The sequence below is a fragment of the Rattus rattus genome, chromosome 2 (genome assembly GCF_011064425.1).
Source record: "Rattus rattus isolate New Zealand chromosome 2, Rrattus_CSIRO_v1, whole genome shotgun sequence".
NCBI lineage: Eukaryota > Metazoa > Chordata > Mammalia > Rodentia > Muridae > Rattus > Rattus rattus.
In genome coordinates, this window is record NC_046155.1 from 229,460,983 (window position 1) to 229,515,046 (window position 54,064).

The 54,064-nt window shown below is 44.0% G+C and overlaps 1 protein-coding gene and 1 pseudogene across 1 annotated transcript; both read left to right on the plus strand.

The window, feature by feature from the left end:
* Positions 1 to 4,735: 4,735 nt before the first annotated feature.
* Positions 4,736 to 5,294, plus strand: LOC116893586 (annotated as a pseudogene).
* Positions 5,295 to 11,926: 6,632 nt separating this feature from the next.
* On the plus strand, positions 11,927 to 23,031 carry LOC116893587 (retinoic acid early-inducible protein 1-beta-like). The gene is made up of 4 exons (XM_032895285.1): positions 11,927 to 12,020; positions 21,830 to 22,072; positions 22,522 to 22,764; positions 22,970 to 23,031. The coding sequence occupies exons 1-4, from the start codon at positions 11,927 to 11,929 to the stop codon at positions 23,029 to 23,031; spliced, it is 642 nt and encodes a 213-aa protein (XP_032751176.1).
* Positions 23,032 to 54,064: the final 31,033 nt, after the last annotated feature.

The window sequence follows — 54,064 nt, forward strand, 5'->3', positions numbered from 1 at the left end:
GTGTGAAACAAGTAACAACAAGAGTGGTAAGAAAGGTGTTCGCTTTACTCACTTAAAGATGGGCAATGTTGACCTGAGAGGCTGAGTTCATGGTCAGCCTGGTCTACAGAGTGAGTTCCAGGACATCCAGGGCTACACAGAGAGACCTTATCTCAAAAAGACAAAGCAAACAAACACAAACAAACAAACCAACAAGGTGATTTACTGGTGTGGTGGTTCATGCCTTTGATCTCAACACTCAGGAGGCAGAAGCAGGCAGATCCCTAATTCTGGGGACAGCCTGATCTACAGAGTAAGTTTTAGGACAGCCAGGGCTACACAGAGAAATCCCTGTGTAGAAAAACAAACCAAACTAGGCAACCGGCCAAATAAACAAAGGGCAATTTAATTTTTGTTTAAGAATGGTATTAATTATTTATTCACTTTGTGTTTATGTATATGTTTGTGGGTGCATTAGTGCCACTGTGTGTGCGCGTGTGTGTTTGTGTGTGAGTGCATGTGTGTTTGTGTATATTTGTATGTGTATGTGTTGTTTGCGTGTGTGTGTGTGTGTTGTTTGTGTGTGTGTCTGTGTTGTTTGTGTGTGTGTGTGTGTGTGTGTGTGTGTGTGTGTTTAGGTATCATCTAGATACCAGGAACTGAACTCTGCTTATTAGTTTTGGTGGCAGGTGCCTTTACCCCCTGAAAATTCTCACCTTCTCAAGTAATTTCACTTTCACATGAAAAATGTGTTTGGATCTATATTCACAGAAGTATAGTCAAGTATAGTCACCAAAGCAACTTAGTGGAGGGTTTTTGTTTGTTTAATAGACTTTTCTGTCTATCTGTAGTTCAGGTTGGTCTTGAACTTGGTGTTCCTTCTGCCTCAGCCTGTTGAGGGCTGGCATTGCAAGTGTGCATGCAGCACTGACACTGGCCACTCTCTTTTTGTCCTAAGGGCTGTCCTAAATCATAGCTACCAATGTACAGTTTTCCACAGGTATTGAATTTAGTAGCATTGTTCATTAACTTTCTATTCGTGCACATACCCTTGCAAAACCTTTTTTTTTAATTATTTATTTTATGCATATGAGTACACTGTAGCTGTCTTCACACACCAGAAGAGGGCATCAGATCCCATTACAGATGGTTGTGAGCCACCATGTGGTTGCTGGGAATTGAACTCAGGACCTCTGGAAGGGCAGTCAATGTTCTTAACTGCTGAGCCATCTCTCCAGCCCCCGTAAAACCTTGTTCTTTAGACAGGCTCTCACCTATAAACTGGCCTCAGATTTGTTATATAGCCAAAGATGACCTTGCCTTAAACTCCCTATTGTTGATATTATAGTCATGCATCATCATGTCTGTGTATATAATACCATGTGAAAAAATATTATTAGAAAAAAAAAGCCACCCTTTGCCAGGAGGAAATAGCCTTCACTTTGATGCACTATCATAGGTAACTTGAACAATACCTTGTTAACTCCACCTCCCTCCCCTTTAATTTGCTTTGTTTTAATTATCTAATAAGTGTTTGCGTATTCGAGTGTGAGCCCAGGCATGTGGGTGGGTAATCACGTGCGTCTGTATGTGCAGGGGTGTGGGGTCAGAAGTGTTAGGTGTGTTACTCAATTGCTCTCTATTTGTGAAAGTGCCTCACTGAACATTGGACCCATTGATTTGCCTAGATTTGGCTGCCCAGTGAGCACCCAGGACTCTCCTGCCTCCAGGTTCCCAGTGCTGGGCCTACAGACCCCTGCAGCAGTACAGGATTCTTTACATAGATCCTGAGTCTTCATGCTAGTACTTTGTACTTGGTAAAGCATGCACCTTAGCAGCTAAGCTGTCTCCACAGGCCAACTTTCTTCTATTTTTGTCAACTTTATTAAAACCTATTCCTTTGTCTTAGAACTGTAATTCTAGGGAGAGGCGCCTGGGATAGGCCCTTCTTCCTATATCTGTCAACTCTACTCTTTCTGGGAAAGCTAGGGACTGGAGTCTGGCACATCCTAGAGCTCATCTCCTGCCACTGTTTCTGATTTGCATAATTAGCGTGGCTTGCACAATTAGGGATGCTGGAGCTGGGGCCTAAAGCTGATTTTAGAGTCTCTCCGCACAGATCCTTCAAAGAAATTCAAGTCTAAGGCCAAGTGTACAAGAGGCCTTCCATAATCATTCCATATCCTCCCTCTCCAATACCCCTGAGGCTTTTCTCCACTCAAAGAGGGGGGAGTTATTTTTCCTTGATTTAGGAAGTCTCTATTCTGTTTTCTCAATCCTGGATTTGAAGAAAACCACCTCCTCTAGCACTGCCTATCTCTGTACTTCTTTTGGTAGTTAGTGGATCTCCCGGGTCTAGAAATAACAGGAGGTATAACAAATTCACGGAAGGCTCCCTGGAGCGGAAGGTGGAGCGCGGCAATCCACCGGGGGAGCTGCTGCTTGGAAGCATGATGTCTAGTCTAGGGTCTTATTCTGATGTTCCCCACGAACTAAACATTGGATCGCCGGGAACATCTCAAATTAAATGACAGCCTCACTCTAGCCTTAAGTAGAGAAAGAAAAGCATCTGTAACTCCTGTGAAATCAAACTCCCCACACCCCACCCCTTTGCTCTGCCAAAGTTCAGTCCAATCTTTTGATTTCAGGATACCTGCCAAGCAGAGTCTTCCAGCAGCAAAAGAGGCTAGGCAGAACAAGATGCCAAGGACATACTATTGCCCTGACTAAAAACAAGCACAGCATTGTGGGTATAGCCAAGAAACATAGAGAGGCAAACAAGAGGTACTCAAGGGCCCAGCTCCCAGTGCTAACAGGTGAGGTTCCCTAGCTACTGACCATTGGACGGGGCCAAACATCTGCCTTCCACCCAGGTTCCAGTGCTGACAATATATAGCTAAATAGACCTGGGCTTTAAAGAGGAAATTAATAAATTCCTTAAAGAAATACAGGAAAATACATTCAAACAGGAGAAGGATATAAATAAAACTGTCTAAGACCTGAAGATGGAAATAGAAGCAACGTAGAAAACACAAACTGAAGTGATCCTGGAGATGAAAAACCGAGGAAAGAGAACAGGAACTACAAATGTAAGCATCCCCAACAGAATACAGGAGATGGAACAGAAAATCTCAGGCGTAGAAGATACAATAGAAGAAATCAGTATATCAAAGAAAATGCAGAACCTAAAAAAGTTACTATCGCAAAATATCCAGAACATTTGGGATACTACGAAAAGACCAAACCGAAGCATAATAAGAATAGAAAATGGAGAAGATTCCAAGATCAAAGGCCCAGAAAACATTTTCAACAAAGTCATAGAAGAAAATTTCCTTAATATAAAAAAGTGATGCCTTTAAACATACAAGAAGCTTACAGAACACCAATGAGATTGGACCAGTCAAGAGAATCCTCCTGCCACATAATAATCAAAACTCTACATGTACAGAACAAAGAATAGTAAAAGCTGCAGGGCGGGGGGGGGGAGGCCAACTAACATATAAAGGCAGACCTATCAGAATTACTTCTCAACAGAGACTAAAAGCTCGAAGGGCCTGGACAGAAGTCTTGCAGACCCCAAAAGACCATAGATGTCAACCCAGACTACTATAGATAGCAAATTTTTTAATCATCATAGATGGAGAAATCAAGATATTCCATGACAAAACCAAATTTAAACAATACCAGTCCTACAGAGGGTACTAGAAGGAAAATTCTAACCCAATGAGACTGACTGCACCCTAGAAAACAGAGGAAATAAATAAACTTACACTAGTCATATTGTCCTGGCTTTTGTTGCTTCTAGTGCTGGCCTTTAGCTGTCTGGTTCTCTGGTGTTGGCCTGGTAGTCCCTAGTGGCAGCAGGCCTCTGGTTGTCTTGGGTTGCAGCAGTCCTCCAGGTAAGCAGGCAGCACTGGTTGTCCTGGTTGTCCTGGTTGTCCTGGATAGCAGCAGATCTCCAGGGAGGCAGACTGTGGCCCACACAGTGGAGTTCAGACCTGGGATTGCAGGTAGAGGTGTGGCTTGGAAACCACTGACTTTTTGTTTTAAATGCCAGTCATATTTGTTTCGATCCTGGGTCTCTGGGCTGCCCAGTCTCTCATTTCTGGCCGACCAAACAGTGTCAGTCATGAGTTCCTTCTTATGATGTGGGCCTCAGCTAAGCTTTCGTTGAAGCCTACATTTTCACAGCATATAGAAACTGGACAACAAGTGTTACAACTATCTTTCTGAAGACTAACCATTTTCCAAGTTTTCTTGCCCCTCTCCCAAAAGGACGACACCCCAAATCAGCACAAAGCAATTTTAAGAGAATGATACCCCATTCCCAAGAGGTAGGGTGGATGATTTTTGGTTATTCAAAGGGTGATCAATGTTTATTTTTATTTTATGGGGATTGGTTACAAATTGCTCCTGGTCTTGGTCAGGGAGGCATCAAAGAAGAGAGGTTAGATTCAGGGATTCCTTTTCCTCTCTTCTATCCTTTCTGTCCTACTAGTATTGGGGGAAGTGGGGGGGAGAAGGGATAAAAAGAAAAAGGGGGCAGGGGTAGCTGGAGAGATGGCTCAGCGGATAAGAGCACTGACTGCTCCTCCAGAGGTCCTGAGTTCAATTCCCAGCAACCACATGGTGGCTCACAACCATCTGTAATGGGATCTGATGCCCTTTTCTGGTGTGTCTGAAGACAGCTACAGTGTACTTACACACATGAAATAAATAAATAAATCTTATAAAAAAGAAAAAGATAAAGGGAGGATATAGAAATACTAAGAATAATAGGAATGGCCTTTTAGCCAAGATGGTGACGAAATCGAAGAAGGAAGATCCTGCCCCTCCCAAAGCCTAAGCCAAAGCGAAGGCCTTGTAAGCTAAGAAGGCACAAAAAGAAGATCCGAAAGTCACCCACTTTCTGGCAGCCCAAGACCCTGCGTCTCCGGAGGCAGCCAAAATATCCGTGGAAGAGTGCACCCAGGACAAACAAGCTTGACCAGTATGCTATCATCAAATTCCCACTGACCACCGAGTTGGCCATGAAGAAAATAGAGGTCAACAATACGCTTGTGTTCATTGTGGATGTCATGGACAACAAGCACCAGATCAATCAGGCCGTGAAGAAACTCTATGACATTAATGTGGCCAAAGTCAAGACCCTGATAAGGCCTGACGTGGAGAAGGCGGCATATGATTGCTTGACTCCTGATTGTGATTCTCTAGATGTTGCCGACAAGATTGGGATCATCTACAGTGAGTACAAATGGCTAATTCTAAATATACACCTTTTTTTCACCATTAAAAAAATTAGGAATAATGGGTAGATTATTGAAATCTACTTTTAGAGCAAAGAATATTCATAAGCCAAAAATCTTACATTGGTATTATCTTTGTGGTTGATACAAAATTGAGGTGGTATTTTGCTACATTGGTATTGATCTTTTTATATTGATACAGAATTGAGGTTGTATTTTGTTACACCGGTACAGACAGATCTTTGTATATTGGCACAGATTTAGGATTGCATTTTACTGCGACATGGGAAGGTATTATGCCTACCTGTATTAAGTTCCACTCCTTTGAAAAGGTGCTACTACAAACTGTTTAGTATAATTAAGCAGTGCAAGCTGATAATCAATCAAATGTAAAGGTCTTGTAGGTACTAGTTTAGTTATTTACAAAAATAAGATTTCGTTAGTCAAATAGTAAGAAAGTTTAGTTTCTCAAAAAGTAAAGAGCTAGAAACAAAACATTTAGATATACTAAATAGAGATAGATGATCTTCAAAAACCTGAGAGACCTATAGAATGTGGCAATTAAAGATATTTTATTAATTTAAGCCTTTTTTTTCTTTTTTTTTTTTTTTTTTTGACAATGAGACAGGTCTGCTCCTGGCAGCACCCTCATTTTACTTCAAAGAAGAATGTCCATCTGGAGTTTGCTTCAAATGTGGCAATCTGCCCCTGGGCAAGAAAATGCCCTTGCTTAGAATACAGTAAAAAAAAAAAAAAAAAAAAAAAAAAAAACGTCGAAAATGGATACGTGGAATACAGGGAAGTCGATTGTTGGGCTTTGCCAAGACTAGGTAAGCAGTCCTTCATGATTTCTGCTTTACAAAAAAATGTCTGTCAGTTATACTGGGCCAAAAGCTGAAGATAGATGCTCCCATCATAGAGATAATTTCAGGAGACTGTCCAGGCAGCCAGCTCCTGTCATTTCTATAGATTTGGAAGCGGCTTGCCTGTACTTACTGCCAACACAGATAATATTTATTCTTTCTCAGGTCTCTGATGGGGTTGAAGACTAGATAGTTATAGTCTCACAGTTAGACTTAAGTTGTTTAGGATTTAAGAAGATGTCTTTAAGTCTAAGAAGTTTTAGGTTGTTAATGCAAATTATGATGGAGATTGATTTAGACACAGAACTCTGGAGTCACCAAGACAGAATAGATAATGGAAATACTTTCTCCGAAGTTGCCAAATAAAAATGGACCGGATATTTTGAATGTCGTTCTTACCTGATAGTTTTCATAATTGTTATTATTGTATATAGCTTGTTATTAAAAGAGAAAGAACCTTTTAGACAAAAGGGGGAAATGTAGGCATGATGTTTTTGTGCACTGTGTAAAATTTAACCTTGTATTATTCAAACGCTGATTTCTCCGCTCCTGTATCCAGCTGCAATCCAGACATGGCATTGTAATGTTTATTTTAAGTGATTCCTCTTTCAAGTTTGAGTAAACATTGCTCCCCATTTATTCTCTTATTTATTAATAAAGCCGACCAGCCAATAACTGAGTAGAGGAAGCAGTGCCCCTGTCAAAGGGATCAGAAAATGGACCTGCTTCCTTCACTTTGACCATAGTTTAAATGGTCAGTAAAGCCTTATATGTAAGCTCCTTTGCACCCACAGGACTGACCCCAGCACTCAGGACACTTCTAATGCACAAACGGGACTATTAAGTCAGCATTCTCTAAATTAATTTTGGAAACCAGTGAAGATTGGCCCAGCTCCTTGCCCTTTGTAGGGTAAGATATACTACTGATAAGGCAGCGTTCATGCTCTATGAGATTGTGTTTCAAAGGCAACCTGTGAGGATCTCTGCAAACACCACAGCCAGCAGAGCCGTGTGGATGCTATGCTTTTGGCCAACAAGTTACATGGATATAATTAGGGGACGGGAGGGGCATGTGGAACGTCACAGTACTCCTCACAGGGAGCCACTGAGCTCCTGCTTCTCTTCAAGGACTTAAGTCTGGGTACCCTGGCCCTTACTACACTCCTCCCCCATCTTCTTCAGTGGCTTGACAAAATTAGGAGAAAAGTTACTCTCTCTCTCTCTCCCTCCCTCCCTCCCTCCCCCCCCTCTCTCTCTCTCTCTCTCTGTGTCTACATTAATGAGGAGGGCAAGGTAGCAGAGAGGAGTAAATAATGATGCCCTCAGCCCCACAGGGATCTACTGATGTGATAGGTACAGTTCAGAACCCTGCCGCAGGGGCAGTATTAGCTCCCTTGGACTGCTATGCTCAGAAGAATGCATATCCTAGAGATTCCCCACAAGCCCTCCACCATTCAGGGACTTTTTTTGGCCTTTCCCAACTTCCTGAGGTATTTCTCCAGCAGATCACAGAAGATGCTTCCAGGGACAAGTCAGCCACGCTGCCTGCATTTTTTTCCTTCCTTCTTTCTGTTGTCATTGCTTTAAGGCGAGGCTTCACCCTATTGCCCACACTATAGAATTTGAGACAATCCCTTCTCTCCCTCAGTCTACCGCGCTCTGGGGTTATAGGTTTGTGACATCGGTCTCAGCTTTCAATGCCCAAGTGATACTTAAACCACCAGCGTGCTCAGCTCTCTTCCCTGCCCATCTGGCCTTCCCTACTTTCTCATCCACAGAATGCCTTTTACCACATCAGGGGGCAATCTGTGCGCATGCCTGAAGACACCTCAGTTAATCGGGGCCTGGAAAGCCTTGTCTGCTGTGGAGAACCATGGCAATGGTACTGGGTGGGGCCTTTGGAAGCTTCTGCCTTTGTTCCCAGGCCCATGTAGTCTACCTCCTGTGGAGAGGGCATCAGATAATGGTGGTCATTTAGAAAGGACTAGGTTTGGAAATTTCAGGCTCCAAATATTTTCAACCTGGCAAGTCTTACTTTACCTGCCCCTGTATCGACTACTCAGATCTGCATTTGGAGGACAGCGGCAGAAGACGATCTGCTGAATGAGTAGCAGATTTGTCCTGTAACCCAGATTAGGGAATTTCCCACGGACAAGTACTGGTGCTGATGCCCCAGGGTGTCTTCAAGAGAGCTGTGAAAGCTGCATCTTCTCCAGCAGCAGTAGGCTGTGGGCTGCCTGTGACTTCTGGGTCAGCTAGAAATGGCAGGCAGAGGTCCTGCGTTTGAGGCCTCTTATTTCTCCATGAGATGCCCAAGGACCCCTTAGATCCCACAGAACACACAGGGCACACCTTGAAGCCTGAAATGCTCCCTGAGGGAGAGGTGGCAACTTGCTTGGGAACTGACCTCGGTCACTCCCTCAACATGAGATAAGATTTACAACCGTCTGTGTAACAGGAGATGCTCTGTCAGACAAGAGGCCTTGTTTCTCCCTGCTAGGCTCTTAACACTCAGTGACTTGTAAGTCCCTCCAGCAATGTCTCACTTCTGGATATCTTATCTGACGGTGACCTGTTAACCTGAGGGAAAGAGTTCACTTTTTGATGTCTCCCTGAGGCCTGATGAGCCTTCTCAGAGGCTGCTCTTTCCCAGGGCCCAGTACCATGCTGTACATAACAAATGCAACTCCAAGTATAACTATATATGGTGGCAGTGAGGGCACACATGCTTTGGTAGTAGACAGTAGCTCTCTCATTGAACTTAAGACAAACTCAGCAAGAGGGATTCCATGCCTGGTACTGGAAACCTAGCTATCTGATCAGTGCTGGGGTCATGGTTATTCTACAAGAATCTACAACCACTGCCTTACGAAGCCAGCATAATCCCTAACAACTATCAATACACATTTGTCCTGAAACCCACAGATAAGTGTGTCCTTCACCCCCCCCATCAAGAAAACGTCTCTTTGAAACTGATGGAGATCACTACAGACTACAGAACACCACAACCAATCAATATGCAGAGCTGTGAAGCCCAGTCCCACAGGATACATCTTCAAAACTCTGCCATACCTAAGCCTCAGGGAACACTGCAGAAGAGGGGATGGGATTCCAATGTTGTCCCTCTAGTAGAGTAGACAGTGCTCTTAACCTCTGAGCCAGATCCAGGCCCCAAAACCTGCTTTTGATTGGGATATTTTTATGGTTGTAGAACTTTCCTGAAGGTCTTAGATTCCAGTGTCACAGCACTAAGGAGAAAAGTACAGCCCTGCTGAAAAGATTGCAATTGTCTTCAACTGAGAGGTGGGGGTAAAGGAAGGAGGTGGAGGTGGGGCAAGGGGAGAATGACTAGGGAGGGATGTGGAGGGGGCTGGGCGAAGGGGCAAGAATTGGGACAACAAGAAACGGGACAGGGAAGGGCAGAGTGATGGGGAAGGGACCTGGAAGAGCAAATGAGTTTGGGATTAGGCTGCAGAAAGAGGGAAGCCGATGGGAAGTGCAGCATGGCTGAGGAGATCCGAGGGTGTCTTAGTTAGGGCTTCCATTGCTGTGAAGAGACAACAAGAGCAAGAAAACTCTTATAAAGGCAAACATTTAATTGGAGCTGGCTTGCAGTCTCAGAGGTTCAGTCCATTATCATCCTGGCAGGAAGCATGGCAGCATCCAGGCAGATGTGGGGGTCAGAAGTTCTACATTGTGTAGAAGAATGCAGATCGATCCATGCTTATCACCCTGTACAAAGCTTAAGTTCAAGCGGATCAAGGACCTCCACATCAAACCAGACACACTCAAACTAATAGAAGAAAAAGTGGGGAAGCATCTCGAACACATGGGCACTGGAGAAAATTTCCTGAACAAAACACCAATGGCTTATGCTCTAAGAGCAAGAATCGACAAATAGGATCTCATAAAACTGCAAAGCTTCTGTAAGGCAAAGGCCACTATTGTTAGGACAAAACGGCAACCAACAGATCGGGAAAAGATCTTTACCAATCCTACAACAGATAGAGGGCTTATATCCAAAATATACAAAGAACTCAAGAAGTTAGACCGCAGGGAGACAAATAACCCTATTAAAAAATGGGGTTCATGGATGTAGATCTCTCCTGAGAGACATACCCAGAATACAGCAAATACATAGGCGAATGCCAGCAGCAATCCACTGAACTGTGAACGGGACCCCCGTTGAAGGAATCAGAGAAAGGACTGGAAGAGCTTGAAGGGGCTCGAGACCCCATATGAACAACAATGCCAACCAACCAGAGCCTCCAGGGACTAAGCCACTACCCAAAGACTATACATGGACTGACCCTGGGCTCCAACCTCATAGGTAGCAATGAATAGACTAGCAAGAGCACCAGTGGAAGGGGAAGCCCTTGGTCCTGCAAGACTGAACCCCAGTGAACGTGATTGTTGGGGGGGAGGTGGTAATGGGGGAAGGATGGGGAGGGGAAGCCCATATAGAAGGGGGGGGGGAGGGGTTAGGGGGATGTTGGACCGGACCGGAAACCGGGAAGGGGAATAACAATCGAAATGTAAATAAGAAATACTCAAGTTAAAAGATAAAAAAAAAAAAAAAAAAAAAAGAAAAGAAAAAGAAAAACCCACCCCCTGGCAATTGACAAAGACACCCTGTTGGGGCTTTTCTTATATTGGTCAGGGGCAAAGCAGATAACCCGTCTTTGCTCATCCTAGGTTGATGCCTCGCTTGGTGGACAAAGCTGTTTTATGCCTAGGACTGATTACAAAAAAACCCAAATGAAATGAAATTAAATCCAGGCACTACAGTAAAGGAGGGGGAAGACAGAAAAAAAAAAAAGTTCTACGTTGTGGTCAGGAGGCAGTCCGGAGAAAACTCCTTTCTGCAGGGAACTAGGAAGAGGGTCTCATTCCACACTGGGTGGAGCCTGAGCCAAGGAGACCTCCAAAGCCCACCCCCACAGGACAAACTTTCCCCAACAGGGCCACACGTTCTCCATTAAGGCCAGAGCTCCTAATAATAGCAAGTCCCATCGGCCAAGCATATCCGGCCATTGAGAGAGAGACTGGTGGTGTGGCTGATGACGCAGGACAGAAACTTTTTTAAGAGTAACCCAAATGCCACGGGCCTGAACACTGCTTAGGGCTGGGACTGACCTTAGGTTCCACGAGTCTCACGGAGGGAATGATTTTTCATTTGTGGGCACAGGCAACTGCCGAGGGACCCACAACAGCAGAGCAGCTACGAGTCACCTCCTGGGGAGGGGCTGATTGCTTTAGAAGCCTTTGAACTTTCGGGACAGTGACGTTCGCGTAGCCTCACTCGGTTCTTAGTGTCCACTTTCCAGTTTGGTGATAGGCTGGCCCACTGGTCCAAGGAGGAGCAGCTGCCTGTCACCTCCGGGGAGGGGCTGATTGCTTTAGAAGCCTTGGAACTTTTGGGACAGTGACGTTCGCGCAGCCTCACTGGTGATAGGCTGGCCCACTGGTCCAAGGAGGAGCAGCTGCATGTCACCTCAGGGGAGGGGCTGATTAATTTAGAAGCTTTGGGTTGTCTGGACAACAACGCGGCCTCACTCCTTGGCTTCCGCCTCCGTGCGGAACGCCCTGAAGCGGGCGGGGCAGTGAAGTGGGAGCACCTCACTCATTCCAAGTTTTCCACTCGGGGTTCGACAGAGCAGCGGACCGGTCCTGGCCGCGAACCTCAGGGAGGAATAAGCAAGCTGCAAAGTTCCCGACCATTGCTGGAGTTCATAGCCGTGGCGACTGGCATTTTTGTGAATCTCTGAGCCGGATTCGGGGCGGCACAGAATCCTCACCGCTTTCCTCGCGGAGGTTACATTTCTTGCTCAGGCGGGTATGGCAAAGAATGAAGCCGCCAAACACCATCCTTTCAAGGGAACTCTGCACCTTCTGTTTTTTCTGGGCTGTCTGGGGTCCACGCTGTGCGCCGGTGAGTTTCAGGGTTCCAACAGAAGGTGGTGGTGTCGGTGGGGCGGGAGGGAGACAAGTTTGTTGAACCACCGTGTAGCGTTATCCCGTCCGATCTCTCAAATGCTCTACCACTGCCCTGTACATGGTTACTCCCTGGTCCTGCCCAACAGAGAGGTCTAGGAAAACCTGGCTGGTAGAACAAATAAGGAGAGCAAGATCGCAAAGGGAACCCCTGGTGAGCTCAGCTCCCGGGTCTCAGCCACACGTGATCCACAGGAATCCTGCCAAGCCCCTAGGCAGAGCTGTAAGCTGTTCAGACAGTTCTCCCAGACTTTTCTTTGACGACAGCCAATTCTATGCTCTGAATCCTGCCTTCCCCTGGTATTCTCTGCAAGCCATTCTGGGACGTCTTGTTCTCAAACTTCCTTTCCTACATTTCGTGGTGTTTTTCCAGTAGATCACAATAGGAGCTTCCAGGGACAAGGCAGTCACAACCACTTGTGTTGTCCCGCGTTTTACCCCCTTTTCTTGTTTTGTTTTAAGGCAGGATTTCACACCATTTCCTAAACTATAGAATTTGCCACAAACCTTCTCTCCCAGGTCTACCTGCTGGGAGAGAGAAAATAGGTTTTCTTCAGGGAATGACACTGGGAAGATCAAGCCATCCTGGGAGGATCTTGTACTGGAGTAGTTGACCAACAAATAAGTCATGAAATAGCGCGCGCGCGCGCGCGCGTGTGTGTGTGTGTGTGTGTGTTTCTTCTTTTTGGATGATGCTGAATTTTGTTTTTTAGGTATCTTGTAGCTATTGGGTGTGTTTTTGGAAAGAACCAAAAGTTTTATGTGGAGGGAGGAGAGAATCAGGAAGAACTGGAGGGGGGGAAGATATGATTAAAATATATTTCCATTTTAAAATGGTTTTAAATAATAAAAAATAAAATGGCAAAATCTACTTATAAATGCTAGGTATAAACTCAAAAAAATGTCATGTATTACATCTAATGCTTGAGAAAAAGGGTCTTTCCTTTCTTTCCAGATCCCCGTGCGCACTAACCAAAGGCTCTACCCCTTAGCTAGGGTCTCCTCACCAGGGCCAGCAAGTCCCAATAGCTGTGGGTTCTTAGACGGGCTTGTGATATAGAGACAAACTGACCCGATTTCAATAAAGCTGCTCAGTGACAGAAATGACAAGTTTTTTAAATGTATGGTTTAATGTTGATATTCTTGTGGATTCCTCTATGTTGTTCTGCCCCAAGAAGGCAGCTTACAGACTCCTCTTCATCTCTTTTGTCTTTAATTAGTAAAGTCCAGCCACATCTGGATTGGCTAACCATCTATGTGCCTTTAAGATCTCTGTGTTCTGTTAGCCATGTACCCCTTAAGCAGTCAGGCCCCAGGCTGTTCCTTCCTTTCTTACTCCTCAGTGGATCACTGTCCTTGATGTTACTGCTCCTGACAGAAAATCCTAATGGGATTTTTCTGTACCTTATTTGCTGGGATTCAGGACTACAGTTTCCTAACAACACCCCAAGCCTTGAGCCATCAGCATCAAATCAGAGCTTCCATCAATGCTGGTGTCCTTCTGCCTGGTCATTCTCAACATGGCAGCTCCAGCATCCCACAGAGCAGCATGGACAGTGCACATTTCTCAGAATGCTTTGCTGTTCCGATCACTCTGACAGGTGAATGTCTCTGAGGTTTTCAACACTACTTGTCTACTACCAGACTCAACCATCCTAGGTTTTATCTGGTACTGGTACTGAACAGTTCTAGGAAACCATTCCAAGATGTTGTTGTAAAAATATAAAAAATAAAAAAGGGCTGTCTTTTATCCCCACTCGGTCCGGCATTGCAGTGCCCCAAGATATCTGCTGATATCTTGCCAGAAGCACACATTTCAATTCTGTGTCAGCCCAGACCAGCCTCCCCACACTCCCTTACGCTTAAATCTACACATGGAAGAACACACAGCACAATAACCTTTGACCCAATTGATAATATATAATTGCTCACCTAAACATACAAAGCCCAATACACATCCATCCCTTAAGAACATTCGTAACAACCTGTAAAGGTACAGCCTGCAATCTTAACGTCACCCGCCATATTCTCCTGCCACGGCTTCTCTCCCTCTCCCTCCTGTTTTTTCCATTCCAGTCTACTCCTCTTCCTTCAAACTTCTCTCCCACCCATCCTTCCTTCTCCTCCAATGACAGGCCTCCTTCTATCCTGTACCTTCCCCTCACCTGCATTTTACAAATTCAAAGGGAAGAAGGTTCTGGTAAAGTCACCTGAGTTCTGAGTATGTGACTTGGCAGCCATCCTTGGGGCAGTGGAGTTAGCATCAAAATACAGATAACTCCAGGGCAAACCACAACATTTCCCCCTTTTTGTCCAGTTAAAAGGCCTTTTCACTTATTTGTAAATTGAGTACAATTATTACCATTCTATAAGTTAAAAAGCATACAAAACACTCAACACCCAGTCTATCCCCACTTAAAATGTTCAGTTGCTTTAGTTTCCTAAGTCTCAAAGTCATAGTCTGCCCACAGTCATCATGTCCAGGCCTGTGACAGCAATGCCTTGTTCCCAGGTACCAACTTCCATCATGGCCAGTGTCCTATTCCTTCTAAGAAATGCTGTGACCATTGTAACTTGTATGAAAGGAAACATTTAATGGGTCTTGCTTACCATTTCAGAGGCTTAGTCCATTTGTTCTCAGGGTGGGGAACATGGCAGAGCATAGCTCAGAGTTCTACATCCCTACCTAAAAGCAGCAAGAAGAGAGACTCTGGATCGAAAACTAGTTTTCCAAACTTCAAAGGCTAGCTCCAGTGACACTTGCACCGATAAGTCTACAATTAATCTGACAAGGCCACACTCCTAATTTCATTACACATTTCTGTTGAATCCCTTTTGACATGTGGATTTCTCTGGGCCGTTTTACACATGCCCTTCACTACACGGTTTAAACGTTCTGGATTTTGAATTTCGTGTAACATGATCCAGTCACTGATCAGGTTCTTTCCAGCCATTCCTGGAGCACGTGGGCATTACCTCCAGAAGGTTCTGCTTGCTGACCACTCAAAGGCCGGCGTATCTAAAGCCTGAGGAAAAAGATGAGGTGAAAGTCCCTGCATCGCAACCATGAGAACCAGAGTTGGTGCCTAGAACCCATGTCTGAGATCCGAGTGTGGTGCTCTCTGCTTTCACTGTCGGGTCTAACAAGGCCGAGGTAGAAGCCAAGGTCACTGGCAAGCCTGTGTAGTCTGCTTGGGGAGTCCCCAGCATCTTAGAGAGAGCTTGTCTGATCAATACTACTGTGGCACACTTGTAAGAGGTTAGATATATATTTTCTTACTAAAATCGTAGTCCCTGTGTAAATACTAATAAGACATTTGTCATCATCATCATCTTATTAGCATTATAATTATAATTATTATTTTTTTTATTACTTATTGGCACACATATAGGGAAGTCAGAAATGCTTTCTTAAAATCACCTTCACTGTTCCTCATTTAACAAAATCATTTCCTTTAATGAAATATCTAAGTGGGTTTTCTACAAACAACTGGGTACTTCATTCTGGTCCATCTTAGTGCCAAGTTTGTGACCTTCAGTTCACAACACAGAGCTATTCTCATCTCTAGAGGGCTCATGTTCATGTCCCCCTGAACACTTCTGAAACAGTGGACTCAGTGAGAAGGAATCCCAGCCTTTTAAGGACAAATACCAACCTTAGGAGTGGTAGGCTAGGGAATGGAGAGTGGGGGAAATAATGGAGATAGGGAGAAAACAGATAAGAGGCAGAGAGGGGAAGGGAAGACCGAGCTGGAAGGGAACAGGAAAGGAGTCCCCAAACCTGCACCAGTCTACCTCATAGCAGAAGGTTCGGGGAGGGAGAAGGAAAAGAGGATTTTATATTTCTTTGTTCGTTTTTTTAACATCCCTTTTGCATTTTTTATGTTCATAGGAGCTTTATTTTTAATAGCCAGAAATTGAAAACAACCTAATAATAATAAAAATAATTCAAATAATGAATTAATAAAGAAATGTAGTACATTTATACGGTGGTGTGCTACTCAGCCATTGAAAACAATGACACAATGCAATTTTCAGGCACATGGATGAAACTAGAAAATATCCTGAGGGAGGCAACCCAGACCCAGAAAGACACACATGGCATGGACTCACTTATAAGTGGCTGGTATCCACAAAGTACAGGATAATCACGCTGCAATCCACAGACCTAGAGAAGCTAAGCAACAGGGTGGGCCCAAGGGAGGATGCTTGAATCTCACTCAGAAGCAGACTTAAAGTAGACACCAGACGTAGATGGAGGGAAGGGACTGGGTGGAAGACAGGATGGGAAGGAGAATGAGGAAGGGGATCAGGTGTGGGAAAAGGGGGGGTGGGAGAAGGCTTAGACAGAGAACAGAAATCAGTGGGGGGCATCTCTGGGAAGAGCCAGAGACCTGAGATGGGGGAGGCCCCTGGGAGTCTACTGGGGTGACCCTAGCTGCAACTCCAGCAGCTGATGGAAACAGATGTAGAGACCCACAGCTAAACATTAGGCAGAGCTTGGAGAGTCTTGTGGAAGAGTAGGGGCAAGGGGCAGGGAAGGACTGGTCAAGGACACCTATAGAACCAACTAACTTGAGCTCCTGGGGTTTCACAGAGACTAAACTACCAAGCAAAGAGCATGCACTGGCTGGACCTAGGCCCTTACCTGTTTGTAGCAGATATGCAGCTTTGTCCTCATGTGGGCTCCCTAACAATTGGAGAGGGGGCTCTCTGACTCTGTTACCCACCTTGGATCTCCTTCCCTTAGCTGGGCTACATTGTCTGGCGTCAGTGGGAGAGAATGAGGTTAGTCTGAGACTTGATTTCCCATTGAGGGGGTTTTCCCCTTCTCTGTGGAGAAGGGAAGGGAGTTGGGGGGGAGGGACATGTGAGGGTGGGATTGAAAGGAGAGGAGGGAGGTGGGGCTGTCAGTGGGATGTAAAGTGAACATATAAATAAAAAAATAAATTAACATATGAATTAATGTTTCTAATTTATTGGTTAATACCTACTCATATGGAACCCTAATCTGTTTGTTAATCTCTTGTGGGAGAAAAAGACTGTGATTCTAGTACTTCAGGGGCTTAGCAGGTGGCTCTCAGGGTTAAGGGCATCCTAGGCTATAGGATGAGCTCTGTCTCAAAAAAACAGATGAACAAAATGAAACAAATGATGTAATGTACTCAATGACAAAGCAGAAAGTAGTGATTATGTGGTTAAATTGTTTCTCAAAAGTTACTGGAGATGGAGGCATGGTAACCTAGTGGTAGAACTCTTGCCTGGCCTATGTGAAGCCTTGGGTTCAATCCACAGAACCAAACAAAAAAAAAAAAAAAAAAAAAAAAAAAAAAAAAAAAAAGAACTGTATTTTTGGCTTTGAAATGTGGAATGTTGGGTGACTTGATTTTACTCTGGCTGTCACTAACTAGTCTACAGAGATAGGCCCCTTAGTATTTCCCTCATACAATCTATAGTGTATATTACTTTGTTTTTGTTGAATATTTTTATTTACATTTCAAATGTTATTCCCTTTCCCAGTGTCCTGTCCTTAAGCCCCCTATCCCGTCTCCCCTCCCCGTTCTTCTATGAGAAAATTTCCTCTCCCCAACCATCCTCCCTTCCCTCCCTGATATTCCTCTACCCTGGATGGTCCAGCCTTGGCAGGACCAAGGGCTTCTCTTCTCATTGGTGCCCAACAACGCCATCCTCTGCTACATATGCAGCTGGAGCCATGAGTTGGTCCATGTGTACTCTTTGGATAGTGGTTTAGTCCCTGGGAGCTTTGGTTGATTGGTATTGATGTTCTTATGGGGTTGCAGGCCCCTTCAGTTCCTTCAAACCTCTTCTAACTCCTCCAATGGGGACCCTGTTCTTAATTAAATGGTTTGCTGCTAGCATTCACCTCTGTATTTGTCATGCTCTGGCTGAGCCTCTCAGGAGACAGCTATATCAGACTCCTGTCAGCATGCACTTCTTGGCTTCATCAATGTTTTCTAGGTTTGGTGGCTGTATGTATATGTGCTGGATGCCCAGGTGGGGCAGGCTCTGAATGGCCATTCCTTCAGTCTCTGCTCCAAACTTTGTCTCTATATCTCCTCCTATGAATATTTTTATTCCCCCTTTTAAGAAGGACTGAAGCATCTGTACTTTGGTAGTCCTCCTTCTTGAGATTCTTGTGGTCTGTGGATTGTATCTTGGGTAATTTGAGCTTTTGGGCTAATATCTACTTATTAGTGAGTGCATACCATGTGTGTTCTTTGTGATTGGGTTACCGCAGGATGATATTTTCTAGTTCCATCAATTTGCCTATGAATTTCATGAAGTCATTGTTTTTGATAGCTAAGCAGTACTCCATTGTGTAGCTGCACCACATTTTTTTTTAATCCATTCCTCTGTTGAAGGGCATCTGAGTTCTTTACAGCTTCTAGTTATTAACAATAAGGCTGCTATGAACATAGTGGAGCATGTGTCTTTGTTATATGTTAGAGCATCATTTGGGTATATGCCCAGGAGTGGTCTAGCTGGGTTCTCAGGTAGTACTATATCCAATTTTATGAGGAATCTCCACATTGATTTCCAGAGTGGTTATACCAGCTTGCAATCCCACCAACAATGGAGGAGTGTTCCTCTTTCTCCACATCCTTGCTAGCATCTGTTGTCACCTGAGTTCTTGATCTTAGTCATTATGACTGGTGTGACGTGGAATCTCAGGGTTGTTTTGATTTGCATTTCTCTGATGACTAAGGATGTTGAACATTTCTTTAGGTACTCCTCAGCCATTCGATATTCCTCAGTGAGAATCCTTTGTTTAGCTCTGTACCCCATTTTTAATAGGGTTATTTGACTCTCTGGAATCTAACTTCTTGAGTTCTTTGTATATATTGGATATTAGCCTACTCTGGGATGTAGGATTGTAAAAGATATTTTCCCAATCTGTTGGTTGCTGTTTTGTCCTAATGACAGTGTCCTTTGCCTTACAGAAACTTTGCAGTTTATGAGATCCCATTTGTCAATTCTTGATCTTAGAGCATAAGCCATTGGTGTTCTGTTCAGGACTCTTTGATAGTGCCTGTCTTTGTCACTGAGGTGTATTTCCTGAATGCAGCAAAATGCTGGATCCTCTTTATGTATTCAGTTTGTTAGTCTATGTCTTTTTATTGGGGAATTGAGTTCATTGATGTTAAGAGATATTAAGGAATAGTGATTTGTTCCTGATATTTTTGTTGTTAGAGGTGGAATTATGTTTGTGTGTCTCTCTTCTTTTGGATTTATTGCAAGAAGATTACTTTTTTGCCTTTTCTAGAGCATAGTTTTCCTCCTTTTGTTGGAGTTTTCCATCTATTATCCTTTGTAGGACTGGATTTGTGGAGAGATATTGTGTATATTTGGTTTTGTCATGGAATATATTGGTTTCTCCACCTATGTTAATTGGGAATTTTGCTGGATATACTAGCCTGGGTTGACATTTGTGTTCTCTTAGGGTCTGCATCTGCCCAGGATCTTCTGGCTTTCATAGTTTCTGGTGAGAAGTCTGGTGTAATTCTGATAGGTCTGTCTTTATATGTTACTTGACCTTTTTCCCTTACTGCTTTTAATATTCTTTCTTTATTTTGTGCATTTGGTATTTTGACTATTATGTGAGAGGAGGATGTTTCTTTTCTGGTCCAATCTATTTGGACTTCTGTAGGCTTCTTCTATGCTTAAGGGTATCTCTTTCTTTACGTTAGGGAAGTTTCCTTCTATGATTTTGTTGAAGATATTTACTGGTCCTTTGAGCTGGGAGTCTTCACTCTCTTCTATACCTATTATCCTTAGGTTTGACCTTCTCATTGTGTCCTGGATTTCCTGGGTGTTTTGGGTTAGGAACGTTTTGTGTTTTACATTTTCTTTGATGGTTGTGTCAATGTTCTCTATCTTCTGCCCCTGAGATTCTCTCTTCTATCTCTTGTATTCTGTTAGTGATGCTTGCGTCTATGTCTCCTGATCTCTTTCCTAGGTTTTCTATCAACAGGGTTGTCTCCCTTTCTCATTTCTTTACTGTTTCTATTTCCACTTTTAAATCCTGGGTGGTTTTGTTCAATTCCTTCACCTGTTTTGTTTTCCTGTAATTCTTCAAGGGATTTTTGTGTTTCCTCTTTAAGGGCTTCTACTTGTTTACCTGTGTTGTCCTGTATTTATTTAAGGGAGTTATTTATGTCCTTATTAAAGTACTCTATCATCATCATGAGATGTGATTTTAAATCCAAATCTTGGTTTTCTTCAGTGTGTTTGGATATCCAGTATTTGCTTTCATGGGAGAACTGGGCTCTCATGATGCCAAGAAGTCTTGGTTTCTGTTGCTTAGGTTCCTATGCTTGCCTCTTGCCATCAGGTTGTCTCTGGTGTTAGCTTGTCTTGCTGTCTCTGACTGTGGCTTGACCCTCCTGTAAGTCTGTGTGTCAGCACTCCTGTACACCAATCTGGGTACAGAGAGCTGTGGGACCAGTTCAGCTCCATGCGCAGGCAGAGACCTTTCTCAGACTGCTCCTGGCTTTGTGTCCTGAGGCCTGCAGGCGGGTTGATCGGAGGAGAAGAGTTGGTCTTACCTCTGCTCTCAGGTTTGTCAGTACTCCTGGCAACTGGCTTTCAGCTCTGGGCGTAGGCAGAAACCAGAAGGGTCCTGCCCCTGATTTCTCCTAGCTTCCTGTGCCCAGAGCTCTCAGGAATGTCCTCACTTCTGAGAGTCCAGCGCTCTTCCCCACAGGATGTGGGTACAGAGAACTGTGGGACCAGTTCAGCTCCATGCACAGGCAGAAACCCAAAGGGTCCTGTCCTAGACTACGCCTGGGTTTGTGTGTCCTGAGGCCTGCAGGTGGTTGATCGGAGCAGAAGAATTGGTCTTACCTCTGCTTTCAGGTGTATTAGTGATTCTTGGTGGCTGACTTTCAGCCCCCTTTTGCATTTTTTAGTGTAATTATATTGCAAACTTGTTAAAAGTTACTTAAATAAAATATTATTTAATTTTAAATTCTAGTGCTCACACAAGCACGTGACAGTAAGTATAGCAAGCCTTACTAGGTCTGGCCTGCTTCCTTGTGCAGTCTGCTGAACCGGATAGCTCTAGGGTATTGAATTGTCTTTAGCTGTTAGTGAAAGTCTGGGACATCAGGAGCCATAAGCATGCTGGGAAATAAAGACTTAAGGAGAGAGATTGGGGCTTCAAGCAGGTCACCGACAGACAGGGATCTCTTCCTGAGAATGGATTAGGTGTGTGGTTTAATGTGGGGGAAGCTGAGGTCTGATGGCCAACAGTGCTGTGTGACAGAGCCCAGAGGGAGCAGGGATGAGCACTGAGCTCACAGCTGGCAGCTCCCCTCTCCAGGTCAAGCTGGGACATTGCTTCAGGAGCTTCCCTCAACGCCAGGATCCATGTTGAATTTCCATGTGTTCTGTGATGCCTCCCTTTTCCATGAGTGTTCAGATAGATTTTCATCCCCAGGAACATGGATGTTGTCTGACATATTTTATTCTTTACTACTTGATAATAGTCACTAAAAATACTTGCAAGGTAAATCTCCCTGGTGACACATGCATATGGGGAGTCCCTCTCACTTAAAACAGTCAAGGATGGCACCGAATTAAGGCTCCAGAAACTGCAGGACCTCTTGCTTAGATGTTTCTCTTCCTGACCTTTTGTCCTTCAGAGAGATTCCGAGTATTAGATCACCGTGACTCCTTTGGCTCTCTGCTCCCACTTTGAACCTCACCCGCATGTTTCTCTCACAGATATAGGCTCTCTACGGTGCATCTTGACTGTCAAATCTGCTATCAAACCTGGACAGCCTTGGTATGAAGGACCATGCTCAGTGGACGGAAAGACTCTCTTTCAGGCCACATCTTTGGGTAAACTGACAAAGGAGGAAAATGGCACTCGGGCATGCCTAAATTTGCCTCCAAGCCTGAAAAATACTTTAGAACTGATGAGGAACCAGCTGCGTAACATGGAGTCAGAGCAAATCAAGACCATGGGTAAGTATGGGACAGAAGAGAAAGGTAGAAGTTGTCAATTACAACCAGGAAGAACATGTAGGAATGGAGCTGTGGAAGTGTTTGCATTAAAGAACTGAATATTGACCCAACCTGGAAGGACGTGGTACCTACTGTACAAGAAACAGCAGGATATTCTTTTGGCTTCTCGTGGTCAGCTGCTCTCCGCGCCCCCCCCCCGCCCTCCCTGCTTTCCCTACTCGCCTCTCCTCATGGTCTGGTTTAGTCTGCTGGCTGTGCACTCTTCCTTCTGTCTGCTTGCTTTCTGACATCTACAATAAACAGTGTTGCATACTTAAAAAAAAAAAAAGAAACAGCAGGATAAAAAGGAAAGAATGCAGATCCCTAAGCTAGCAGAGGAAGGCTGGACCGTTGAGGGGGTGATGGCTATATAAAGGCTGGAAGATGATTGTGTTTTGTGTCTTTTGCAGGTAATAACAGCCTCCAGGTCACCATGCAATCTCAGTATAATCAAGGACAACTCACTGATGCCTTCTGCAACATCAACATTAATGGACGGTTTTCCTTCTGGTTTAATCCAACTAAAGATACCTGTAGATGGAATGGTCAATGGGAGAGAAACGAGGAACTAAACAGGAGTCTACGGATGCTGCTTGTGGGAGATTTCGGCCACTGCTACGAGGAATTGTTGACACTCTCTGGAGAAACACCAAGTAAGTCATTAGGTAGACTATCACAAGGAAACGTCCACAGGGTGGGAAAGGCATGGCTGTTCCCTTGAGAAGCCTGATGACTTCCCATATGGATGTGAGCATGTGTGCATAATGGAAAATTTGATAGACTGAGTGAGTGATTCATTGGTGGTCTTTCTCTCTGTGGAACCAGTGACGACCACAAGAATTTCTCTTTCCCATACAGTTTCCCTGTGCTTCTCATTCCCTATTAACCAGTGGTCCAGGCCCTACATGGCCTGCCAGTGAGCCCCAAGTCTGTGTGCATCACTGTAACTTCCAGCCTTTTCTCGCCCTATTATAGCTGCCTTCCCACCAGCTCCAGCATCACTTTTGAAGTCTTCATTATCTTGTCACCATTACACACTTCTTATTATGCCAACATACAGAATGTTCTAACCACAGGAAATATGTCCGATTGTTTGATGGTTCAGTAGACATACTCTTTCTTTGATAGTGAAACAAACTCTGTAAGAACATCTTACACATGCATCCTATTCCTCTTTCTATCCAGGACCTGGAAAAATAGTTATCACATATGAGTTGTTTGGGCTTCCCAGAGAGAGAAGTTGCTGATGGAGGTGTGTTTTTAGTTTTAACTATATATTTTTGTGATTTTTTAAAAGGATCAACAACAGTAAAGACCCAGGCTATCGTACAGCATACACCTGCCACCCAGATTCCATTGAACAGTGCCCAATCTACATTTACGATCCAGAGTCAAAATATATTTCTACATGTAGGAAAATATATTTCTATATGTGTTTTCATCACATTGATCACTTCGGAGTCTTTGCAGTTGCTATGATGGTGAAGAAAAAAGGTAAGGATCAGGCTGGGTTCTCACTCTTGGTCTTGGTAGTATGAGTCTATAAGGACAGGAGACGGGTTCTAAAGGTCTGACTGAAGCACTGTCCATCACAGTGGCCCTTTGTCTACTAGAACGATGCCTTGGCTTAGTCTTCAGCCCCCTCTCCAAAGTAGTGTTGGAGATGACTGTTGTTGGGCACCGGAGGAAGGCAGAGTCAGCATGATTGTGCAGTTAGAGGAGGATGAACCAGGAATGTCCTCCTGAGGGAACAGAGAATCCAAAGACCGAGGATCCACATAAGATACAAGGGAGGCAGAAGTGACGTGTTCCCTTCTCATAATCAAAAAAAAGTTACCCCAAGACTGTGATTAAAGTCTGTTTTCTTTCTGGGGATGACATGATCTAAAATAATAATTCTTACAGCTAGGGCCAAGTCTGTACATTAGTAGCTTAGGGCAGTCCTTAAGATGGGAAGATCAGAATGATCAGACTACTCAAGGAGTTGGCATTGAGGGATCTCCCTATAATCCCAGCACTAGGAGGCCGATGCAGAAGGATCACCAAGTTCAAGGTCAGCCTGGGCTGCGTAGTCACATCTTGTCAAAAGAACAAAGAAAAGAAAATCCATTCCTTTAACTTGGTCACTCCACTTAGCCACAATTCAGTGCATGTGGAACTATGATTCCAATGTCTCTGTCCTCTGAAGTTGAAGTCACCTGTGTTTAGGCAGGTAACGTGAACCCAGTGCTCACTGCTGTCTTTCTTAGATTTGCCAAAAACAGTCTAGAGTTGAAAAACAGAATTGTGATAAAGATTGCCAGTGTTCTATTTTAATATGATCAAAAAGGTTCCTCTGTAGGCATAGGCTGGTAAAAGGTTTCATATAATATCAGACGAAATATAGGATATTTACGTAAATACAATTATTTTTGAATAACTTTAGTTGTGTACGACATTTTAACTCTACCTGTATACTTAGTCAAACCTACAATTTGAGTATGGGGAAAAGTGATGCAGGAGGACTGCCATAATAGTTTAAGCCTGTGGTAGATTTTATACTAAACTCAAGGACAGCTTGTGGGGTAAAGTGAAGCCTTGTCCCCAGCAGAGACAGAAACTCAGGTGTATTTTTCTAGTCTTTCATATTTGCTGATTTTTCAAGTTTCCTGATTTTTAAAAGTTTTTATTCACAATTATTGTTTCAGCACACTTACAACTCCAGCAGCATCTGAGGTCTTAGCGTATCGGAGGTTAGAATGGCAGAAAGGTCTAGAAGGAAAAATGAAAGAGAAAAGGATTGGTGCACTGACTCTGTGGTCTGTGATGAGGGCGAGTGTCTGAGGAGGGAAGGAGAGTGGGTGCTGCAGCTGATGCCCAGGAGCTCACTGTAATCCACACCTGCTTTTCTCCTAGGTGCTCCCTGCTGCTCCTCTTCCTCTGCAGTCTGATCTTCATCACCAGCTGTCGGGTGACGCTTGAACATTGACTGTGACTTCTTCAGCAAAGTCACAAACATACGCATTTCTGATGTCATCTCTAAAATCCATGCTGTTGACTTTGAACCAAACTGGTGGGAATCCAGGAGGCTGATGGCTGTCAGAGCCTCGCTCACCAGGGCCTCAGGGTGCACTAGGCTGTTGCCATCAGGGGCTTCCTCTTGCTCTGATCTTTTTCCTTTCTCAGTCTTGCCTGCTGGCATTGTGGAAATCAAGCAGGGCCTAGCTCTAATTTACTACTCACTCTGCAAAACAGAGCTTGCCCTGGGTGCCTCCATTTTACTACCAGCAGCTGGCTGCCTTCTGAGTGCAATGCAGACATCGGAGGACACAATACCTCACTTTACACAGAGGCACATGTCCACTCAAGGCCATCCAAGATACGGAGGCTGATAATCCCCAAAGTAAAAATATGTCGCCTCCACAGTTATCAAAATAGGTGGGAAGCACTGAGCACAAGTGCATCTCAAACCACATCAGAGACCAGCTCTGAGGATTTATCCCACCCTCGCCTGGAGCCCTGAGGAGGCCACCTGACCCTGCAATAGTTATGTCACCACAAACTTGTCCCCTGGCTGTATTTGTCAGGGAACCTGCAGGCAGGGAACTCCTGGCCATCTTAAGCCCTCAGCTCCGTCCACACTGCTAATGTCTCCTCCTTGAATCACTGTCTGACAGTTCATCTGCTGCTCATGCTAATGTGGGTCTGCATCTCACCTGCTGGATCCTCAGTCCTGCACCTCACCTGTGCAGTTCACTCAGCGCTGAGGCCTGGTGCAGCCCTGCAGCTCTCCATGAGCTCCCTTGACAGCTCCTTTAACCACCTGCATTGAGTCTGTCTGTGTGTCTGTTATCCCTCTGTCTCTGGCTCCAGTCTGGTCTCTTTAAACTCTAATGGCAACTCTTTCACTCTTCTACAGCCATTCTGTGATCTAAGGCCATAGGATAACTGTGTGGTGCTCAATGTGTGATGTGAGCGTCTACCTCATAATTAAGACTGGAGTAAGAGAGGTAGGGGCTGGCCAGTTGTCAGTGGTGATTAGGACTACCTGGCAATTACAGCCAGTGAATTGGATGGAGCTGGTAAATTAAGACACAGATGTGAGCACCTATTTTTCCTGGCATAGCTCACTCTGGATTTCATTCACAATATTATAACCACCCAGTGAGTAGACAGCCCATTGTTAACAATATTGGCAATACACAATATCTTTTTTCAACAAATGAAAGGTCTGGTGCTAGAAATAAAACTCCGCATCCCTACCAAACCCTGGTAAACACTGAGTGCGCTTTCCCCACTGACCCAGTGCCTGCCTCACACTGCAGTGTGATTAAACCTCACGCTGTTCAGGGTGCGATCTGAGGAAGGCGTTAGGAACGGGGGAGACTTCCGTCCAGCCATGGTCATCTTCTGGACGAAGGTATTTTTCTGTGAGATGACTGAAAACTTGAACTCTGGGGTCTTCACATCCTCTCTGAAGCTGTCATATCCTTTTAGGGCTATCCCACTGTCCTCTATGCTTGGACATGGCCAACCTGGAGGTGAAGGTGAAAATCCTGGCTGTCAGCCCAGCCCTTGATCCTCATTGCTTTAGGCCTCTAGTGGTGGCCATTGCAAACTCAGAAAGTCAGTTACACCAGACTTGAAGAACAGACAGTGGTTTAGTCTGTTGCATAGCTTCATGAGTGACCAACTCACACCCCAAGACACCAATGAATGTGACTATATTAAATGCAGAGACTTTTAAAAATATTATGAGCCAGCTTTGCAAATATATTTTGGGAACTGGATCGAATGGTCTTCAAACTTGAATTATGAAGATCACTTTGTGTCTTAACGTTAAAAGATCACACACTTCTGATGAACAAATATTTAAAAAAGCATTTTAAATCAATCTTAGCGCTGATAAGACTCCATAGTTATGAAGTTAAAGTCTAGACAAATTCAGATGAAATTACTAGCAATTATTTTATCAAATCATACATGTAATTAAAAATCTTAAAAGAAAACCCCTACCACTTTACACTGAATGTTGTAAACCCTGTAACATACAGAACCTTCTGTGTTTTCATAATCTCTTAGTAACCATGTTATTTGAAATTAAGTTTTTGTACAAAGCCTTCTTCCCATAAACCTCTTCCCATCAGAGAAGCGACTTTTTGTCTCCATACACTCACTATCATCTCTTTATTATTCCTTCCTTGTTAAATTCCTGATGTAATTTAGACTTCTTGTTTTCCTGGACGTTATAAAACCCGGAACACAGCATGCATTTGGATGTACAACAATATTTTCACGCATTACTATGTTATTGGTTAATATGCTCTTTCCTACCTAGCTTCAATAACCAGGTTACATTGCTTGTATAATGCTGAAATTCCTTTTTTTTTTTCACAAATTTTAAGTAATCCAGTGTGTGAGATTTGATTGTATTTCATGAATTAAAAAAACTGAACTAGGTTTGCGTATTCTCTTGTTTACTTATTAGCCAACTTATGCTAACCATTTAAGGGAGGGATGCTGTCATGTAAAGACACCACATAGCATATATCTGAAGCTGTAGAACAGATACATCAAATCATAGGCAGGCAGCACCTGGGTCAGGCCACAAAACAAAACTAGAACGATTGCATCTGTTTAACGGGCGTTCCCAGAAAGATGTGCATCTACAAAGGGTAACTGACTGAGTAGATGCTCAGAGATGTGAGATGCTGGGACACCACACGTCTTGAGACGTACTTTCTTGGACCTTCTTTAGTCCCCTTAGGAACTGTTTACTGCCTACCTCAGAATGTGTGACCTGACATTCCTGTGGCTATTAGACATGTGCTTAGAATTTATGAACAAACCCTGTAGGTCGCCTTATCCCAAAAGCTAAGGATTTTATCAGTTATCTGAAGCCTAGCGTTGAGATTTCCCAGCCTTTCTATAACTCATTTGCCTAGCATACTCACCAATGTATTTGAGAAATTACTGATTAATGACTTTCCCTGATCCACAGTTAGAACGTCAGCTGAAGCTCAGCGAGTCTCATGAAACAATGGGGGGAGGGGGTAGAATTGAGCAAGGTGGAGGGGTCAAGGGCACCACAAGGAGACCTGTAGCGTCAGCTAACCATGGGGCCTCACAGAGACTAACACCTAGTAAAGAGCATGCAGGGACTGGACCTCGCCCCCCTACACAAATGAAGCAGCTTGGTCTTTGTGTGTGTCCCCTGATAATTGGAGCAGAAGCTGTCTCTGGCCCTGTTGCCTGCCATTGGATCCCCTTCCCGCAACTGTCTACTTAGTTAGGCCTCAGTGTGAGATGATGTGCTTAGGCCTACTGCAACTGCATGTTCCTGTGGGGTAGTATGTGGGGGTGGGGGTGGGGGAGGCGTTCCAGGGCAGGGTTAATGCACGATAGGGATGTAAGGTAGTAAATTACACACACACACACACACACAGACACACACACACACACACACACACACACACACACACACACAGCTAAACGTGTGGTCACTCTGGTGGCCTGGCCATGGTCCTTCATCTATTTGCCTCAAGAATAAAGTGTCTCTTACCGTTTGAGGGAAGGTTGGTCCTGTAAAAGGAGAGAGAGGTGAAGTAGATTAGATGTGACGAATCTACTAAGATAGGCTTTTTTTTATCAGATCATGTCCCTTAGTAGGGACAAAGTGGAAGATGGGCCCAGTGAAGTCAAGAAGTGGAAAGTGAAGCCTCTGACAGTGACTTGGGTTAAAGAAGAAATCTCCTTTAGGACTGGCAGGAAGTGTTTGCTTTGGGGGAGGTGGAATGGGAAGGACAACTTCTACACGTTGCCTAAATTATTGTACAACCCTCTGCAGCCAGAGGGAGGGAAAGCCCACATCGAGGCAAGGGAAGGAGTGCATGAGAGGGCCCAGTAGTCTGAGGCTCAGAGGGAGGGAAGGGGAGAGAGGAAAAACAAAGGGAACTCAGAGGGTGGAGACTGGGCTGGTGACAAGCCACAGTTTGAGCAAGGTTTAGTGAGGGGGTCTGCTGGGGTGCACAGGGAAGGTCTCTCACACCTGAGGATCCTGTCACACAGTCATGAAGGCTTAGCTATAAGGATTACAGAATGCTGGTCTGAATCATCACCAGATTGCAGATACAGCTGATGTGCCATCAGCAAGCCAGTGCTCTCAGGTTGAGAACGGGTCCTAAAGAAAAACCGTGTTACAAAGGACATACGTGTTTTCTGTAGGATAGTCTCAACATCAAATGTAGCCAGTTTTGAGGGTACATCCTGTGCTGAGTTAGAAGGAACTATGGCCAACAGATGGAGTTCTCAGGTTGCCACAATGCACCTATCTTGATGTTCCTCCGGGAGACCCTAGCAAGCTAGTCTGGGTTCAGAAGTTATGCCTTCCCATTCGATGGTTTTAAGGAGGTTTTTGGGAATATTTCTTTCTAGGCTCATTTTAGTTTTGAGAATAAAAATCAGATAGGGGTTCTCTGGGCTTTTGATGGAGAGACAGCCCTGAGGGTGGGGTGAGCCTGTCCCAAGCTTGAGTTGCTCAGAGGCTGTCCTGGTCATAATGCCCTGCAGGCTGAATTGCCTGCTGTGCTCTGGTTGAAAAGTCTTCCTGGCCAAAGAGCTCATTAAAACCCCCAAAGGGTGTCGCCTCATCCTGATTTTGCCTGACTTGTTGAAGGCATTCCTCAGGCTTCCCACTCCTAAAACATCGGGCCAGGCAGGGAAGAACGGCAGATATCTCTCCAATCTTGGGAGGTGTTTAGGTTGGCAATATGGCTCTGTAGGAGAGATTTGGTCCAGGGTACACGGCTGCCACCTTCCTTCACTGCCTGCCCGAGTTCTTTGAAGTTTGAGGCCGGCAACGGGTACCAGTTGAGTGGTTTAGTTCGACTGGGGTTGATATTAACTGGGAATGCTCAAGCACTTGGGGGTTCTAGTTCCGTGTCAGACTCCTGAGTAACCTGGGAGGCGGGGGTTTGTTTTTGCAAGGGAATCCTGAAAGTTACCAAGTTGTTGGTTGGTAGATGGTCGGGGTAAGGGACTAAGGAGCTTGGTGGGGTTTTATCTACCAGTTTGGTAGGTCTTTCACTTTTGTGGCTTGGAGAAGGGGCGGGGAAAGAGATACCTCTCTCTCTGGTTGGATGGGGGAGGTGGAGTAAGGGAAGAGGCAAGTGGAAGCTCCTTTGTTTCTTTACTGGAGCCCTGCCCTTGGGTGGGAGAGGGAGGGGCACGAGGGGCAGATGTCTCCTCGGAAGCATAAGGAGGCAGGGGTGGGTAGATGGATTTTATTTCCATTATTAGTTGGGTAAGGGCTGTGAGATCTGAAATAGGGTGGTTTTTAATACCTTGATCTTCGGGCTCATCTGACTGAGGGGGCTCAGGAGCTGCGTTGCTGTCAGTCTGTCTGTTTTAGATGGCCCTATGCATTGTCGAATTGCAGCTAAGATGGGCAAAGAATCATGGGAGGGTGTTTTTCCTTCTTGGTCTCCGTTTTTGATGAGAGAAGCTAAACTAGTCCTTGAGTCCAGGCTGTAAATATTGTCATGAGCCGTTTGTGACACGCCGCAATCTGAAGGACGTCCTCCCAAAACAAGGAGTCTTGTGGCTATTTTTATTCCATGGGATTTTCGTAGGGCACATATCTTCCTGGCCTGGAGAATCTTTTTATGTAATGATGAGTTGTCCATGACAGAAAAGAGGAGAAACACTTTGTCCAGTGGGAAGGTTCCCTTGGTCTGTTGGCTTTGGGGGATTCCACAGAGGTGCAAACCGCTAAGCCTTCCTGCAGATTTAAGATCTGGCAGCCGCCCTGTGGCTTTTAAGTGGCTGCTGCATTACCAGTTTTCTTTTTGTTTTAAGGAGAAGTTAGGGGGCTGGAGAGATGGCTCAGCGGTTAAGAGCACTGTCTGCTCTTCCAGAGGTCCTGAGTTCAATTCCCAGCAACCACATGGTGGCTCACAACCATCTGCAACACAATCTGATTCCCTCTTCTGGTGTGTCTGAAGAGAGTGACGGGGTACTTATTTATATAAAATAAATGAAATCTTTTTTTTTAAAAAAAGAGAGAAGTTATATACAGAGTCTTTGCCAATGCCTATTGTGGGCTGTGGGGGCTAGCGGGACCTTCAGCCAAGGCCAGATCTGGCCAGGAGGCTTCAGTTGCCCCTTCAGCTTGTCCAAATCCATGCCATGGTGCTGACCAAAAGCACAGCAGGAAAGGACAGGTTTCTTGTCTCCAGAGTTGGGGGGGGGCGGTGGGGGACTCACCTTCCTGCATATCTGTTTATGCAGTTGTGCCTGTTCGAGCCCCACGTGGTTGCCAGATGTGGGCTTGTGTATTGGAGGCTTTCCACAGAGATTTCTGGCCTGGCCAGGTGCAAGGGTTCAGGCGAAGGGAAGAGAACTTGAGCCAGGAGGGGGCATTGCCTCTGCTGCCTCTGTCCATTAGGGTCACTAGGGTTTCAAACCTCAGCTCAACCAGAAACCAAGATACCTTTCACAGTCCCACAGCCTGTAAGTCATTTTAATAAACCATATATATCTATGTACATATATGCATATATGTGCATTCATTGTGTATATGTACATATATGTATATGTGCATGTATATAGGTATATATGTAGTGTATACATATGCGTGTATGTGTATATGTAATGTGTGTGTGTGTGTGTGTGTGTGTGTGTGTGTGTATTGGTTATTCTTGGTTGTCAACTTGATTACACTTGGAATTAACTAAGACTCAAAAAATGGGACCTCTGAAAGGGATTTTGGATTAATTAGAAGTACAAAAACCTAATTTTAAATAAGATATTTAATGTTGGAAGTCGCACCTTTACTCCCAATCGTTTGATCTGGGAAACCTACCTGTAATATAGGCCACACCATCTTCTAGAAGCTTATACAAGCACATGGAGGAAGTATACTCTTGCTATTTCCCTGATTACTCTGGCCTTGTTAGCAAGCCCATTCCTTCACTGTCATTAGCGCCTACCACTTCAGGATTCTGATACTGAAGACCACCTGAGACATCCAGCCTTGTGGACTGAGCAACATCTGGATTCTTGGTCCTTCCATTCATAGGCAGCCATTGTTGGATTAGCTGGACCCCAGCCTGCATGTCTTCCTTGTAAATCACCTTTCTATATAAAGAGATTCATTCTATATGTTCTGTTACACTAGAGAACCCTGACTAACACATTTGTCATGTGTTCAAGACCATGTAGGTTTCAGAAGTTAACCTCTTTTTTTTATGTGACCAGTAGAGGCTCATTAGTGGTAATATTCTGGGCTTCAAAGGTCAAAGGGTAAGTCTGTGTGGTTTCCATTGCAAGCACTATGACTCATCCTGCTCCTTACAAAATGCCTGTTGTCTGTGTCTGTGTGGATGTCTGACAGATGAGTTTGGGTCATCTAACAGAGGAAGCCTGGACACAGGGATCAGTAGGGTGGAGTCCAAGTCCTGGTTGTCCACCCTGTCTCAACTTAGTGTTCCCATGGTTGGCTCTCTACAGCATACTGCTGTTCAACTGCATTTTGGAGATGGTACCTCACCCTTCTAGCTCACAGATAGAAAAAGTGACAGGAAAGTCACTGTTGTAGAAAGAACTGAGTCTAGAGGGGGCAGGGCAGGAGAGCAGGCTTGCTTCCTGGTCTACTCTGCCGTGAAGTTGAAACAAGTGAGTGAGGACCCTGGTTCTTTTTGTCTCTGGTGCACCCTGCTTTCATTTTCAATCAATGGGCAAGGATGATGGTTCAACGGTACCAGAGTCAGTAAATGTGATTCACCACAGGAAGAGAAGGAAGGGCAAAGTTTCATGACCCCTCAACAAATGTAGAAACTGAGAAGGGGTCCAAACAACACACTTTCTGATGTCAATAAACCAGGAATGGAAAGAATATCTATACACGCATTCATGTGTGTGTATACACACAATGAGAGAGAGGAGAGAGAGAGAGAGAGAGAGAGAGAGAGAGAGAGAGAGAGAGAGAGAGAGAGCGCTACAATTCCAACATAGTTAAGAGTGAAAAGTTGAAACCAGGCAGGTACCCACTGTCACAACTTGTAATCAACATGACACTTGGAGTCCTAGCTCATTGGGGGAAAAAAAACAGAGAAGGGAAGAAAGATAGAAAGAATGAAAGAAGGAAATAAAGAAAAAAAAGAAAGGAAACAAAGAAAGTAAGCAAGAAAGAAGAGAACTAATGAGAACTAAAGAAGTGAAGAGGGTAAGAGTCTCCTTGCTTATGACCATGGTGAATCTAGCAAATGAGGTTAAGGGTAATAAACTGAGTATAATGTTGTGGGATAGAGAAATCGGCAAATAAAAACATCAGTTTCCTGTGCATACACTCACACCTAGGGTGTGAATATCCAAGTCAGAGAACTGCTTCACTGTCAGCGACAGCAAACATCTCAGCCAAGGGGTGAAAGATCTGAGATGGAGAACTGCAGAGGGATGAAAGAAACTGGAGAGGACACAAATAATCGGGGACACATCCTGCGGCCACTGTTTGTAAGAATTATAGATAGTGTTCAAAATGATAAACAGACTCTATGTGATCTCTCTTAAGGTCTACATTGAAAAAGGATAAAAAAAAAATCTACCTTCACACAGAGATATGGACGTCCCTGTATAGCAAAAACACTTCTTAATTTCTATATTTATTTTATTATATGTGTATGAATGTTTTGCTCCGACGTGTGTCTATGCACTACAGCGTTGTGGATAATTCTGAGCTGCCACGTGGTTGCCGACCACGTGAATGACACGTGAATCCAGTGTTCACCACAATGTTCTTAATGGCTGAGCCATCTCTCCAGCTGCGTTCAAACTATTTTGAGAATGAACAGAGCAGAATTTATCACATTCTTTGATTTCAAAGAATACCCAAAGCTGTAGTAATCCAGACATCATGACATAAAACATGGACTAATAATGGACCAGAACATGGAGCCCAGAAGTAGGCCTGCATAGTGACCTCTAATAGAGATGCCAAGGTTAAGCAGTGGGGAGGGGGGGAGAAATATTTCTTCCACAAGGGCTGCTGGGAAAACTGGCCAAAAGCCTGTGAAAGGCTAAACCTCAACCTTACAGTACACGTCATAAAGCATCCTCAGATGGCCTGAGGACTTAAGTGTAAAATCAGAAACTGAAAAACTACTATAAAAAGTATAAAGGAAACAATTTAGTATTTATCTTCATAATTATATTTGACACCACAAAATGCACAGACAATAGCAGCAAAGACAAAAACAAAAACATCAAATTATAAAGGCAGAGGCAGAGGCAGAGGGAGAAAACTATTAATAGAGGGCAGAGCACAGTGCTTCACGACTGTGATCTCACCACTCCAGGGGCCGAGGCAGGCAGGTCTCTGTGAGTTTGAGCCCAGCCTGGTCTATATAGTGAGTTCAGAGAAGCCAGGGCTACATAGTGGAACCGTGTCTCAATAAACAAACAGAAAACAAACCAATGGTGAAGGAGCAACCCTTCATGCCCACCTACCTTCCTTAGACAGCCCAGGCCCATGTGCATGAACGAGATAATGTCCACAGTGGGCTGGACCCTCCCACATCAATTATTAATCAAGAAAATGTCCACAATCAATTAGACCAATCTAATAGAGGCAATTCCTTAATCAAGGTTCCCTCTTCAATAGTGACCCCAATTTGAATCAAATTGGCTAAACATAACCGGGACAGACACTCTTAACTGAAGCACAGGAAGCAAATTCTTGGAGAGACTCACAGCTCTGAAATTGAATGGGATCCTTTTATACCAGTAAAATATTATCTGGCCTTGCTCCTTAGCACAACTTAGTTCTAGCACCAGAGACCACATGGTGGAAGGAGAGAATGGACTTTAACAGGTTGTTGTCTGACTTCCCACACACCAAAGTAGGCACACATACATGCACATGTGTGGGCATGACCACACACACACACACACACACACACACACACACACACACACTGACTTACAAATAAATAAATGTTGTTTTTAAAGGAAAGGAAATAAGAGAGAATGCAACCCTATCTTGAAAAGCAGCCTAGAGCTGGAGAGATGACTTAGTGGTTAAGAGCACTGACTGCTCTTCCAGAGGTCCTGAGTTCAAATCCCAACAAACACATGGTGGCTCACAACCATCTGTAAGGAGATCTGATGCCCTTTTCTGGTGTGTCTGAAGACAGCTACAGTGTACTCATATACAATAAATAAATAAATCTTAAGAAAAAGAAAAGCAGCCTAGAAGCTGCTGCAATATGGAGGTATGCAATAGGGAGAGCTGTAAATCACCTTGAAGAACATCTTAATCAGTATTCTATGCTGGGAACGGACACCACAACCATGCCAACACTCGTATTGTCCAAACAAGTTGTTTGAAACTTGAACTGTAACAAGCCCCCATCATTTGTTTCTCATACAACCCGAATGATCATGGCAACCCTTGAATGGTATAAAACACTTGTGTGGTTCAAAGAACGGTTCCATTCTCTGATGGCTAAGCATTCAAATATATGAGGCCATGAGAGCCATTCATATCCAAACTACCACAAAGGGAGACTGTGAATGTCTGAGAACCAGCATGAGACGAGGATTTGCTTTGTGGAGAGGACCAATTCCTGGACACACAGAGAGATAAATAAGGAGACATTAAGTGAGCCCTCAAATACTGTTTGACTACCGTATGTTTGTCTTTATATAGAAGGGTAAACAGGGATTTGAGTTTAAGCCAAGAATAGTCTACAAAATCTTCCAAAGAGGGGAAAAATGGTCTCTAAAAAATCCTCAAAGCCAAGTTGTTCTTTAGGAGATCAAGAGATTGAAGGAGCAGACTTGTATCATTGAAATAGGAAAGGCAAGAGTCTTGGCTACTAAGGAGTGACTCTGAGTAAGAAAGAAGAAGCCAAAGACAGCAAATTCAACCAAGATCTACTGAAAAAGATGGCCCAGTTGATAAGAGTACGTGCTCCTGGGCATGATTTTATGGCTTGTGTCATGACAACTTGTCCCTAAATTCATCTGACAGGAGGGAGCCTCAACTGAGAAGTTGTTTGCATATGATCACAATCTGGGCTGCGGACAAGCTTGGGTGGCACTTCCTTAACTAGTGGTTGATGTGAAAAGGTACAGCCATTGTGGTTGGTGTCACCCATGGGCTTCTGGTCTTGGGTCCTGTAAGGAGCAAACCAGTACAGTAGCACTTCTCCATGGCCGCTGCATAAGCTGGTGCCTCCATGTTCCTGGCCTGCTTGAGAGTCTGCCTGGCTTTCCATGGTAGCACGTGCCTGGGGATGCATAAGTCACATAACCCTGCTCCTCCCCAGTGGAGCGTCTGTGGGTGCAGCATCTTAACATGGACAGAGGACTCCACAGTGGCAGGCCTTGCAGCTTGGCTGCAAATGGACTTAGGAGAACTGGATAGGGTCCAATTCAGACAGTTTCTAGTGATCTGGTCCTGTGGGTTGAGAAGGTAGACCCAATCTAGCGCATTAGTATGAGGAGGTGACTGAAAAAGATTGTGTACCTCGGAGCTCCACATGCCCTTGATTATCACTGTGATGAAACACTGAGACAGATAATGAGACTCATGGATCCAGTAAGGTCCATGACACAGGAGGAATGCAAACACTGAGCATAGGGGGAGACCTCCAAAGGCCACCCAGATAGTGACATACTTTCTCCAAGAAGGCCACACCTCTTCCAATAAGGCCATGCCTCCTAACAGTGCCACTCCCGATGGGCCCTGCATATTCCAACCACTACAAGTTCCAATGGATCCATCTACAGAACTCTCCCACACCCAAGGCTCAGAGAACATTGCAGACCAACAAAGGGAAAGATTATAGGAGCCCGAGGAGGATCACGGACTTTGCTGTGAATCACACCAGAAGCTACACTAGTGAAGTCTCAAGAACTAGACTGCCAAATGTGAGCTGAACCAGGAGGAAACCAATGACCACACCAAACCTCTGAGGTGGAGGGAGCACCTACACAAAGAACTACAGGCCCAAGAGTAAAGCTGGGGGCAGGAGATGTGGCTTTCCCAAGGAAAGAGCATACACATTGGTTGTCCAGGAAATGGTCAGCCCTGGAAATGTACACACGAGTGACATTACATAGACTCAGCTGGTTTTTCTTGGGAATACGTATGTGAATACAAATACATATATAAATACAATAGAAATGGATGGGAAAAGAGTCCATGAATTTGTAAGAGGGTGGGGAGGGATCCCTGGGGAGGTTCTGAGGAAGGAAAGGGATGTGGAAAGTGTTCTACTTAAAAAACAATCTCAAAATTAAACAAAAATTTAAAAGTCTTGCTATCTTTCCTGGAAATTGAGGGAATCCAGGTTTATTGAGATAATACTTAATTCTGAGAACTCTCACTTCTCATGTGATATTGAAATGGAACCAGGGCCACTATCCAGTTGTAGGGTTAAGGGATCCCAAAGCAAGAAATAGTGTGTTCAGACTCTGACTATTACAATCTCTTATACGGGAGCATGTGAATAAATTCAATTGGTACACAGTGGGAAGAGGGACAGTGAGAGCCAATGAAAGATGACAAATGCCACTTAAGTGTGGACGTGTTTGACCCAATGGCCTCCCACTTGTGGCAGGAGTTCAGAAAGAAGCTGGCTAACATCACACTGGGCATCTGCAGGACCAGTGGGAAGTGTGGGAGAGAGTACAGAGGAAGAAACAGTTAGCAACAGAGGAAGGGCAGAGCCCTTGTAGGAATGCAATGGTGAATGTATTTGTGTGAAGGAGTTGAGCATTTGTGGTACCTTGCAGGCAAAGAGTATGTAATAAGTAACAAACAGCAAGTCACATGGAGACAATACTGGCACCTTATGGAGAAAGTCTTGACCTTTGAGGAGGTGATGGATGGATCAGAAGTGAAGAATGACCGTGTTGTATGTGACTTGAAGGTCATCCCACTTTACAGGCCCCCATGCTTTCTCAGCACAGCACAGCACATCATTGGTGCCTCCTGGCTATTCGGGATCAGTGAAAATTATTCCTTCATTTTGCACAGAATGACTATGACCTAAACACTGATTAATCTTGTACTGGGGTGTATCATGAAGGAATGGAAGTATGATGAGGAACCAAAAGAGATCTGAAGATCTCCACAGCAGTCACTGGCTCAATGATTTCTCCAGGCACCACAAGGAAAGGCCTAGTAGCTATTACCTAGGTTGTCAGAAGGCACTTCTTCTAATTTCATAGATTGAGTGAGTGATTTCTGGGGAGTGTTCCTGGCTAGGGAGACAGTGATGACCACAGGGATTCCTCAGTCCATCACACACCCCAGTGTTCCTCACTCCCTGTTAACCAGTGGTCCATGGTCTATATAGCCTGCTAATGAGCCCCAGGTCTGTGTCCATCACTGTAAACTTACAACCTTCTCACCCTCAGGTATAGCTGCCCTTCCATCAGCTCCACAATCACATTGAAGGTCTTTTATTATCTTTCTCTGGCACAATTAACTACTACCAATATTCCAGAAAGTTCTATCCATAGGACATATACCAAATTGTTTGATGCACATTCACTTTTCTTTGTAGTGAAATAAACTCTGCAAAGACATCATATATGAAACTGACAATCCTCTCTCTGCTCAAGATTTTATAATATATTTGTTATACATGAATCCCTCTGTCTGCCTGGGGAAAGAGGTGCTGATGGAGGTGTTTTTAACTTTATACAGAGATGTCTAATTCTTTATAAAAAGGATCAACATCAAGGGCCCCAGATATCATCCAGCTTACATCACCCACCCAGCTTCCACCTACCAGCCAATTTCAGTATGAGAAAATATTTATCCCCTTGGTATTCATCTCCATCTTCATATTCTTTGTTATCCATGTTTGCATGTGTGTGAAGAGGAAGTGTTGTATCCAAGGAGGTGAGGAGCAGGCTGGGGTCTCATCCTGTCCTTGTTAGGGTTGCTCTGCAGGGGACTTGCAATAGGAGTCCCACTGGGTACTGGAGATGGGCACTCTGGTCCTCTTTAAAAAGTAACAAGTGCCTTTACCTACTGAGCCATCTTACCAGCAACCAAAACTGACCTTTTGAGAGTTTGGCTTCCAGTTCAACAAATTTCCTTCTGTGAGAATTTCAGACCATGAGAAGTCTCTGAAACAAGCTTGTGAACACCTCACTTGCACACACTCCTATCATGACTCATGCAGAGACACTTACCAAATATTCATTCCCAGAACAATTGCAAAGTTGTTTCCACACAGCCAGTTAGAACTGCCCAGGAACTCTCTCTGTCTTACTACCCTCCATGCTACATGCAATAAGGGCTGTTGACCCTAGAAATGGGTCTGTCTGAGAAGAGGTTTGGTGGCCTGGAACTCTAAATTACCTTCACTAGTCAGGTTCATGATATCCCAGGATACAGACTAAACAGTGTCTTTGAGATTTCTCTGCTGGCATAAAGAGCTAATTACTTTCAGACCATTAGTCTGGAGGCCTCAGGATGTCACCCCAAGACCTCCCCAAGCAGACATCTTCAGCTACCCATGGAATGCTCCATTTAATCCCAGAAGCCACAGAAGAAAGAGAGGCCAAAGGCTACAAGAGTGGAGTTCACCTACCAGGCCACCAAAATGTTCTGAGGAGGATGAGCCCATGTGGTGGGGGATAAAAGCATATAACAAACATCTATATCACCCCATGCAAGAGTCAGGAAGATGACTCACAAGATGGGGAAGAAAAGATGTAAGATCAGGAAGGGTGGAATGATGGGAAATGCTATTTTCAACCTTGACTTTGCTGTTGCTCTGTTGAACTCTCAGTAGCTTTGAGATCTTACAAGATCCCTGCACAAGAGCAGGCCTGTCAATCATCTCTTCATGGATCCAGAGGGCATTATGAAGCTCTTCAATCCTGAGAATATATCTGCATTAGTTAATTAGTTAATTAATTAATTAATAGTCCTGGACCTGGGGACACATTGTGCTCACTGCTGTTGTCACTAGTAAGGAACCCATGTTTCTGCAAATGACTCTTCACCCATGCGTCTATAACCACAAATGAAGCCACTGGGCCACAGAAATTTAAAAAGCAACCATGAAAGTAGAGGATGAGTCAATGGGAAGAGGAAAGAGGTGGAGGATATGGGCAGCAGGCATGCGAGGTGATTGAAGGGTTTATATGACCAAAATACCTTATGAATACATATATGAAAACATCACAGTGTAACTGATTATGATGTATAATCACTGTGGTAATGCACTGTTGGGGGATTGACTAATTGTTACTTTCAATGTGTATGAGTGTTTTGATTCTGGGTCTGTGTGTACATGACAAGTGCACCTGATGCTTGTAGAGACCAGAACTTGGCATGGATTGCCTGGAAGTGGAGTTTCAGAGGGTTGAGAGTACAGAAAAACTGAACCTAAGTCCTCTCGAAGAACAGCAAGTGCTCCTAACTGTTGAGCCTTCTTTCTAGTCCTCTAATAAATTTCAGAACAGAACAATATAGCCTGAATAGTATTAAACACAGGGCAAGTCCTACAGAAGTCTTCACAATAAAGTTGAATGTGTCAGAATAAAAAAGCTGAACCCATTAAAAATGACTGTGTATTGTAATGACCACTTATGATATCATTAATAACGATGTACCATGGGGGCTTAGTGAGAGGGGCTAATAGGTCCTTCTACCAAAAATTCCAGGTACTTTAGCAATATCTAAAGAAACTGATAAATATATAAATATAAAGTATTGCTGTGCAGTTTTATGACAAGTTGATGTAAGATAACAATCATATGCAAGAAGAGACCCTTGGTTTTAAAATGCTTCCACAAGATTAGGCTGGAAGCAAGCCTATAGGGCATTTAATTAACTAGTGATCAATGGGGGCAGGCGTTGCCCATTATGGTGGTCCTTTTCTATAAGAGAGCAGGCTAAACAAGCCATGAGGAAAAAACTAGTAAGCAGCACCCACCCATGGCCTCTGCACCAGCTCCTGTTTCCATATTCTTGCTGTCTTTGAGTCTTGTCCTGAATTCTTTCCAAGAACAAATAGTAGTTTGAAAGTGTAAGCCAAGACTTGGGACTTCCATCCCAAGTCCCTTCCAGAGCCATCTAGGAGATGCTAAAACTAGTAGGTGATCTTTCTGAAATGGTTTAACCTTGGATTAAAATATATGGTGGATTAGCTCCTTCAGGCAAGGCCCAGAAGAATTTCATTTTAGGAAAGATTCCTTCTCTCAATATGTTTTTCTTCTTCTTATTAAACATACAAAACAATCGCTAGGTATTTGCCCGCCCTTTTGAGCAGGTCTCTGCAGAACAACAAAGATGTACTGTCTTGTAGTGATGCTATATAGAAAAATAGATGACTTCTTAATTCTTAATGATGATTCAATAAGAATTCCTAAATTATATTGGCAATTATTAATCTCTTTTGTAATAGGACTGCTATTAAATGTTTTTTGATATCAAAACTGCAATGAGAACGTTGAAGGTCTTTAGTGTCATGAGTTAATTGCTTCTGGGATAGCAAGCAGATATCTACTACTCGGAGCACATTTCAAGAGGCTGTAAAACCTTTAATTAAAGGTCATAAATAGGGAACTAAGGATTTACTGTAGAGTCAAGGACAGAAGATAGAACATCGACTGGGTTTATCTACATAAAACTTCACTAATACTTAGTCACAAAAATTATGTTTTTTAATTCTGTATGACTCTGTACAGCTGATGACAGATGTTGAATGTTTGGCCAGATCATTACTCCTAATGGACATGTGTGTAAACATTTTCTGTTGTAAATGTATTAGATTTATGGTTTGAACTTATGTGTAAACTTGTGATGAACTTTTTACCATGCGATCATGTATTCTGAAACTTTCTTAGAGAATATTTTTAGGAAACGATTAAAGAGAAAATGTTTTGGAGAAGAGGAACTTAGAAATAAAGACTAAAATTACTTTTGAATGTGAGACTTTTTCGTTCCAGGGATTTCAATGAGCAGGGAGTTAGATCCTCGAAGTTCCTGCAGAGATAGAACAAAGACTACTTAATCACCCACTGTTTTACTATGAGGTGCTAAATGCAAGAGACTACAGGTTTATTTGTTTTGTTTTGTTTTTTTTTCTTGAGAGGACTTCAGACAGGCAAGTCAGCTACATCAGCAAAGTGACTTAGACCAAAGACAGGTAAACATTTTATTATTAAACACCAACCCTAAATATCTTGCAAGACCAAGTCTTGTCCCCACCAATGCTCTTCCCCCTTTGCTACCTTCAGGGGAGAACCAGAGAGAGGAGCAGCCAGGGCTGCCCCCTAGCAGCTGGGATACTCAATGCCATTCAGCTGGAGCTGAGAAATTAGTAGTCACCAAGAGAGAGCAGCACCACTGAGGTGAGATCATCTGGAAAGTGTTTTCTGAGAGTCAGTACACAGAAGCTGCGCTCAAGACATGGCCAAGGTTGGACCTTGTGCTGACAGTCAAACTAGGTAATGTAGGAACCAGTCTGGTGGTGCTGGCTTTGAAGATGTGCAGGGGTCATGGAGAGCAGCTGAGGCACTATGTAACAGTGTTGGAGGCCATGAAGAGAGCCTTGGACAGGCTACCAGTGAAATTGGGTTTGGAGCAGAAGACATCAGCGTTTTGGAGATGACCACCAAGAACAGCACCAGCAGTGTAGTGGATCCAGCCAGAGTCTAGACGTCAAGCGGTCTGTACTGCAAGGGGCAAGTAGGAGAAATGACTCAAGTGCTGATCCTGAGGCAAGCATAGGTCAGCCTTGGACCCTGCACTTGGGTTTATATTCATGGCTCTCACTACGGACTGCGTCACTGGGCCTGTTGCCAATAAGACTTTTGGGTGAAGCCAGACTCCTAAACACCTGATTAAAAGCAACCTCTTAAGAAGAGGGAAGTCCCAGCTGGGCACTTTGAGACCCAAAGGGGGAAGTTATCTAAACCACAAGAATGACAGATTTGTAAGCTGTCTTAGTAGTGTTTTATTGCTGGGTAGAGACTCCATAAACCATAGCAACTTTTATAAAGGAAACGATTTAACTTGGCCTTGCTACACTTTCAGAGGTTCAGTCCATTGTCAACATAGCAGGGAGTATGGCAGCATGCAGCAGACATGGTGTTGGAGAAGTAGCTGAATCTACATCAGGATTCACAGGCACAGGAGGAGAGAGTCGCTGACATGATGTGGCTTTTGAAGTCTCAAAGCCCACCCCCTAGTGATACACTTCCTCCAGCTACGCTACACATACTCCAACAAGAGCACACCTCCTCATCTTCTAACTCACGGATGGTTTAGAATCAAATCCATAAGTCTCTTAGTGCCATTCTTCATACTGGGTCATGACCATCACTTCTGATTCCCTCCTCTGTTCTGCACGTCCTCTCCAGACAGCCAAACCCACACAGGTTGCAGCCTCTGGACAGATTTGGATTCTACTCTGAAGCTAGGTTTGTCAGAGACTTCTCAGTCTATAGCTGGGAAGGGTCATCTAAAGCTTCCACGTTTATCTTAGACCCAATGAAGGACCCTGGGGGCTTTTGCCAACCTTACACCTACCCACCTTGGGGCAAGGCTAGGTCAGTTTCCAGCTTCCCACCTCTGGTCAAGGCTAGGCCTAGTTCCATTCTCCACCCATAGTTCTCTGGAGGAGCAAGGAAATTCTTGAACTGCAGAATGTACTGACTGATAGTCACCTGACCCTCTGGTCCCAGGTAGAGTTCAAATGCATGTCAGGCTTTCTAGCCAATAGATTTAAAAGCCAATATGCTAAGCCAATAAGTTTGAACTGTAACCTTGCTGATGTAACCTGTGTCCCTGAAAAAAAGTATTAAAACAGCTCGTTATAGCCATTTGGGGTCGCCTTCTAGTCAGTTGCCATGAGGGGCCGAGGGTCAACCCCGACATGCCGGAAAATAAACCTCTTGCGTTTGCATCGAACTCCATTATCATGTCTCACTTGAAGAGGTTTTCCAGTAGTTAAGACTCATGTCTAGTAAGTAATAAAACAGGATGTTTGCCCATTTCCTGAGAGTCAGGAACCTCTCCCATTCTCTGAAGACAGTCTATGGTCAGAGGTAAGTGGATGAAAGCAGCAAATGACATTTCTCTGAAGGCAGAGGACTTTGTCCAGAGGCAACTCTGCAGAGGACCCAGGCTAGCTGATTTTCAGCCCCTCATTGCCTTCATTGTCTGAAATACAATAAGATCTTACTTCAGGCCTCAAAGTGGTAGCAAGCAAAGATTTAATACTTTAAGGCTGCCTTTCATGTTGTTAGGAAGGCTTTCCTAAGCAAAAACCATTTCAGAGCTTAACTCTTCTGTCTGCAGCCAATGTAAAGGGCAGAAAGCAGAGTGGGGCTGTGTTTCAGTTATCTCTGATACCACTCAGAAGTCAGTGGGGTTTCCAGAGTAACCTGGATGCTTTAGACATTCATCTGAAAATCAAAATCAAGTCCTGCTTCTTTTTTTTTTTAAGATTTATTTATTATATTTATTATATATAAGTACACTGTAGTTGTCTCCAGACACCAGAAGAGGGCATCAGATCCCATTACAGATGGTTATGAGCCACCATGTGGTTGCTGGGATTTGAACTCAGGACCTCTGGAAGAGCAGTCAGTGCTCTTAACCACTGAGCCATCTCTCCAGCCTCCCTCAAGTCTTGCTTCTTGAGGTTATGAACACATCACACACAGCAACTCTCCTCTAGAGCAGTGGCTCTCAACCTTCCTAATGCTGTGACCCTTAAATACAGATAGATCCTCACGTTGTGGTGACCCTCCCAACCATAAAGTTATTTCATTGCTACTTCATAACTGTAATTTCATACGATGAGGAGATAGAATTTTACAAGTGTAAGGCAAACCACTCTAAAGGGGTCACAGCCTACAGTTTGAGAACCCCTGCTCTAGACTGCAGAAAGTTAATGTCTGACTACAAGATGAGGTTATGTTGCACAGAAAATTAGTTTTTAAGGCAGACGGCCTCCTACTCAAGTCTTCATCCAAAAGACACTTTCCTCTGAGTATTTTGTAAATCAAGCTTCCTTGCTTGGTAAGGGCTTTTGGAGGGCTCCAGTTTCCAATTACTGAGCCAGGACTATTATAAGGACTAAGAAGAGAAGAAAGATTTAAAATGATGTAATGAAAGACAATTCTGCACAGCAAATTCTACTGAATGTGGTCCGTACTTAATCCCATCCACTGGCAAAGGCCTGCCTGTCTGTATGTGTTTAAGGCTGTTCTGGACTACTACCTTGGGTCAGCCAGGGGTTGCATACTTCCTGGGAGGCATTACACTTCCCACTGACCATATAAAACCTACAAGCCAACTTCCATCCTTCTGAACAATGGTTAAGAGTCATTTCAGCCACAGAATCTCACTTTTTTTGGAGCCATGAAGGGGGGAGACTACAAGCAAGCCAGCTAGGCGACCTGAACTTCAAGGAATACATAGACCATAGGTAACCAGGAATATGTAAATGTGCCCCACTATATCTGGGAACCCCAGCACTCCTCACTCAGTGGTTTAAAGTTATTCATAACAAAGAAGACAAGTATAGAATTGGTATTGAAGACCCAACTTGGTTTTTGTTAACATCTCTAAAACACTCCATTTTGGAACAGCAAAATATATGTTCTGTCTTAGTATACGTAGGAAAAAAATCAATAATATTTTTTAAAAATTTTTAGGTAAGGTCTTAGCACATAGCTGTGGAACCTAATATGTAGATGAGGTTGGCATTGAACCCACAGAGATCTGCCTCTGCCTCCTAAGTGCTAGTATTAAAGGCATGAGCTACCAGGCCTAGCAAGAAAGGTTACTTTTGAATCACCAAATTAATTTAAAAACGCATAAAGGATAGATATCACGAACACCATCTTATTTGACTGTAGCAGAAGTGAGTGTGGAAGAAGTGCGTGAGAGATCTTAAAGTATTTCAATGTCAAGTAGCATGCGTGCTATTTGTTGTGTGCTCTAGGCTAGATAAGAAATTGATAGGAAAATTAAAAAAAAAATACGTAGCATGTGGAAAGCTGAGCACCAGTCTTTCAGAACACAGTGAACACTTAGTCGTATAGAAATGGGATAAAATGACTGAGCAGATGTCTTGAGCAGCATCTGCCAACTCAGGCCTGCAGTAAACAGACAAGAATGAAATGTCTCCAGGGGTGGTGGTCATACAGTTTGAAAATTCTTTGCAACCTGATATTACGGCTAGAACCCACCTATATGTTCTGACAACTCCTCCTTCAGTGGATGTCAATAAGCAGGAGGGCAAAGGGCGAGGAGCCTTCTAATTCACGGTGACAACTCTGTAGCCACAGAGACATTTTAGGAAGCTCAGCAAGCACTTTCTACATCTGATAATTGTGTTTCTGCAGGAAGTAGCACTAATGTGGAAAGGTAAAGTTAAGGAAATCATAGAGACCAGAGCCCACAGTTAGTCTCAATGAGTATCTGAAGCTCATGATTGGAGTCTGGGAGACTCAGAAGAAGTGTGCACTAAGTTGTAGGGAGAGACCACACCCAACTGAGATGCCTGATAGAGAAACAACTCTAAAATAGTATAGCACCAGGTGAAGGTACCATGGAAAAAGACTCCATGCACATACACTGAAAGACAATGAATCAAGCAGAGGCCCCAGTGGTAGACAGACACAAGGTCCCCATGCAGTAACTGAGTCCAAATTCCAGGAGCATGAGCCATGACTGAAGGGCGTTCATGGAAATTTGGAGATTCTGACAGGATGAGGCCCATTCTTTTCCCATGTTCCTCCTTGGTACCAAGTGAATATCTCCAACAGGGGCCCAGGGGCATTGCTAGACAGCACAAGCCACAGAAACTTGTGAGGCATTCTGAAAGTTCACATGTCAGTGTCTGGGAGGGATCTGGTCACATACAGTGATGACAGGGTTCCTTCTAATGATTCAACAGGGGAAAGGTGAAGTCATCTTTTCAGTTTCTGTGTACTTCTGTCTGTCTGTCAGGGGAATTGATTGTTTGTTTGTTAGACACGGAGCTGAAAATCACACAGTCCTGATGGTGAGTGCATCTGGAGAGAGCATTAAGCTCTGGCTTGCCCTTTCCTATGAACGGAAAACATTTATTATTTATTTTAATTTTCAGACATGTTTTCTCTTGATAGCCCTGCTTGTCCTGGAACTGATGTACAGAATAGTGGCCATGAAGGCAGAGATTAGCCTCCCTCTGCTTCTCTAGTGCTGGGAGCAAATGCTGGCACTTCCACTGCCTGGCAAAAATACTCTTTAAACATTTATCTGTTTCATGAATCAAGGCATCACCTAAAAGCCAGACCACTCAGCAATGTGTGATGTCATTTTCAAATCAGCAATGTGTCCATTGTTAACTTCAAATATGAATGGGCACTCAGAGGCTTGCATTCATCTCCTGGGTCTGCTAGAATGTGAAATCAAATCCTGACATCTGGTGGCCAAGCTAAGAATCTCCTGGATGATGAGAGTAAACATGGGATAACAAAAAACCCAGGATAACAAAAACTATTCTCAACAATATCAGAAATTCTGGGGGATCACCATCCCTGAGCTCATGCTGTATTACAGAGCAATAGTGATAAAAACTGTATGGCATTGGTACAGAGACAGTCAGGTAGATCCATGGAATAGAATTGAAGACATTGAAATAAACTCACCTTTCTATGGTCACTTGATTTTTGAAGAAGAAGCCAAAACCGTCCAGAGGGAAAAACCAAGCATTTTCAACAAATGGTGGTGGATCAGTTGGTGTTTGGGATGCAGAAGAATGTGAAGTGATTCATTTGTATCTACTTATACTCCAGTCCAAGTGGATCAATGACCTCCACATAAAACCAGATACACTGAATGTAATAGAACAGTAAGTGGGAAGGAGCCTTGAACACATTGGCACAGGGGAAATTTCCTGAACTGAATACCAATGGCTCAGGCTCCAAGATCAGCAATGGGCAAATGGGACCTCTTGAAAATGAAAGCTTCTTTAAAGCAAAGTATACTGTAAGTAGACAAAAATGTCAACCTACAGATTGGGGAAAGGTCTTTAGCAACATGAAATCAGATAGAGGGCTAATATCCTAAATATACAAAGAACTCAAAAAGTTAGACTGCAGAGGACCAAATAACCCCGCTAAACGTGGGGTACAGAGCTAAATGATGAATTCTCAAATGAGGAATATCGAATGTCTGAGAAGCACCTAAAGAAATGTCCAACATCCTTAGTTGTCTGGGAACGAAACTCAAAACATCCCTGAGCTTCAACCTCAAACCTGTCAGAATGGCTAAGATCAAAAATTCAGGCAACAGAAGATGCTGGCGATGATGCGAAGGAAAAGGAACATTCCTCCATTGCTGGTGGGATCACAAGCTGGGAAAAACACTCTGGAAGTCAATCTGATGTTTCCTGAAAAAATTGAAAATAGTTTTACCTGAAGACCCAGCTATACCACTACTGGGCATATACCCCAAAAGAGGCTCCTACATAAAATAAAGACATCTCTTCTACTATGTTCTTAGCAAACTTATTTATAGCAACCAGAAGGTGGGATCAACCCAGCTACCCCACAATGAAAGAATGGATACAGAAAGTGTGATACAGTTACAGAAGGGAGTAGTACTCAGCTATTAAAAATGATAACTTCATGAAATCTTTAGACAAATGGATGGAACTAGAAAATACCATCCTGAGTGAGGGAACCTGGACCCAAAAAGACACGCATGCTATGAACTCACTGATAAGTGGATATTAGCTCAAAAACTTGAAATACCCAAGTTAAAATTCATAAACTCACATGGAGCTAAACAAGAAGGAAGACCAAACTGTAGATGCTTCAATCCTAGTTAGAAGATGGAACAAAATGATCAATTGAGGAAGGATTAACCTCAGAGAGAGAGGAGGAAAAGAAAAGGTTGAGAAGGATCAGGTAGGTGAAGAGATAGGAGAGAAGTTCAGAGGGACAGGGAAAGGAATAGAAATATGTAGCTGCGTTGGGTATAGAACAAGAGGGGACCACTAGAAAGTCCTAGACACCAGGGAAGCTAGAGGTTCCCAGGACCTAATGTGGATGACATTAGTTGAAATACCCAACAGAGAGGAGACAGAACCTGAAGAGACCCCCTGGATTAGGTAGACATGGTCCCAATTGAGGGATGGGGCCTCCCACCCATCTCAAGATTTTGAACCCAGAATTGATCCTTCCTAAAGAAAATGCAGGGACAAAACCTGGAGCAGAGACTGAAGCAAAGGCCATCCAGAGACTGCCCCTCCTTGGGATCCGTCCCAAACCCATACATTATTACTGATGCCAAGAAGAGCTTCCTGACAGGAGCCTCTGCCAGCACCTGACTAATGCAGAAACAGATACTCACAGCTGACCATCAGACTGAGGAGAGGGACTCCAATGGAAGAGCCTGGGAAAGGACTGAAGGAGCTGAAGGGGATTTCAACCCCATAGGAAGAATAACAGTATCAACTCACTGGACACGCAGAGCTCCCACAGAATAAACCATTATCCAAAGAGTGCACATGAATGGATCCATGACTCCAGCTACATATGTAGCAGAGGACTGCCTATCTGGCATCAGTGAGAACGGGAGGCCCTTGGTCCTGTGCAGGCCTGATGCCCCAGCACAGGGGGATGCTTCAGGGGTGAGGTGGGTGTGAGGGGGTGGGTGGGTGGGTGGAGGAGCACCCTCATAAAAGCAGGGTGGGGGGTGGATAAGATAGGGAGGTTGCAGAAGGGGAGCCAGGGAAAGGAGGTAACATTTGACATGTAATTAAATAAAACAACCAATAATAAAAAAACCCAGCAAATCCAACTTCAAAAAAATTTAATTAAAACAAAAAAATCATGTGTGTTGGAACCATGAGCGTCTTAGGTACCACTCAATTGAAAACACTTATTTTTATAGAGGATGGGACCAAAAAGCAGAGGTCTAAAGGCTTCACACAGACTATATCATAAAGCTGTGAGGAAACCTTCCATCTCACAGGCCCAGGCTCTTCCGTGATGCTGATTATCCCAGCCGTCCTCAGGGGCTCAGGAGAACATGACCTTAAGACACCGTTAGTCCACACTATTAAAGAAGATGGAACAATCTCAGGATAAAAGTGAAGGATCCAAGTATGGAGCAGGAAGGTGCAGAGAACCTTCAGTTACTTCCAAATCATGGTATAACTTTAAAACCATAAGTGTTTAACTTGATGTGGACCTGTGCAGGTACTGAGCACCCAGCATGCAGAACCAAACAAAACAGAACAAAACAAAACAAACAAAAACGGAAATTAGGAGTAATAAATCAAGTACAAAGTTGTAAAATTAAAAAAAAAACCAGCAAACAAAAAATCAGGTGTATGTACACACACTAATTATGATGGGAAATTTAACTTAAAAGAACTGCTTCCCAGTCAGTAACAGTAAGAAGAATTCAATACTTACAAATCAACTTAGCCAAATGAGTAAAACATCTGCAGACAGAGGAAAGCAGTTGAAGGGGAGGCATCCAGTGTCCAGGGATTAGAAGGAAAATTTTCATAAAGTTCATGGTAACCACAGTGACCCAGAGACTGTATGCAGTCGCTTGTAAGTTCTTAATTATATTCTCCATAGGAGAAAACTAGGAAATAAAACAATCTCCAAAGAGACAACATATTTCTTAATTTTTACATTTAGGTATTTTGCTGTAGGTGTGCTGGGGACAGCATAGGATGACAGGGACGGCCAGCAGTAGGCTGGGCTGCAGACATCTCAGAATCCCACAGCAGCTCCTTGTAAGGTAGGGTGGCATCTGGGACCCTAAGAAGCAGAAGACAGATCCCTCCAGGGGACCCGCCGTCTGAAATAAGGGGCTACCTGCACTAGGCCGGGATGGAGACATCTCAGTAGCCCACAGCAGCTCTTTGTAAAAACTGGCTGTTCCCATTTCTCCTACCCTTAGCCCTGGACAAAGGCTGTATAGATTTCATTTGTGCCTGACTGCCTTTCAGTTGGCCTTGGTATGCATAATTATTCTATTATATCTGACTTTTCTACTTCTTTCTCCTTCTGCTCTGGTGAATTCTGTGAAACTAGATGTTCCTTGATGTTATGATTCTTAAACAATTGGAAATTGAGGCATAGGGGCACAGCACAGCACAGCACAGTTCTAATGGCCTAGGTGGATGCCCTGTGTTCTCATCTTGGAAACAATGTAATAACTGCACAATAGTAGTTCCAGATTAATGCTTGACTTTCAAAGAAACTTTAAAGAAATTATTAGAAAAATGAATCACAGTCAACATTGGGACCATAAGAAGGGAAAAAGTTATTGAAGTTAGGAAATAAGTTTACATAACATTTGAGAGTTGTTCCTTGATACGGAAGTATAGAATATATAAAATTATATACTAGTAAAGTAAATCAAAATACTGGGACTCTTACGAGAGTCATTGTGTGCAAGGAACAGAAAGCTAGCAGAACCACTGAGTTAAGGGTTAACTTGATTCTTTCTGGCCACTGCCTGACAGCATTGCCTATGTCATTTATCAGTAGAACTTCACAGGAAAATGCAAGTAGCTGACCTCAGAACTTTGAGCTCCAAAGTATAATAAGTTAAAAGTTAAAGTTTATAATGATCAGTTTGCAATTATTATTATTTTGGCCATAGGCCTGGTTATAGGGGAATCTTGAAACTTGGGGAACAATTGTTTTTCTTAGTTCTATATGGGATGTGGCTATTCTTTTGAATTTGACTTGGCAATGATTGTACAATGTCTTTTTTCTACCTGCTTTGGAATTATCAATAAAAGACTGGGGCAAGAGAAAGACTGGAGGGAATGAGAGAGAACATGTGAAGAGTGAATGAGAGAGAGCATAAGAAGAGAGCATGAGAGAGAGAATGTGAAGGGTGAATGAGAGAGCACATGAGGGAGTGAATGAGAGAGCAAGTCTGAGAACAAGGGTGAGAGTGAGTGAGAGAGCAGGAGAAGAGCATGTGAAGAGTGAGTGAGAGAGAATGTGAAGAGTGAATGAGGGAATGTGAGGTGTGTACGAAGATTATGTGTGTGAGTGAAAGGAGTGCGTGTGGTGTGTGTGAGATATGTGTGAGGTGTGTACGAAGAGTGTGTGTGTGAGTGAAAGGAGTGAATGTGGTGTGTGTGAGATATGTGTGAGGTGTGCATGAAGAGTATGTGTGAGAGTGAAAGGGTAGTGAACAGAGGTGTGCATGAGTGAGGGAGTTTGAGAAAAGAAAACCGTAATAAAAAAAAAGCAGAGTGTGCAAGAGAATGCAGTGTGTGCAGCCTCAACCTGAGAGAGAGAGAGAGACAGAGAGAGAGAGAGAGAGAGAGAAACTTTAAGCCTTGAAATTGCCTGTCAGTTTGTACACAAAGAGTAGTCTGTGTATATTTATTATGCGCCTTCCAGATATCCCTGCTTCCAGTTGAGAACTTGGACCCTGTGTTGAGGCTGGACCCTGGCACAGGTGTATGAGTGTTGTGCTCCTATGTAAATCTGCTCACCACTGTGTTGAGATGATTGTGAGCTGACAGCTGGACCCACATCCAAATGGCACAGAAACAATTACTAGAAAACAGCTGTGAGCAGTCTAGCAAGAAGCTCAAAGGACAGAGAGGCTGAGTGGCTGTGATTCATCAGGGTGTTTCATAGGAGAGACCTGCACACCTCAGCCAGGGAGATCAGCCTCAGCACCCAGGAGAGACAGCTGCTCTGAGTTCCCTCCACTGAAGCTCCCAAGCCAGTGTGTGTGAGACTCAGTGCACAGAGGGTCTGTCAGACTCAACAGTGAGTGTCATCAGCTGTGGCTTATCTCACACAGGCAAGCACTGAGCATCTCAAGTTCTTTATCTCAGTAACCCACAGGTTGGAGGTACCAGTGAATCTTCACCTAAACTTAATCTCTGTCCTGTATATACATTCACTCACTGACAACCCCCTATACACATACCAGCACCTTCCCAAATGTACAATGCACCTGCACACACACACACACACACACACACACACACACACACACACACACACACACGCAGACAGATGAGCAGATTCACAAATTTGCTCCAAAGGGCCCTGATATAACAGTGGTGGTTAATGAAAAATTTTCATTCATTTTTGTTTCATGTGTATCTCATTATCTCATTTCATCTCCCCCCTCTCTCTCTTTCTCTGCCCCCTCCCGTGTGTGTGTGTGTGTGTGTGTGTGTGTGTGTGTGTGTGTGTGCAGCATGTGAGTGAGGTCAGTGTCCAAGGAGGGAGAGCCTGCATCTAATTCCCTGACAACATTTACAGGTTTTCAATACCAGGCATGGTGACACATGGCTTTAATCCCAGCACTCTATAGACAGATGCAGGCTGTTCACTGAGGCCAGCCTGGTCTACAGAATGAGTTCCAGGACAGCCAGGGCTACAAATAGAAACACTGTCTCTAAGTCTCACAGAGCTAAGTGGGAAAGGAAAAGCATAGTCTCTCTTCAACACAAGATAGAAATTGTCAGGCTGGAGAGATGGTTGAGTGGTTAAGAGCACCGACTACTCTTCCTGAGGTCCTGAGTTCCAATCCCAGCAACCACAGGGTGGCTCCCAACCATCTGTAATGAGATCTGATGCCCTCTTCTGGTGTGTCTGAAGACAGCTCCTGTGTTCTTTGTTTATATATAATAAACACGTGATTTTATTCTTTTTAAACAAAGGTGGTAATCGTCTTCACTGGGGAGAGTAGAAGGAAGGAAATGGGGGAGGGGTGGAAAGGAGGTGACTGGGAAGCACTGGTGGAGGGGGGACAGTGGCAAACAGCAGGGCAGCAAAGAAGCAGAGCCTGCACCAGGGGATGATGGGGTAGGGAGCTGGAAAGACAGAGTGTGGTGTGGAGAAAAGATGGAGGAAGTGAGAAGAGCAGACTGAGTCTGAGGGAGCCTGAGGCTGTGTCTCCAGGAGAAGAAGCAGCAGTGGAAACTG

What these genes read in the sequence shown, in the direction of transcription:
- LOC116893587 (XM_032895285.1), top strand. Translation starts at nt 11,927, where the DNA reads ATGGCAAAGAATGAAGCCGCCAAACACCATCCTTTCAAGGGAACTCTG. An exon ending in GGGGTCCACGCTGTGCGCCG is followed by an intron (nt 12,021 to 21,829) that starts GTGAGTTTCAGG and finishes TTTCTCTCACAG; the next exon opens with ATATAGGCTCTCTACGGTGC. An exon ending in ACTCTCTGGAGAAACACCAA is followed by an intron (nt 22,765 to 22,969) that starts GTAAGTCATTAG and finishes TTTCCCATACAG; the next exon opens with TTTCCCTGTGCTTCTCATTC.